Here is a 67,215-nt window from a genome sequence, read left to right as displayed (position 1 = left end):
AGTGACTTTCCTAAGACATTATGCAAGAAGATTGTGATACATCTGTGAACAAGGCCCAGGAGTCCAGGTGTACCCCTCTCTGCCTAAACTATACTATTGGATTTAAACAGTGGAAGAAAATGCAGTGAACAAATACATTGGTTTCAGATCCTAGAGTCTTAGTAATGCAGGAGCTGTTTACAGCTTCTCTTTAACTGTATCAGTGAAAATTAATTAAAATGAACCATCACTGTATAATACTTTAATCCCTCAGGAGATGTTTTCAGTCTTAATCTTGTCCTTTTTGTTATGGGATGTGGGTAAAAGTCATCTGAAAGAACTTGCTCTGTCCACTGACACAGGGGACTTTTAACAGCAGACAGTTTAATAGGCACATAAAGTTTTAGCTGTACTTTTAAGGAGTCAAACATGGAAGGTGAAGGGCAAAAGCATATTCCATAGCTCAAATGAGTATTACTAAGAATGATCACTGGGGACTGCTGTACTATTTGAGGTTTGTGAAAGACAGGATGGTAACATTATGTAATCATTCCTTGTCCATGTTTAAAAAGAAAATTGCCACCAGAGAAAATACTGCTTCAGTAAAAATTTTAAAGAGTCGTTCCGAAATGTCAATAATTTTACAGACAGTATGGCATATCTTTAGAGGAATATCTAAGCAAGAAGCCCTTCAGGACTACACTTTCAGGATTTAGGCCAACTGGAAAAGTGTAATTAATTATACTGTTATCTGTGTATAAATATTGATCTTAGCCAAAGTGTTTGCAAATGAACAAGCTCCTGTAAACTTTTAAGATTTTTAAGAAATGTGGCTTTAGACCAATGGAGCTCTAATTTAGAATGGAGTTTTTGAGGAGGTAATTGAGGAAAAAAGTATGAATCTATTTTTTTATAACCTGCTAACCATATGCTCATAATTTTCCTCTTCTGTATGAAAAAAGCACAAGTATACAGAAGAAGGAAATATATGTAACCAGGGCTAATGAAATGTGGCTCTTTACCCCTTTCCCAAGCTCACTAGATACTACAAATTCTGTTTGGTTCTAAAGCACTTGTGGGTACTTTGTCTTTAGAGAAGGATAGAGTTGTTCAATTATGTAGTGTCTGTTAGTTAAGACAAGTGAGTGGTCAAGCAGATTCTACTTTCTAAATACCCACTTTGGGAATGCAGAGATCTAATTTGCTATTTATATGCATCTAATATATAAAAACTATCCATAAATAATCCATTTCAAACTGATCCTTCTTTGCACAGAACAGATCAAAATGCTTCAGTGCCAAGCCCAGTTCCTGATGGCACAGATCTCTGAGCAAGAAAATCTGCCATCTGACTGATCACCTCTTACTGTAACAGCCTTCAGCTATGAATTAATCTAAGGGAAATCTCTTAAGGTTACAAGTATTTACTGAGTATCACTACTCCCACCTCTGAAGGAAACACATTCTGATTCCTTCTGTTTTTTTTTTTTTTTTTTAATTACACATATAGTATAAGCAGATGCAGTGAGTTTGAAATAACTTATTATGCCTGCTCTTGCAAGTGGGGAGTTTGACTGCTATTTCCAGTTCTTCAACTATACCTTGGTTTCTGTAAGACCAACAATGGTACGTGCAGGTAGAGGTCATAATTTTGTCACCGTTGTCCTTGTTTCTATATAATTGACTTTCTGAACAGATTTTTGCTGAGTGAACATACTTACACCAGTCTTGTACCATTCAAGTGTTCTGGCTGAGGTAGCTGGCATTCTGGGATGTCAATTACTGGTCTTCATATCTGCATTTCTGCAAATGGTCTGATTCTATTGCTGGGAGACTTCCAAACACAGAAAAATAAGCAAAATCCTTTCCAACTGATGGAGGTGTAACGTTGCCAAGTAACTTGCAGTACCTAGAGGCTTTTTGAAAGGTGTAAGAAAACGCTTTTGGTGCCAGCTGGAGAAGGAGATCTGAGGAGCACGCACCGATACTGAACACTTTCTCAGCTTTCCTACAGAAATTCCAAGTAGGCAGCTTCTGTTTCTAAAATTTCAAACACCTTCAAAACCCCTCAGTCCAACAAAAAGGTAGAGGACAAGGTAGTGGGGGGCAAGAACAAAGAAAATGTATTTTCAGAATAATACCTAGAAAAGCCACTATATAATGGCTTCTTTGTGTGTTTAGTATTCCTTTCTCTGTGTACTGTATTGGAAGTAGGCAGCATCCCACACTTCTAGGTGTGTGTTGCTTTATAATTCTTGATATCTGTTGGTTCAGTGACTTTTGGCCTAAAGATAGATGTAGGTTTTTGTGAATTTAATAGTAAATGCCATGAACATTTCACTCTTGGATACAGGTCATTTATTGAAAGGGTAGAAGTTTTGATTAAAGAGCTAGTCAGGAACAAAATTAATTTCTCTTGGACATCTAGTCACTACCCAAATTTAAAGGGCCTAATTCCTGGACTACTAGAAAAAGGATAGCTTTATGTTGCAAGGGTAATAAGAACCCAGACTAGAATGGATGTGGTTCCTGAAGAGTTTTGTGGCCAGTAGTTCATATGGCTGTTTTCAGTGATTATTCCACACCTCAGCTGCTTAATCTTGAAGGGTTGGTAGAGCATTCTCACAAACAAAGCTACCAACAGCACTGTCAGATGCTCTTAAACTTTACTAAGTGCCTTATACAGAGCATCACTGAGGCAATGATTCGACTGGAAGGAAGTTTGGTAAAAGATTTACTCCTCTGGATGGAGTCACAGGTTATCGCTTGTAACCAAGGTGATGTTCCTGATTACAACACACTAGAATCTTGTATTTTATTGCTAATACAAGTACCTAATAAGAAACAGTTCAGAAATTTCTGAGGCTTTCAGTTTGTAACACATATGTTCTTTGGAGGAGATTTTTTACTTCTAGTCAGCTGTGATAGCCTACTGGAATATCACAGAAGTGAATAAAACTTCTGAGTATTTCTGGATGCTTTCACGCTTCTCCATTTCTCAATCAAGGACAGTTTACCTTTCTTGGGAAGGGGTACATAAGTTGGTTTTATTCATACGGTTTGTGTTTATCCAACAGTAGTTTTAAAGGGTTTTATTGTCAGAAAAAGGGCTTGTTATTTTGAAAATAAAAATCTTACCTGCCAGGTGTCTTCCCCAAAATGAGTAAGTGCCTTTTCTGTTCAGACTCTTAGAAGTATTTACTTTGTCAGATTGAATCTGAATGTCCTGGATAAACCAACTATGAAGTACTGAGTGTTGCCAATGGCTTGAAATCTTTTCACTGAAAGAGCAAGAGACAGAATGTAAGCCACTTGAATTATTTTGAGACCTGATGTTATCAGAAGTTTTGTAACTGCTATGAGTAGTATACTTCTAAGAACTATGTAACTTTTCAGGAACTTGATATTGATAGGAAATAAATATTTATTAAAAGAAGTATATTAAATAAATATTTATTTACCGATTTAAGTAAGAGAAAATGTTACACCATGGGGGCAACAGTCTTGCTGTTAGCAGTCCTGACTACTTAATGGAAAGTAAAACTGAGGCCCTGAACTCTGACTGTAAAAGAATGCGTGGTATTTGGTGAGAGATTGGGACTATGAATCTTGGGTCCATTCTAATAAAGTAATTCTTCCTACCTAAGTTTTTACCAATTCTCAAGCAGTAAAGAAAGCATAAGCAGGTATCAGTAAGAGGTCCTCTGGTTTTATTGGTGCTGCTTCCTATCTCTAGAGGAATTTTCTTTTTCTTTTTTTTTTTTTTAAACTTTGCTCAGGACTGGTACAGCTGAAAGTATATTTTCCCTTCATTCTTAAGCCTAGATTTTGAATGGAGTTTCTCTGAGACACTTTTGTAGTGAAATCGTGTTCCCTACAAACATTGAAGACAAAAATAAACATCTCTGTGAACAAAAGATGGTGTGTGGCTGTAATTTTTTAATAGATATAATTTTATTATTAAAATTCTAAAGGTACTCTAAGAAAAATGTAACCAGTATATTGGTCTACACTCAAAAGGTCTCAGTGTAGCAGGCAGAAGATACAGTTTGCATCTTGAGATGCTACAAATTTTCTGTCTGATAAACTATGCTCAATTCCAGTTAAGCACTCCTTTAAATAAAGATGACAACACATTGCATTTAAGTAAGTGTGTAGTAACCCATTAGGACACCGCCTTAAACTGACCTCTTCCTGACCTCAATTCAAAGACATTATTAAACAATTTAAAATTCTGAAACCTTGGCAGAAACATTGAGGGGAAGTGTCTGGAAAGAAAGAAACAGTAGAAATCGCGGTGCAAAGGTAGTTTTTCCAGAATAAATGCTCCACAATTAATGCTAATGGAATTATTTAAAAATGAACAACTCTATAGTTATTTCGCAGTTTGATAACATACAGTTGATTTCAGATGAGCATAAATAGATGTGTTTGAAGGCCAGAACAGTAACATGTATTGAAATGCATTCCCCAGGAATAAATACTTCTTGCCTGTGAACAATCTGACAAGGAAGTATTTTCGGTGAAAACTACTGTGGGTGCACTATTCAATCTTGACTAGGGTGGTGATGCTTAGGGTATGTTATGATAAATAAAGTGGTAAATAAAATTGAATTGTTCAGACCCCTTCTCTGAATGTGTTATTTGTACTGTCTAGGAAAAAGTGCAAGAAGTAAAAGCAAGCAATTTGGGGATAAACAGCAGGCTTCGGGAATTTGATCTCAAAATGCCAAGAGGCCTCTGCTAATTTATTGGCACAGGTGATTCATTACCCCTTTTGGCTATGATGAAAGCTGAGATACTCCTTGGGGTACTGCTTCCAAGGCAAGAAGTTGTGAAAGCATCCATGCTTGCAAATTAAAGTAACAACTGACATAAGAAGCTTGAGAAGAAGGTTTTGTCTAAGGCTTCATCTCACTGTATATATAGCTATTCTTTGTAACTAAAGTAGGTTCTAAAAAAATGGTCAGTGTGGGTTGTCTCAAGTTATCTTCAAGCTACACGCAGGTCCAGTGTTCAGTTCTTTGAATTCTTTGTCGCTTGTGTTGCTTTGCAGTGTGAGGCTAAGTTCCTACAAGGCATTCTTGAAAGAAGCTGGTTTCCTTGTAAAGACCATCAGAGTTTCCCATTTGGGTAACAGGTGACTGCAGTGTTGGCCACGAGTACGTAAATTTGTCCTCACTCCAAGGAGGCTATGTGTGAGGCTGATACATCCTCAGGTGCAGAATGCTTTTAATGCCACCCTGTAAGTGGTGGGCATAGATCCCAAAGTGCAGGCAGTGAGTGGTGGCAAACTGTTGACATTGCCGTGTTTGGTACTAGCAGAAATACTGACTTGCATGGACTAAATTGGCGTCAAATACTAGAACAAGGCTATCGTCACTAATTAAGGGAGTCTAATTTAGTCTACTTTCTTATCTATTTTAGAAGAACAGAAGGAATTCAAAGAGGAGAGCAAGTTGTAGAGCCCTTCTATCACCCCTCTAGTCATTTCTTTCCTCTTGACTGGTAAGTCTGCTACACAATTATTGTCTGAAGATCAAAACAATTTTTACACACAAATTTTTAAATTCCACACAAATGTTTTGGCAGCCATGGGAGATCACAGCATTCCACTATGGGCCTGGTGTCTGGACATAGCTTAGGACAGTATCCAATTTTATTTTACCCTTTCTTACCCTGAAAAAAGTCAAAAACAATATTTCTAAAGTTACAGATAAAAGATGGATGAAAGAAGGCTAAGTAATGTGGAAGTGCAATCATGTTTTCTTCGATGTTTCAGACTCAAAATTCAGTGCAACACAATATCCCAACTGCTCACGGACTCTCCTGCCCCTCATGCAGTGGAATAGTTTGAGAAGATGATTCTAATGACACCTTAGATTAACCAGTATAGAGCAGCACAGGGCTCTGCGAGGTAGGCTGACCGCTTACCATAATTATTTCTGTGAACTTCAAATATGACTACGACTGTTGACCAAGTATAAGGATGTTACGTAGCTTAGGCATTCATCTGTTATGAGGCTATTCTATTCAGTTTTAAAAGGAGCATTCAGGACAAAAGAAACTATTCATGTTTTATCACTTCTTCCTGATAATTCAAGCACTAAATGCTTTAAGCAGCTAGCACATTTGACTGCTCTAATCTAATTAATAAATCTAATGGTTTTTGAATTTGTAATTATGGAAATAAAGCAACCCTTAGAGAAAAGGATGTGGAGAGACAAACATTAGGACTTTATTTCTCTATCCTTGACATGTCTCTACATTGATTTACAGTGTTAAACCCTACCTTAAGAGGACCAGGAAGCAAAAGCAGGGTACAGATAAACAAAAAGGTAAATAGCAAGTGGGCTTGATAGAAATTGACAAAGTAAATCAACTCTTCACCTGGTTTGACTGACTGCTTTCCAAAACCTCTCCATACTGAATGACTGTCTGTCATCTTTTCCATTCCAGGCTATGCTGGTGTTTTGAAATAGGGGCAACCTATTTCAACGTGGCTCACTGCCTCTACCATGTCATCTGGCTTGCATTGCTGAATGGTGCTTAGAGTCCCTGAGAACTCTCCTAAACCTGTTTCCTTTTATAAGGGCAGCTGGCAGTTGTCATCTAACTTTTTGGGTTTTTTTTTTTCATTTTAGCTGTTTGCTAGATGCAGTTTCACCCTTCTAGCCATGCAGGCTTTTGCATTTGGAAATAATAAATGCATAAAATGCATAAAGCTTTTACGTCGAATATGAGAAAATAAACTAAAAAAAGCAGTGGTTTTCGGTCTGTGGTCTGAAGATCTCATGAGCTAGTGCATTCCTTCTAAGGGTCTTCAAAAGGTGAGTAGGGTGAGCATACCTACTACAAGTAGCATTACATTCACTGTGTAGAGTCTGCACTGTTACTGTGAAGTGGAAAAGGTAGGAAAAGATAGAAAATACCTTACAGGATTATTTTCAGATTATTTGGAATTTCATCTTAAAAGCACTTGATGCTGTAGCAAACAGCAGCAGGAGGAGATAAGGACTGTTAAGCTTGAGTATAGTTATATACAAACAAACAAATGCCAGGCCTGCTTGCCTTATTTTTAAGTTTTTGTACATGTTACACATTTGCATAAATAGATAAGGTCACTTTGACTCCTTCCAGGAGCACTTTAAACATAAATACTCATGCCAGGTATGGTCCTTGGAGAATTTTAGATGAGGCAAGGAAACAAAAGCCCAACGTTGAGAATGCCCTTTGGCCTGATGTTTTGGAGCTCCATATTTAGAAATCTTTACCAAAAAAAAAACCAAAAAGGAAATTTTTTTACACCCAATTACAGGAAAAGAGATAAGAAGAAAACTTTCTTTATGTTCCTAGAAAGTATTCTTTCTGCTTTTTTAATGTAGTAAAGCACTAAAAATTGTGCAAGTCTACATCTATAGATGCATATTTATTTATTTAGAACACAGAAGTTGAACTTTCTTAAGAGGAATGATACAGATATTTTGACTGTTTACTGTTTAATAACTTAAAATTGTTCCCAAAGGATCCACTATATAAATTTCAAAGTAAACGGTACTATTGATGGAGAAATGATTGATTCAAATTAGAAAAAACTAAGAATTTTGCAAAGTGTCACACCATTTCCCAAACTGTTTACAATGCAGCTTACTTAATATTGTGTACTGCTGTCCTTATGGTGTATGTTGCTGATGCCATGAGTAACCGCAAATATTCAAAGCTCCTGCTTATAGTCTCAATAGTTAAACACACACTACAATGCAAAACAATGAACGCTAAAAAGGGAAGGAAGGGGGGAAGGCAATAATAATTTGGTCATCAATAAAAATTGATTTTGAGAACTTTTGTTAACCCTTTTATACATTGGGGGCAAATGTAGGGAATTTTGAAGAACAGATACAATAAAAGTGGAAGGCAGTTTTACCAAACTAAGTCCTTGTCTTAAAAATTAATGAGAAGGAAAGAAAAATGATGTCTGGCAGCAAGAGAAAAGGGACATTGCAACAAGAAGTCTGATGATAGCATATGCACAACACATGGTAGAAAAGCAGTTTTCCTTTGCTTATCCAACCCTGCAATCTATCATAGCAGTGTTGACACTGCAGGTTGTACCAAAGGGCACCTGAACATCAAAGAAAGTGTCTTTGCCTTTGAATAACCCTTAACTGGTGTGCACAGGAGGCAGTATTGGCACAAATCTGTCAGCAGAAAATCTTATTGCTTTGCCAACTTAACTAATGGCTTTAACTTCTTAAAAGAACAAAAGAGAAGGAATGATACAAATGCATCTGATTAGGACTGGGGTTTTTAATTAGCAGAAAGTTAAGAGCAGAAATTGATTTCTCTCTCTATTCTTCGTTGCATCAGATAATCCCCTTCCATAATTGTGATTAATTCCTTTTTTTTTTTTTTTTAAAGTTCATCTGATTTATCTCTTGATCTAATGGGTTGTTAGAATTTTCATCTTCTGGCACACAGTAACTGCTCTTATGACCCTTGAACACACTTGCAGAAGTATAAGATGCCGATCCTTTTAAAAAATCAATTGTCTAACTACTTATTTAACATCTTAGTTCATGAAGATTACTGTTTTTTTGATTTCAGCTATTTTTTGGACATAGTAAATAGAACTGAATCCGAAAGATACAAAAGTTACCATGGCTAAGTAACTAAATTCCAGACAAGAAAAGGATTTCAAGGTTTAAAATTGATGATAAATGGAGAGAACCTTGCATCTGATTAAAACCTCTTCGTGGTTTTAAGTTTATTAAAGACTAGGAAATGTTATAGCATATTATTTATTGTTCATTAACTGTTTATGGAGAGTAATGAAATACATAATTATTTATCTTTAAAGAATTTTAGAAGCTGAATTAGCTGATTGGATACCATCTGATTGTGTTTTTTCTCAGTGATACAACCTAGGTATGATATTTCAGTCACTTTTGATTATCTTTGTTATTCACAAGGCCGAGTTTGTAGTGAGAAGCATTTTATCTTTTATTAGACCAACTGATAGTTAGATTAAATGGAGAGATTTTACAGTGTGAAAAAAGGCTTGTGTGTCTAAGCTTATGATTTTTCCTCCCCAATAGCATCAGATACCTTAACAAAAGATACTTTCTCTCTGATCTTGCCTCAGTTACATTTTTAGAGCACTGCAGATACATTTTCACTCATTAATTAGTGAGGCATTATTGGACAGCACTGGATGAAAAGAATCCTGTAAATATGGGAAATGGTATGACTGAAAATAAAAAAACAAAACACTTTTTTCTCCCTATGTCATCTCTCCTTAGCACTCCTTATTTCTTCTTTTCCCATCTAAGAATATACTTTCTTCTTCTGAAGTATTAAAGCGTTATTACTGGCCAGCTGCCACGTTCATTCTTGGTCCCTCTATAACACCCTTCAGACCTCATTTTCCCTGGCTGGAACACTTCAATACAAAAGACAAGTGTCACAGCTCAGTAGGGACTAACTGGTCTTCACTTTTATGCTCACTGTCAGTAAATACTCCATTATATCTCTCCATTCTGACTCTCATATTGCTGCGTGACTCATTCCTTGCCATGTAGACTTGATAGTATACATAAGGGGCTGTGAAATGGGGCAGTGCATGAATTCATGACACAGGTTGGCAGGCAGATACGCAATGAGAGCAATGAGCCAGGTTTTGAGTGCAAGCACAAATTCAGGGAAGCTGAACACCAGGTTCATCCATCGCAGCAGAAAGCACAGAACAGAAAACAGAGGCAGAGAGCCCAGCTAAGACTTTGAGTGGCATTTTCAGAGCTGATTTTTTGTGATCCATGCCAGCACATGGATGTCACTAACATAAACTTCCTTTAATTCATTAAGCAAATTCTTTCTAGAGAGTCCTTTTTACAAATCCACCCCCATTTCATCTACGACTCCCTTCATCACTCTATCATCCTTGGCCCTGAATTATCATCATTGCTCCTCATCCTCCCTAGTTCCTTACTTCTCTTAGATTCTAGTTCTTTTCTCAGGCCCATTTTCCCTGCTTGTATCTGTTAGTAATCATCCTGGTATCTGCACTGCAAACATAGCCGAGTATCCAGCGTTTTCTGAGGGACTTCTACCTTTGTTTTGAGAAAGAGATGATGAACAATTTCGGCAAGACAATTTTGGCATTACTTCTGTTCCTGCTACTAGTTGCCAGCTGACATTCTGCTTTCCCCCTTCTTTTACACACAGTCAAGAGCAGCAGTAAGCTGCAGCTCAGGTTTTATGGGCACTCACATATGACACACAGCTTCAGGGCCCAGAATCAGCGATAGAACTATTTTTTTTTAAGCTTTTTTGTAAATCATCTTGGCAATTTTCTTAAAATGCAGGGTCCTGAGTTCATGCAATTAAGTGGCGATATCGTTGCTTATTTTTTTTCAAAAAGAGTGTTTCCAGTACATAGAGAAAACGTGAGCCAATTGCGATATAAGGACAAAATAGAAAGCAAAATTATTTCAAATTTGTATTTCTTTTTAAAGCCAATATCAGGAGCTCAGGGAGAAACACTGACTGATCACTTTAAAACACTTGCCTTGGCAATGGTGGGTTAGGCTGTTAGGCCTTTGGTCGGGAGACTGAGCCAGAGAGAAGGGATGCAATACTGTATTGGATTCAGCTGAAACCCATGTCTAGCAGGACACACACCTATCATTTCTTCTCCCCAGCGCACAGATTCCCACACCTACTTATTGTTGTCCAAGAAGCATGACTCGGTGAGCTGAGATAACCCTCTTTGCTGGTTACCACAACCGAACCCTTCAGGCCCAGTTCACCCAGCTTCTCCAGCCCAGCACCCACGCAGCCCAAAGCCCAGCTGGGACACAGCTCCCGGGCCAGGGTGCCATGCCGTGTGCCAAGGCCAGAGGGAAGGCGGCTGGAGTCCCAAGTGACTTGCACACTCAGATTGTCCCTCTATAAGGAGAAAGGATGCCTGTGTAACCCAGCAAGTGTGAGGGAATATCCTTGTGAGGTGACAGTTGTGAAGCTTTTACACGGAAAAGTCAAGGACACCACAGCAGAAACCCTGAGTGTGGGAGAAAGTGTCACGTCCACGGAACTTTAGCCCCCGCTTGGCCCTCAAGGAAGACAAGGTGGAGACAGGAGCCGGTGCGCGGGGCCTGCGGACTTGCAGTCGGTCAGGTCTGGTTCCTGCCTCTGCCTGGGACGTTCCTTCCCTCGGCTTCATTCCAGGGATGCATTTCCCGGAGGGCTCTCGGAGGGCGGCGAGGCCAGGCTAACGGCAGGGACCCCGGGCTATTTGCAGCCACAGAAGGGAACGTTCTGCGTATTTCCACGTGTGGGGGCAGTTAAACGGCGCCCTGTACCCGCCGCACGGTGCCGCCCCGCCGGCAGCACCCGTCTCCCTCCGGGCGCCTCAGGGCTCGCCCGCCCCCGCCCGCTCGGCCCCGCCCCCGCCCGCTCGGCCCCGCCCCTCACATGCCGGGGCTGGCGCCGCCGCCGCCGCGTCCGTTAGGCTCGCGCTGCAGGTTGGGCCCCGGCCGCCGCCTGGCGCTGCTGCCGGGGCCGGCGCGGGAGGATGCGGCGGTTCGCGCGGGTGGCGCTGCTGTGCCTGGGCTGCGGCGTCTGCTCGCTGCTCTACGGCTTCAGCCAGCTGGCCCTCTCCCTGGAGCAGGAGCCTGGCGGCGGCCGGGAGCAGCAGGCCCGAGACCCCGGCGCTCGGCGGCAGGCGGGCGCCGGTCGGGCGGCGGCGGGGAGCGCGGGCCGAGGCGAGTCGGGGGCCGGCAGGTACGGGGCGCCGGGGCCGGACGGAGGAGGCGGGGGCACGGGCGGCGGTTCCCCCCGCATTCCTGCGGGGAGGGCCGGGGAGGCGCGGGAGCGCGCTGGCCACCCTCCCGCGGGCGGAGCGGGGCCCGGCGCCCGCCCTCGCCCCCCAGCGGGGCCCGCGGGCGCCCCCGGCCGCTCGGCGAGGCGGGGGCGGCTGCCGGGGCCGCGGCCTGGGTGGGAGCGGGACGGCGGTGTCGCTGTGTGCTCCCTCCCGGGCAGCTCGGGCATCCCGAGGGCCGCGTACCGGGGACTGGAGAAGCTGTCAGCAAAGGGAGAGGGCTGAGGGAAGTGGCGCTGCAGGCCCGCGGCGAGGCACGGCGACACCAGGGCGACGCGGGGGGGGCTGGCGTGCTGCGGCGGGAGCCGGCCTGCGCCTTCGCCCGGTGCTGGAGCCGGGCCGCCTCCCTGCTGGGACAGGGCGGCGGGAGCGAGCGGCGGGCCTTCCCTTTTGCCGAGCTGAGGAAGTTGCAGGCCGTGACTGGGTTCTGAAACTTTGTGATTGTCGAACTGAACTCTGCAGCAGCAGAAATGCTTGTGCCCGGAGGCTTTAGCAAGGCCGGTCTTCTCCCGGGGGGTGGCCGTCCGCGCAGCCGGGGCGCTGCCTGGCGGCCTGTTTCTGCCGCCTGCCTCCTGTCAGCAGGAATTTGTATGCGGCCAAGTGGTGAGCGAGATTGTGGAATGAAAAAGTACTGGTTGTCCCTTATAGTTTTGTGATCCTGTTCACATGTGGCCACCAGAATGCTAATGCTGGGAGGAGTGATGAGAAATCTGATACTGAAGATGGAGGAGAAATTAGGACCAGGCCTTGCGGGGCCAGTTTACCTCTAACTCTGCTTAGATTCCACAGCAGTTTAAAGCAATGTGGGTTTGATGGTTTGGTGACTTTCCCTCCTTCCCGATGCTCAGACACCCCCCACTCCTTATGCTGCTGGTGCTCCTCTGTCGCACAAGTGAGTTGATCTGGCCTGCGGACCTGCCCAAAAACTACCGATTTTTTGGCCAGCTCAGCGGTCTGCACTGGCTCATCATATAATTATGAAAGTGTTGGTGCCGGTGCAAAGGAGTCACAGTGGATGGTGGGATGACAGCAGCTCTGATTTAACCATCGTAAAATACCATGAAACAGCATTCTGACTTGCTGGGGGTGGAGTCAGCTGAAACGTGAAACCCAGGTTTTGACTGCTGCAACTACTGCAAGAGAATGTTTTTTCCCCCCTGTGCTTTTGCTTTATTTCAGATTAATACAGACTATGACTTGAAAAAATGTGAGAGTGCTTGTTCTTCACTTTCTAGTTCATGATTAAAAACTCATTGTGAGAAGTTGAAATCTACTAGGTCTAAAGAACATGGTAACTGGAATAAACCAGTTAACTTCAGCAGCTTTATGCAAGATTTCATTGGTTTAATAAAAAAAGTTTTAAATAGAAATGTGAGGAATAAAATAAATGTGATATTTGTTTTACTAAAGAAAACATGCAATTTATATGAAGAAAACTTGTGTTGGGTAAAAGATAATTAAATATTTTGTGTTAGTGAACATTGAAATTGCTGTCAGGTGCATCATGGTCCTGGTTAGCAAAGGAAGAAGCAAGTTTATTTTAAGAGCTGCACTACTTTAGTATTTGTAATAAAGTGTAGTGAGAACCCCAACAAGGTGCAAGAAGCTTCTTGCATGCTGCAGTGAGGTGAAATGAGATATAAATCTGCCCAGTGTTGCAATCTGGAAAAGCTTTACAAATTGAGAAAGTTATTTCCCAAAGGTCTTAAGTCCCACAAGTAGTTCCTGTACATACAGTTTCATGGGGGCATATCTCTTTGCAAAATCAGTGTCTGTTGAGATCTGTGTGGGAATTCTTTACCTACAAACTGCTGTCATACTGAAGGCTCAGAATGAACATCATCCTGCTGTAAATTATTTAAGTTTTATATGCTGTTTGTGCAAAGAACAGTCCCTAAAAGGCTTTTGTTTTAAGGAAAAATTCTGTCCTATGGCAGTTAAGAAAAGCCCCACTGAATCTCCCTTTAGATGCGGGTTTCAATTACTCTCAAGTTTTAAATCGTGTTATGTTCACTTACGTAATTGATAGACACATCTTGGTGAATATGATGGCGTCCTTCAGTTTTTATACTTAAGCTGTTTCTTTAGCGGTGACTGAGCGTGATAGCCACATGGGTGTTTTATGCCCACTTCTGACTATCCTGTGATTGTGTAATATCCTAAAGAGTTCATAACCTTATAAAGTAAATTGTGTACAGATAACCTTATAATCCTTCTTGAAGTTTTAAGATTTTGGATGCGTTAATAGTAAGTCTCAGTAATGGGTTGCTTCAGCTGTCTTCACTGGTAGCTTTAAAATACAGTTTACAAAGCAAATGTAGCTGCCATCTGAAGACATTTATGCACTCAACAGTGGTTTCCTCTTTATCCAAAAAGGGGTTTATTTGCCTTGAATAATCTATTTTATTATATGCTATGAGGGCAGAAAGAGCTCTGGGATGGGGGAGGGAGGGGTAAGATGATGTATTTGGGAGTTTTCATAAGCATGCAAACATGAAAACTACAAGCTTTGAATAAAGCTTCAGAATACCACACCTGGAAGAATTTTGCAACAGTGGTGATGCTTTTAAGTAGAAAATCTGTAATTAAAAAGGAAGTACCATATTGAAACTAGAATTACAGGTTGAGGCAAGATCCTCTAATAAACATAGTAATTCAAGGGAGCTTGTTGGGTAATCGCTTCAGTAAGGAGTTGTTTGTTTCAAAGGCTACAGTAGCCCGAGGACTAAGATGACTGGAAACTATAGGCTTGTATCTTGAAACTTGACATAAATAGCTGAAAAACATTTTAAGAATTTATTAGCTAGATCCTAAGGTCATGTTTGAACTGTGAAGAAAGATTAATGTTGAAGGTAAATTGTCCTCCTGCTTATTCATTCGAGTGAGAAAAGTAGTGATGAATAGTCTGTACTGTCATATGTAATAGCTAAATGAACAATAGATCTGAACTTGAAAAAAAGAAAATATTGAAGTGTCTACTTCCAGAAGGTACAAAGTCAATCAAAAGCAGCCAGTATGTGTAGTCAGCCTTTTTTGCTTTGCTAGTATGATTTATGGATGAAGGCGGCAACTGTGAAAAAAATGAAAAAAATCATAGTTAATAAATTCATATTTGCTACATGTGTGTCATTTAATAGTGCTATAATCTGCTGGCAGTGGAGTATCTGTTCAAGTCAGGCTTTCTCCACATGCTTTCAGATCAGTTAATTAGCAGACTGTGCTTTTAAGAAGTGAATCTTCAGTTAATTTTATCAATATTGCTACTTCAATTAGGCAGATAATGTTCATCTTTCTATTCAGGTCCAAAAATAAGTGCTATCCTAATGGCATGTTTGAGAAGTAGAGCAAGAATCAGTCTGTCACCAGTTCCATGAATTCGGTGGGGTCAATGAATTTAACCATATTAAAATGAAACATTTTTCCATTATGCTATAGTTTAGCATTTTTGTACATTTCAGTACAGCAGCCAGGAACTTCCAGGAACTGGCTCCTGATCCTCTGGTCTCCCTTGTTGCTGGCCTGGGCCTGCGCACCCACAAGGCTTGCAGCCCCAGTTCAGTTGCTGCTACTCAGACCCTCTTGGATGTGCATACACGTGCACAGATGAATACACTATGCCTTAGTCTTGTGGCAGCTGGCCGTGAGATTGCGTCATGTAAATGGGTCCTTCGGATAGCTGGTCCAGACCTACGGGCTTAACGTTACCCAGTGCTCAGACAGTGTCTCTTGTGGCTAGGCTGAGAGAGGTTCTTTCAGTAGCTCAAACCCTCTGATCTCTGCAGTCTGGCATAGCCTTATGGCCTGTCTGATACCTGGGTCCCAAGCTCTTGCTGCACTTGCGGGCTAGTCTGGCTTGATACTTGCTGGTGATTATGTGTGCCGACATGCACACCCACATGCTATGTGCACACACGTTTTTCCAGTTCCTGGCACTGTGGGCTCTATGATCTGTGGCCATCTTTTCATTTGCTGGCACTTTGACCTTCACACATGCCATATGCACATGGAATGCCCCTCTGCCCCGCCATGGAAAACAGAAATTGAGTTTAGTAAAGAGGCTGGTGATCAGGCACACAACATGGCTAATCATACGGACTGGCAACCTATTTACCTGTGTCTGGACCTTCTTATCTTCTGTTTTTGCATTGTCATTCCTCCCCAGTCCACCTTGATCCCACAGTGAGCCCCACACCCCTGTAGGCAGTCTGTAAGGTGGTCTGGAGAGCTTTGCCAGTTGTCTTACGTGGTGGATCTTCTGCCTGGCCGGTGGGCTGCCTGCACTCCTGCATTGGGGATGGGCCAGGGTGCTCTGTGTGCCTGGGGTTTCCTTCACCTGACACTATATTCTGCTTTCTGTTTGTGGGGACTGGCCTTTAATCGCAAAGCCTGTAATAGGTGTGCAATAGTAAGCAAAATATCCCTCCTTAATGCTGAAGGTGACTATTCCTGTCTGACTAGTAATGTTGCTCAGGTAATGACTGTGCCTGTTTGATGAACAGATACAATGAATCTCCCTAGCTTTGTAAAGCACTTGTGGCACTTACTTACTGTCTAAGCTTTCCTCAAGTTTTTTTTCAAGTAAAAAAAAAAAAAAAATCATCATAAGTGGCATTTTGAATGATCTTTTTGTGAATAACAAGAACAAAATGCTGTTCAATGAATCTAGTCTCAATCCTTTGTATGTGAAAGCATTGTGGAATATGGTAGTGTATGGTCAGTTGAGAGAGACTTCTGTTGGCAGGAAAGAAGTCAGCCTAACATTAGGTAAATTACATACATATGGGTTCTAGTAACATTTTTGTTTCAAATGTGAAATTTATGAATCTAATCCAAGGCTGGCAGTTTTGTCATCGTGCTGAATGGGATATTGGAAAGGCCTAATGTGTCAGAGAAATGATTTAGGCATTAACTCAAGCTTGCCTCTTGCCTTGGCAGGCTAGATAGGATAGTAGCTCAAGGCAGCTAAGAAAACACAGCTCTTGACAGCTGGAAGAGGAGTCCCGTGTAATAATAAGATAATAATCTTCCAAACCAGAAAACTGTTCTTGAGAGAGTCTATATAATTTATCCTAAAAGTATTGAGAAATAGTTACTTGAAAAAGGGATACAGTGGAGATTCTAAAGATTGTTCTTTGGATAAGTGCAAGATCTTAATGTGCCTTCAAGTTTTTAAGAAACTTCAAAAGCCACAAGAGGTTAATGTAAGAAAGAATCTGGCAGAGAGAACTTGTGGTTTTATGCCATTTACTTTCCCCAGAGGAGTGCAGATAACCCAGTCACAGTCTACATTATCCTTTTTTTGTATTTGGATTTGTGGAGACTATTCATGAGTCATGACATAGAAATACTTGACTTATTTCTTGCAAACACATATCTACAGGATATGAGGATTTTCTGTGATCTCTACCAAAGAACTGCTCTATCCCCCAACACTTAATGAAGCCTTGTGAAACACTGTGTTTATCAGGTCGTTTTTCTCAAGTGTTGGAAAAAGAAGAAATTATACAGCTTGCCATTTTTGATGCTACGTTAATCTATTAAATCTGGTATTTGTAAAACATTGGCCTTTACAGATAACCCTACTAAGATCATGCTGATTCTTTTCAAACTTGCAAAGCCAAGAACTAGAGTTCTGAGTTTTAGTCCTTAAATACCTTTCCATCATCAAGCTTGTGTGTTTTCTTCTTGCACGTCTTTCACAGATATCAACTTTCAAAGGAGGATAAACACTATAGTCATTGTGTCACCAGAGCAGGAAGAAGGAAGGAGCAGAGGAGGTCACTCAAGAGTGAAATATTGCAAAGCAAGTAGTATACTTGCTCATTTAAGATTTTAAATCTTGATGTCGATTTCCTCACCACGATCTTTTAAAATATACTTCTGTTGCTCTTTTAAAATACTTCCTATATTACTGTTGCATAAAATGTAGTGGTGGACTAGAAAAACCTGGTTTTTTAGTTGTTAGTGTAGCACAAGTCAATAAATCATTAGTCCTGTCATTATGGAGTCATAATGTCAGTACGGGGAAGGAAAACTTGCCAGATGTGGTGATTATTTCTCTATTGCATTAACCTTTTGTTATGAAAAAATGGAATTAGTTGGTGCTGCAGAGTCCTGTTTTTTGTTAAAAATCAGCTTTGCGCCAAATAGTCATAGATTAATAGGGGTTGTGTTTAAATAGACAATGTAACTTTGAAAAAGAAATGTTCTACTTGCTCTGCCTGCTTGAAGTAGACAAAGTTATTGCAAGGTGAAGGAGTTCTTTTCAGCAGTAAGTGTTGCCATTCAATCTATTACCTATGGATTTATACTAAGCCAAGAACACAGAATGACCCTCAGAAATCCCAGGCCCTCTCTTTCTCACTCTGAAAATACATGGAGAGGAAAGGCTAAAGGATGGGGACTGTTCATCCTTAAAAGAATCCTTCTGGTTGGCACTGATACTTTGTCTTCTGTATTATGCAAGTTCCCTTACTAGCCAGTCTTCTGCCAGGTAATTAACTAGTCAAGGTATATTTGAGCTAGAAAATAATCCATTTAAATTTGCCATAAAATCAGTAACATTTATATAGGTTATTTTTGTCTTGTCCTGTTAGGTGTAAGAATTTGTCTGTATCTTTCTGGAATTCCTATTGGATGCTGCCCTCTGATGTTTGTGGAATGAACTGCTTTTGGGAAGCTGCTTTTAGGTAGGATCTGTTATTAAATGGATCTGTTATTAAATAGTACTTTATTATTTGATTGCAGACAGGCGTAGCTGCTAAGTATTTTTGGCTATTTAGCAAGGTGACAAGGCAAAAATATTTTGATTGCTTCACATGCATTTCACCTGCTTATATTATGGTCTCCTTTGCCTAGACTTTCTCCTGTTCTGTTATGTCTTTGAAAATGTAGACTGAAGTGTTACTACAAAGAGTAGATTTTTTTTTTTTTTCAGTTATGTTGCTTTATTAAATAAGAGACTTGCTAACATTGGTAAAAAGTCTATCTGAATGTAGTCTGAAAAGTTACTGATTAATTATTTTTGATAAATAAAACTTGCTCAACAGTAATACCCATGGTGTAATTTACAACAGAAACTGGCAAATATGCTTAGTAGTTAAGTTTGAAGTTAGTTTTTTATTCAAGTGACATGTTTTATAGAATTTGAGGAGGGTACTTCATCCAAAAGCACTGAAATGAGCATTTTAGAATATGCTTTAAGATACAGTATGTTAAAGCATAGACTGTCCTTAAATTTGCATCTTTAACAATAAGTTTAAATGTTTTGATGTGGTTGTACAGATGCTTTAGGCTGTCACATTATGGAATAGCTTGAAAAGAAAAGGAAGAAGAAGTCTTAAGCTACTTGAGATATGTTCTCTAACCTGCGTAGTTCTGTTCAGTATATAACTAAAGTTGTATGTCAATTTTTTTATGTTTAGAATTTTACTGATAATCCTTTGATATGGTTATGTCTGTCTCAGACTGAAAGTTGAATATTTCTAAGGAAGCAAAGTAAAAAGTTTCGCTTCACAAGACTTAATGTATTTTTGAAAATTATGATTGTGGGAAAGACTTTAGATCTGTCCCCTGTTCCTCACTGCTTGTGTGCTGTTAGTGCTTTTTAAGCTCATTAGTTGCCAATAAGTTACTTAAAGGGATGGCTTAGATTGATATTTTTTTTTTTGTCTGTTAGTGAACTGCACCTGTAGTTTGTGACTGCTGTCTTTCTTGCTGCCCTTGGTAGCCAGTGTGTCAATCCACAGGGATTCATCTGACTTTCCTTTTGGTAGGTTTAGCTGTCTGAATGGACTCAATTCACTTTTTTTCCTTAAAAGTTAACTTTTGGGAGTTTAGCTTTATGAAGTTTAGCACAGGGGAGTAAGTGAACTGTCAGTGCTGTTGTGGTGGAGGGTGTAGGGGCTTAGCCCGTGCTTAGTGGAGGGACAGGATGTGATTGTAAGCTTCAGTCATCCGTGGGCATCTGAGCCAGTCTAACAGTTGTGTAGTGCTGAGAGAGGAGGGGGTCTCACTGTCTTCTGACCCCATTGACCATTGTGCTGTCTGTGAGCTTTCCACAATACAATGTGGTGCACTAAAATAACAGAAAACTTCCCTTCTAGATTTTCTGCCAGGCTTAAGGTGAGCAGGACCCTGGAACTGGCAGTAGAGAAACCCCATGAAGTTCCTTTGTGGGTACCTTAATCTGCAGCTTGTGTTGTTCTGTTAAGAATGTGGCTGTGAAGACAAGTCTGTTGAAGTATGTATTGATTATGACAGTACTGGGCAAGTGCAGTTTCTTTCATGGTGGAGCAGTTGTCATGGTGAACCCTTAATATCTGCAAAATTTCATGTTTAGAAAATCTGAAGCTGAAAGAAAAATGCTGTTCAAATGTGTAAGGGGGATGTGGTGTTCAGATTAATAACTTCAGATTGAATTTGATTATTTTGTCAATATATTACTAATAAATTAATGCCTGTATGTTGTGCTGACTCTGGTGCGTGTTGAATTCCTCAGTGAGATGCTCTGCTTCAGAGGAGACCCCCTTGCCTCCTTCAAACTTTATTTATTTTCTTGCTCTGTTCAGTTCAGTTGGTTTCAGAGATGTGCAGTGAGTGTGTAAGTGAGGGGGCAGAGAGGAGGACAAAGTGCTCCTTCTTTGGTTAGTAGCAAGCGATTACAATGGCTCAGCATCAATCTGCTGCCTGAGCCTCATTTCTTTGTATGTGTTGGAATAACACAGAAGATAGTTGCAGTTCGGTTTCAGCTTTAGATAAGAGTTATAATTTTGTTTAATTCTCAAAAAAGTGCATTGTACTAGGTGCACTGAGAAGCCGAAGGGTTTAGACCTTCAAACATGATAGTAGTTGTTCTCAAGTCTGCAGTCAGGTATTTGGAGGAAAAGGAATGAACTTAATTCCATGCAAGTTTATTAACCACAGCAAATGAAGTCTAGTATCCTTATTTTTTAAGATTGTATGTGTAGGGCCACTTCAAGAGTCTTCATAAAGATAAAGTCTCTCAAAAGCTTTTTCTGTAAAGAGGGCAACATTGTGGTTCTAAGTTGGGTATCTTGAAATAAAAAGGAGTGAGTTCTACCGTAGTGTCCTATTCCAAATAACTTGATCCTGGGTTGACTGAGCCTTTGTGTTCTTGTTTAGTGCAGTTGTTGTAGTGAGGTACAGAATAAAACTGGACTCCAAAGAGACTTGGATAGGGAGAAGGTTATGAGAAAAGCCTAAGAGTTACAGATCCGATTGAAATCTTAGGTTAGCTACATCCACTGCCTATAGACAGTGTCAACAAAATAATGGGAATTCCAGTGAGTTTACTTTTAATAGAAATGGCAGAGTCTGGTCATTGAGCTACACCAACATTTATCTTGAATCTTATATTTGGCCTGGTTTAATCCATAAAAAGAGAACGCTATTTATCCAGATCATAAATCAGTTTATGAATGGAGTTTCTGATGTTCTATTATGTTTTAGTAAGCTACCAGATGAGTTTGTTCAGAAGAGCAGATCATATAACTAGAATTACTTTGCCAATAGTAGTTTCATAAAATCTATCTCAATGTTAGAAGGTCTCCTTTCCCTCTACCAGTGAAGTTTTTCAAACCTTGGAAGGTAGTCCTTCAGCTTTTGGATATTTAAGTCTTTTCTTTGAAAAAACTTACCTTGTTTTCTCGCTGTTTCTAACTTGAAATTCCACTTGTTTTTTTTTCTTTTTTTCCCTTCTCCTGGATATCAGAACCACAGGGATTTGTTTATCCATGAGAGAAAGAACTTTAAAATCTGGATTTTTGGGAGAGAGGTATATATAGACTTCAGTATGACTCATGCTATAGATAATTCAACATAGTTTGAAATTGATGAGCTCTGAGCAGTTGCTGATTCTAATAACGGGTAATAAGGATCTTGTCTGTAAGTTAATCAGTGTAAAATCTGTTGCCTATGCTGTATGTGGGAAGGATTTTGGAGCTATTCTGCCCTCACATTTTTAATCACCATTCTGATTATCAACATTATTGAGACAGAATGTCTTGTGTTGTGGTCTTGGTACAGTACACCTTTTAGCTTTCACAGTAGTAGAGGAAGCCTGAGATCACTCTTATATACAGTGGTATACATTTTATAAAAAAATTTAAAACTGCTGATAAAGATAACATGAGACTCAGGTTTGGCGTGATCGTGATGACATGTATCTTTTCTAGTACACCTTTCAAGGTGCTCAGTGTCATCTAGCTGGTATGGTCACTTATTTCCTACTGATTAAGAAGAAATTCTTAGGGGTCATTACTCTTGACTATCTGACCTGCTGGATTTCAGTTGTTGGATGTTGCTTCTAAGTGCGTTTTTAGCTTGCGTTGCCTATTAAAAAAATAAGTTTCACTATTTTTGAGTATATTGAGGTCCAGGTGGTGTGGATATATTGAGGTGAATTGTGACAATCCTGAAAGACAGAACTTCTCTAAACAAGCTAGCTCATTGAACGTTGGTGCTTTGGACTTTATAGTCCATTTTTAAATGACTAATATATTGTAACTGCAAACCTAATCTGCTGATTGAATTTGTAATTGTATAGATGACATTTGGACATCATATGCACTGGTATCATTACCATACTTTTACAAAATATGCTCTGATTGTGACTTATTTTTAATTCATTGCAGTGGTAGAAAGTTAAGCTGAGGAAAAACTAGAATTTCATCACTTTAAAATCCAGATAATTTCTATAGTTATCTTGATCCTATTTTTAGTAAGAGTGGGAATGATTTAACAGTTGCATTTTAATCAGTGTGGGCTTTGTTGCCTTCTCACTGCATATTTGCTTTTGCTTTTCTGGTGACTAAAGGCTGCTGGATGAGGCTTCTTAATGATGATTGATTTAGATCAAGCACAAAACATTAAAAGAAAGAAGGATGTAGTAAGCAAGCCATCTGTATTGTATTTACAGATCTACCATTTGTTTTTTTGAGGTACATCATGGTGCCAGGTTTGAAATAATGCACGTTAATTACATAAAAATATTTTCCCTGCATATTCTAACAAATATAATTTACGTTTTCCATGCTAATTGTCGAAAAACTTGTATGGGTGTTGTGTTTAACCTGATCTGGTAACTAAATACCATGCAGCTGTCCCCCTCTCACCCAGAGGGTTGGGGAGGAGAATTGGAAAGGAATGTGAAGCTTGAGAGTTGAGATAAGAACAATTTAATAACTGAAAGACGATAAAACCAAAACAATATTATTAACAGTTGTAATGGAAAGGAGAGAGAAGGGGAGAGGAATGAAATCCAAAGGGAAGGGAGAAAAGAAAAGAAGTGATGCCCCACACAGCTGTTCACCACCAGCTGACCGATGCCCAGCCAGTCCCTGAGCAGCGATCGGCAGCCCTGGCCAGCTCCCCTGGTTTATATACCGAGCATGCTGTCCCATGGCATGGAATATCCCTTTGGATAGTTCAGGTCAGCTGCCCTGGCTGTGTCCCCTCCCAATTTCTTGTGCTCCCCCCCCCTCTGGCTGGCAGGGCCTGAGAAACTGAAAAGTCCTTGACTTGGTATAAACATCACCCAGCAACATCCAAAAAGTCAGTGTGTTACCAACATTGTTCTCACACCAAATCCGAAACAGCACTGTGCCAGCTACGAAGAAAATCAACTCTACCCCAGCTGAAACCAGGACAATGGGTAAAATATTTGCACTGATAAGGTAGGCAATTAGCTTTTTATAGTTAAGAAAACATATTTGCAGTAGCTTCTGTTTGTTCTTTTTATGCGTAAGTAAGTTTAACACAGCTGAGCCTGGCAGCCTAGTCCATTTGGTTGTAATATCAAAGAAAATTAGTTTAATGATGGTGTGGAAGGACTCGGAGACTTTATTAAGTAACCTTATTTAGGAAGCTGAATGTGGCATGTCTCATTTGCCTTACAGTAAGACCATAAGGAGAAAAGATCAAAGAAAAGCGATGATGTAGCTCTATCAGAACAAGTGTAGAAAAGCTTGTTTTGATGTAGAATAATTTTAAAAATGTTTTTTGTAACCTACAAAATAATTCTTAAATCCTTGGTATTAGCATTATGTAATATGATGGTGGTTGTACATAAAAACTAGTGGTGCAAGTTAGGATGATGGCAGTTTTCTCAGAAAATGGCAAGTATTTTTACATTGTTCATAACTCATGCTATTGTATTAAAAATGGTAACTCCTCAATCACCCAGAGTAAAATTTGAAAGGACAGCTGAGGTCAATTTATTGCTTCAGTTATTCCTACTGCTCTGGGCTCTCGGTACCTGGATGCTAATCTGCCCTTCCTTGGCTTCCCCAGCCATATTAAGGGGATAGGAGGGGACAGCTTGATAGCTGGTGAACTTGGGCAGGGAGCTTCCTGTTGATCTCTAGGCATGTTCTTAGCAGAGCATCAACAGGTGGGGAAAAAGGAGCTCTAGTGCACAAAGTTTGTAACACAGAATTAAGACTCACACTGGTTCCGTCATGGCTTTCTGTAATATCAATGCCACTATACTTGAATGTGGCTTAAAAAAAGGAGAAAAAATAAAGTTGCCCTTGGTCATACTGACAATTCTTTGAATGATACCCGGGTCACACTAGATGCTGTAACACTGCTGCTCTGAAAGGTTTGGAGCTTGGAAGGTGGCAGTGTGTGCATGCAGCAGAGGAAGCTGTTGTCCTGTGACCTCAGTAAAGCAGGCTAGGATTGAGGCAGGCTTAATGATCACAAATTAAATGGAGTTGTGTACAGGATTCATTATGCCTGTCTGCGTGTTCCTGGGGATTTGATACCCTCTCACCTGTGCTCTATATGTGCTTACGTAAGGATAGAAGAAGCCTACCTTAAACATATGCAGGAGACCCCCACCTGCAGTACCTTGTGCCAAGTTTGCAGGGCAGAGCTAAGATTTTCGTGGAGCTGATGAGTATTTTAGTGACAATACCCTTTGGGGTTTAGCTTTTTTCCAAGAAGTTCAGCTGGGATGCAGTGAAGGTTCTAGAAGAGTGCGACCTGTCAAAGCATACCTCTGTAGCTTACTCACCAGATTATTACTTCATAATTTTAATTGACATAGAAATGGTAATTTAATATGCAGTGTGTCATGGTATACATCTTTAAACATAAGGCAATGTCTTGAAAGACAGGCTCTGGAATATCTTGTTGTAGCAGATTCATTGAGCATATCCAGCCATGTTCCTCTGTCAGAGGTTATTAACCCCACAGCAGAATCGGTCAGTACAGAATGAAGGTCTGGGCTTCAACACAGAAATACTTCAGGGCGAGGATTGTACCTGGCTGTGTGCTGCTGATGAGCAGCATGTGTTAAAGTGTATGTTTTTGCTCTCAAAGTGGATTGTTTTAAATGTGTTTTCTAAACTCATGGGTGTATGTGTGGTGCTCTCATTTATTTTTACTGTCCCTACCGCTCATGTATAATTAGTATCCTCAGACAACTTAAATTCTCATATTTATTCCTAAACTCTCAAATCCTGTCATGGCTTCCTGCTGAGTATCTTCTATTGTATTACAGGTGCATTCTTTGTTCTTTAGTTTTAATTACCAGAAGTTTTTTGGGATTTTTTTCCCCTGCAGGATCTAGGACTCCCACATTATTGAAGATTGTTTTTTTTTCTTTAGAAATGAGGGCTGCCAAGTTTTCCTTGCTAGTCTATCCTAAAACCTTACCAAATACAGTCCGTATTTCACTCTGTCGTTGCTTTTTTCTGGCTTCTCTAGTAAGTTCTCCCATACCAGAACATCAGGCTACTAGTAATTGGAAATGTGCATATAAAAATCTGCATTTGTGTTTTCCACATTGTCTTGGAACATTTTTTTGAAAGTATCTCCTCACTTTTGAAAGTGTCTAACACTTTCAGAACTTGGGGTTTAGGTTCAATAAGAGTATTTTGCTCTGATACCAGAGCTGGGACACTGATACCAAACTTGCTCAGGTTCAGACAAGTTACAGTTCTTGTAAAATACATTTTATTTTGCTCATGGTCAACTCAGCTATGGAACAAGTTAAAAAAAAGTCTGTATTGCTGAAAAATCTTGCGTTGTCAGGTCATACCACACCCAGGGCTGTCTAAATGAGCAAGGTTTTCCTTTCCCTGTCTTCTGGTGAGATAGTTGCATGACTAACTGCAGTGGAGGGAAGGTGGGGAAAAGAGTTACAGAGGCTGGAAAAATTCAGGAAGGAGAAGTAGAGAAAGGAGCAGTTGAGGGCAGATAATTTTAAAAACAGTTAGGAGAGAGATAAAAGTCATGTAGATGAATGTTGAAGAAGGGAGTGAGACAAGCCATGGCATAGATAACTGTGTAGGTGAAGCATGTTAATACTGAACGTGAGACTGCAGAGCTCAAGTTGATAAGCTCTGCTGAACAATTTACAATTTATGCTGCTTCTGGTGGCAGGAGAAGGAAAAAGTGATGAAAGATGCTCACAGTGGAGAATTAGCACAAGAGGTAAGTAGTTAGCATCCCTGGGTGAAGATGGGGCAGTGGTTTCCCTCTGAGAGTGGAGAGAGATGTATATGCAGGGAGAAGGAGCGGCACTGAGGCCTGATTATTAAAAAAAGGCTGCGATTGCCATAGTCTGTATGCAGGGAAGTCAAATGCAACTTATAATCACTAAAGAATGTCTCTTCATGCAGTCTGGAGTAAGAACCACAGTTCTGGAGTCTTACAACTTCTCCTGCCTTAATATGTCTCTAAGACCTAATATGCCTCATCCCTTCCTTTTAGTGGAGGGTTCCCCAGAGGGAATGGGGGGGGGGGGGTTGCTGTTTTTTCCAATAGCTTCTAGCTCCATCTGCTTCAGAGGTAAAGCTTTGTGTTGTGGACTTGGGAGATCTGAGGCCAGCTGTTCCCCATATTGTGCAAGCTGAAATTCACTTGTTGGCTTCTTCTAAATATTTTTTCACCTTTTCAAAAAATTGTTTTTAAGCAGATTTTAAAAATTGAACTCGTATAGTCAGAAACTGAAAGAACAGAGATTGTGTGAACAAAGTGACTGTAAAAGCATTGTGATATGATCAGTCTTTTTTGTTGTGTGGCTTGAAATGTTCTTTTATTCACAGATGTCAGTAGATCTAGAAATAATAAAATACAGTCTTTGAATCCCAATGTGTTTTAGAGTTGCTTTGGCATAATTTTCACCATACCTTATTCATGGAAAGCCATGTGTTACATGTGGTTCCGGAACTTGGCTTTCAGCTATGCAGTTTGTGTAGTTTGTGCCCTTATTTATCACATGACCTTGCAGTATCACTGCAGGCTCTCATGACTTCAGGGCTTAATTATTGTAATTCCCTTTTCAGTGGATTGGTGATGAGGCTAATCTGCTGCTTGCAGCTTGTTCAGACTGCAGCAGTGTAGTTACTTGTGAGTTTCAGCTACCCTCATCACATTCAGTGTGCTTTGTGTTTTTTATATTAGCTACTTACTACATGGTGTAATGTTTAAATTAGCTTTATATATAAAGGTCTGAATGGACGTGTTTCGGTTACATTTGAAGATTTTATTTTATACTACCTTTTTCCTGTTAACCTGAACTAATTTTTCAGGTTTTGCTGCAAGACCTACAAAAGGTTTTAGTCTGGATTAAATCATCTGAATATAGATGCCTGCATATAGGTGTCTACGTCAAGTAGGTCTTAAGCGGTCATTACAGTTGAAAGAGCATAGAGAATGATCCAGGTGACTAGCCATTACATTGCTGAGAAGTAATGGCTGGTGTTTTTTAGTAAGCACTTGGGTATCCTAGGCATGTTCTTAAGACTAGTAGATAAAACATGATCTTTGAGACACCCAGTCCTTTTGGATTGGCACCTGGAGGTCAGGTGGGATATTCTAGAGCTTAATAAATGGTACAATACCTGTGTTAAAAAATAGAAACAAGCCTTAGGTATTTCCTTTGAAATAAGATGAATTGCTGTCTGCGCTCCATATCCTGCTCACATTGGCTTTAATGAGACTTTGGACACAATCTTGTATGTCAGCATCTTCATTTAGGTGTCCTATTTTGGAATCCTACCTATGAGGTCTTTAATCCATGTGATTTTTAATACCCCAAACCTTGACTTAAGACTGCATGTTCTAATTAAAATGTTATTTATCTTAAATGCCTGGATGCTGGAGGGTGTTTCTAGTTCCAGGGCATTGAAGTCTTCCAAAACTCAGAATGTTTTTGAATGTAGCCATTATTTATGCTGTCAAACTTCAGCAGTTTTACAGTGATATCTTTGCTTATGTTTTCCTCATGGAACTGGATGTATGTTGCTCTTCTGTGCCTTAAAGAAAAAGAGGGATATTTACATAGTATCTTTTGTCAATTTAAAGGAAAACTTGTATGCATCTAAATGTTTTAGTTCATGAATTGGGTGGAGATTATGTGCTAAGAATCACATCTGTTAATTTCTGTTTTGAAGTGTTTTTCTCATTGGCAAGTTTCTAAGAATGGGTGGTATGTTTGCCAAGCGTTTATCTGTTGTTACTAGTTTGGGAAAGTCTTTTCTAACTTCAGAGGGTTTTTTTGTCTGCTTAACTTGGAATTAATGTAATTTAAAACTTCAGATACTTGCTAGTTCTGTCTAGCTCCTGCTCCTATAATCCGTGTGGATAGCTCAAGTGCAGAATATTGTTTTGAAGATTGTCTTTGAGTTGATTGATTTAGGTTTAAAACTTTTGAAAGCTTTTCTGACTAATTAAATACAGGATATCCAGGTGTTAGGTTTAGTATGCCCACTGTGTTTGCTACTAAGCTAATGGTATTTACCCAACGATAACTTCAGACTGTTGTATTAAAATAATGAACTAACTTTTAAATGTACCTGGTATAATACATGCCAGGCATTTCTCACAATATCTGTTGGACAGCTGTCTTCAGAAAGAAGGGACTTCCCAGTCACCACACCTTACAGTGGTTTAGCCCCTGGTAAGGACATGAGCAGTGCATGTGGTCAGTGTACTTGAGGGATTTTCCAGAACTGCTGGGAGCACCGGGACATCCCACAAGGCTATCTGAGCGGTTAGTTTACCCCCCTTTCAACCCAAGCTGTACTCCTGCAGGATGGTAGGAGAGGAGAAAACTGTTTGCATTTTTCCAGAGCTTAGAAGAAGCACTGAAGCATGGGTTTGACAAAAGGACTTACTGGAGCAGAAAATAGATAAAATGCCTAGATCACTCAAAAATGTTCTTAACAGGCCTTAAAAGTATGGGTTATCTCACTTTTGTTGTTGAGTTTACTGTATTTATCATACGTACCTCTCTCTGTACTGAGTCCAGGGAAAGAGGAAAAAATGAACTCGGGCATAGACTTAATGTGGTCAGCCTTTCACATTTCAATCTAACTTCATGCGATCTTTCAAAATAGCTATTTTTGATGTAATTCCTCATTTGTAATGGGTAGTAAGATTACTAAGAAAATAGGTGTTTGTTTAGTTTCTGTATAGCTCTTCCATACCTTTTTTTTCCCTCATAGGCTGGGATGGTGAGAGTGGATATGAGCATAGTTAAGGTTAAACGTAAGCCTACTTATGAGATGTAATGCTGTAGATTGTATGTTCTATTTGAGTTATCCTTTGCTGGTTTAAATATGATAAAGGATATTTTGTTAAACTACATGCTGCAGTAAATAGTAGACCTTTTCTTTAAGCCTGTGGTAGAAATAATGTCAAATGAAAAAATATTTTTGTGTCAGATATGATTACATGAAAACACATCCTTCTGAGAAAATGCATCTAGCAGTGGTTGCCTGTGGTGAAAGACTGGAGGAGACTGTTACTATGTTGAGATCAGCCATTATTTTCAGCATCAAACCTCTCCAGTTTCATATTTTCGCTGAGGACCAATTGCATGAGAGTTTCAAAGACATAGTAAGTACCCAAATAATTTACTTACTCAATTCAGATATATTACTCAAATTGTACTACAAATTTCTCTGCTTGGTTAGTAGTTTTTGGATATAGTGGCAGATATGCAGGGGTCTTAAAAAAAGGTAATATGCAAGCCTGTTGTAATGTTGGATGGGGATTTCTGTTGTTTTGTTTTTTTTTTTTTTTCTTGTGAAAGAATGCTAGTTGCCAATATCAAAGCTTTTGTTGAGACAGACCAAAACATCCTGATTTGTCACCTTGCATCTGGTGAGTACAAACCTGATGTTCTGAACACAAACCAGTTGTCTTGTGTGAGCTTAAAGTTGGTTTTACAAGAGAAAACAGAGATCTGTCCTTTTTTGCCCCTGTGCTTACAATATGACTCAGCCTTATGTTGTCTAAACAATGGTAGATATGGTTATGTCTAACTTTAGTAAATTCCAGTTAATGAATATACCATTATGACTGGAATAGCAGTATTACAAGCTGACTAATGTGTAGCTGTGGAGGGTTTTATTATTTTTGTGCTCAAAACGTTGTACTAAATATGACATTAGTATGTTTTACATTCTCGTATACACTAATATAATGTGAACGGTAACTTTGGCAAAAACTGGGTAAGGTTATTTTAAATTCAGGAAGACTTCACTGGTATTTCTCCTGTGGGAACAAGTTAAGTAGGGAGAAAGTTTTATGTATTTACTTTTTGTAAATACTAGTTTATTTTACTTGCTCTTAATTTTCTGTATGACCTGATAAGATGTGTTTTCTTCATAGTGGCCTGCAGGTGCCACTTTTTGTTCAAGTATTTTGAGTAGTTGACAGATTCTTGTAGTTCAGGAAGCATTTCGGTTGTGGAAGAGAAGTGTTGCAATTAAGTTCTATTATCAATATGAATGGAGGATCGATTTCTTTTTTATAATGCAATGTAGTAATTTTTGTGATCTCTTCTTTTCACATAGCTTGATGACTTCCCCTATGAAGGAAAAGTTAATTACACATTATATCCAATAACATTTCCAACTGAGAGTGCAGCAGAATGGAAGAAATTGTTTAAACCGTGTGCTTCACAAAGGCTGTTCTTGCCAGTAAGTTATTCTGTAATAGGACAATACAGAAGTCTGTTTATGAAGCATCAAGTCCTGATTAATCTAATTTCTGCTTAGTTTCAAATTAAGAACTACTATTACTCCTAAAAGTTACTTTTATGGCATCCTAAAAACCCTTCGGAATTTAGCCTTCTTATAGTGGCACTAATACACTATGGAAAATGAGAAAAAGTCCTTTTCTCACTTTGTGTTTAGGGCACAGTATCCTCAGTGAGTGGTGTAGGTCATATCATCCTCTCGGAGGCAAGAAGGATTTATCACACCGCATCTCCTCATTCAGTTGGAAAGTTTCGTGCATGCATGGGTCTGAGAAGTGTTAGAGAAATTGAAACAAGAAATGGGCTATTGTTGCCAGAGCGTTTTGTGCAGCATTTTTTTTACTCATCTGAGACACTTCAGAAATCATATTTCAGGCTAGGTGAATTGTAGCAGTGGCAGCTGTCTCCCAGATACTTTCTCTTCTGGGGCTCCCTTATACCTCTCCGTTGTTTGATAAGACGCGTAGGAAAGGAAGGGACGAGGAGGAAGATAGTAACTCCTCTGTTATGGTGATGTTCGCCTGGCCTGCAACTTTATTCTTGAGGGAAGCCCCAGGATATAGAGTGTAGATCAAGTCTCTTTGCATTACTATTCTATATAAAACCTCTGTTTCACTCTACAAAAGCTCTCCAAAATGAGAAAAGAGGGAATGATGACAAATTTATTGACTGCAAACTGTCAGTCTGAAGTGAGTTTACTTGCATGTGGCAAAAATATATTAAACTTTATTGTGTAATGGCAGCAACTTCTGTTTTATGAAGAGAAGCTCAATAAAACTTAATAGTTTGGTTTTAAATTCTTCCCCTGCAGTTAATCCTCAAAAATGTGGATTCATTACTGTATGTTGATACTGACATCCTGTTTTTGAGACCTGTTGATGATATTTGGTCTTTTCTGGGGAAGTTCAACTCCACACAAATTGCTGCAATGGCACCGGAACATGAAGAGCCTCGTATTGGGTGGTATAATCGCTTTGCTAGACATCCCTATTATGGAGTAACTGGAATAAATTCCGGAGTCATGTTAATGAATATGACACGTATCAGAAAAAAGTATTTCAAGGTAAGTGTTGCCTTTGTTGCATTTTTCTGTGCTTTTCCATCTTATAATTCTAATCCTGTTTCGAATTGATGTGGGACAGTATTTTTCAAAATAATTTTCTTGTAAATGGAATAATATTCTGAAAATACTGTGTTTAAAATGGTATCTAACTTGTGTTTTTTAGATGTCATTCATTGTAAGACTTGGAATTCCTGGATTTTAAGTGTGCTTGATTGTTTTAATTTTTCTTAGTTCTGAGAGATCCTGTGCCTTGATACACTCTGCTTGAAATTACAATCTGGTATTTTTTCTTCACTGTAGAGGTCCCAGAAAACAGTTAATGTATACTGTAAAGGAACTTGAAAAATGTGTGTAGTAATATGACCAGGAGGTGGTGCTAAAACATTTAGTAAGTTATTTTAACTGTAAGGTTTCCAAATTTTGATCTTTTACATTGTAACCAGAGGATTATCACCTTAAGTATCTTTTGATTTCCTTTGAAGTCATAGCTTTTGTAGAGAAGTAAGTTTATAATGAAAGTACTTACTAAGCACTGTGTGCAGCAGCAGTGGTCATTGCTTCACAGATGGGAAGTTTTTTCTTATGTACTTGAAACACAAGTACAAAAGCAGTGCTGTGTGATTGTACTGGGGGGGGGGGGAAGTACTTTTAAGAGAATTTTGATTAGGGAAAAATAATAATGCAGTCAAAAAAAGATTGAAAGTTTCTTAACATGGTGTTTCTGTATACAGGTCCCAAACCATAGTGGAGTATTTTTTTTTTGGTTTTGCCAGCTTGGTTAAAAAGATTTGAGGGTACAATCCCGTACTTGTTCAGGAATTTCCTCTCTTTGGAACTTACTGTTATTGCATGCTAACTCTCCCAACTGAAGTAGAAGGTATAGAGTGAGCAGCCTTGTTCCTTTTCTGGCCTAGTTGAACATAAACATTCTGTAAAGATAAGAAATTAGCTTTAGAATATGTAACCTGTTACACGCAGATGGTAACCCCTTTGGTAATGTGGAGGCCAGTTCATTCCAAGTAGCATCTCCTCAGCCAAAACCTTAGAAGAACTCCTCCTTTTCCTTGGAAGTGATTTTGCTAAATCAAGAATTTTGGAATTAAGTAACAGCTCTTGGTTTAGAGTCTGATTATACAAGTATAATCTTGTATAACTAGCCTTTGCTGGTGAGAAGTTGTGCCGCCTTTGCTGTGGAAGTTAAAGTTCAGTAACTAAAAAAAATTAGTTCAACTAAATAAATGAAAATTATTTTGAAAACCTTTGAAGGATTTCCATATTTTTGTACACTGCTTTGTAGCTAGTATTTTTAGCTGTATGTGTTTGGGACTATTTAATAATTAATTTTATATTGATGTGTTTTGAGTTCTTGAAGTTAACTTTAAAACCACTTCATATTACCACTCCATGATAGACAATAATTGCATGAAGTGTGGATATTTACATAATTCCCATCTACTTGCATGCATCACTTCAATGCAGTTTTTTTTAGATCCTACTGCTGTATAAAGAAAAACTTGCTATTTCTTAGAAGTCTCGGTTTAAGATGTTTGAGGGAAATCTTGAAGAATTTAATGTGGCAGTTAAATAGGCGATGCATATAATTTTCCTTATAAGATAATAATTGAGAAATAAAGCATATTTTAAATATCCATAACTGTTTTCCTTAGATGTGCTCATGTGTTTAAAAGGAAGAAGTCTTCTATACATTTGAATTTGTAACTTTGAAAAGCAAATTACTGCGATTCTGTAGGGCATTTTCTTCTTTATAGGTATAATTGTCCTGAATGGATGTTGTTTTGCTTTGTTTTGTTTTAATAGAATGATATGACACCAGTCCGGTTACAGTGGGGAGAAATCCTTATGCCACTGCTGAAGAAGTACAAGTTGAACATAACGTGGGGCGATCAGGATCTATTGAACATTATGTTTTTTCACAATCCAGGTAAATCTACATCGATTCCAAGTGTAACATTACCAATTTGATCCTTTCTGTGATGGTCAAAAATCCGGGAAACTACTCTTTTTAACAGACTTTTTGGTGAATGTATTCAAGGCACTTTTCTTATGTTTCCTGAAACTGTTTGCTTTGAGAGACAGAGCTGGAGCTTGCTAGAATATAATTAGCTTTTAGGTTTCAAAACTACTGTACAGAACTTTATGAAGCAGCCTTAAGAAAAAAAGAGATTAGTCTTTTTACTGAAATGATTTTTGTACTTTACCACAGAAAGTCTTTATGTGTTTCCTTGCCAATGGAATTACCGACCTGACCACTGCATCTATGGAAGCAACTGTAAGGAAGCTGAAGAAGAAGGTATATTTATTCTTCATGGAAACAGAGGTGTTTACCATGATGATAAACAACCAACTTTTAGGGCCATTTATGAAGCAATAAAAAATGTAAGTGTTTTCAGCACTATACTTGTGCAAAGATTTTTGTAAATGTATTTTTTTATTGGCAATGTTGCAGGTATTTTGTAGTTTTTGTTGGTACTTGATTGCAACAAAGTAATTGTCTTTTAAGTTGTGTTTCACCAATTTTTCATTTACTGCTTAGGTAGAATTCCAACTGTATTCCTTTTGTGATCAGCATCTCTTGAAACATAATGTAGACTGTCTAGGTTAGGATTCTAAAATTGACTGTAGTTGTCAGCGTTTATTTAAAAGACTTAATTCCCATTCCTTTAATAAATATATCTAGTAAACTGTTTGTATAAGCATTAGGATATTACCAAAAGCTTCATTTTCCTGTTGATTTTAAAATGTAGGAAAAAAATTCCCTTTTTCTTCTCAAAGTTTGTGTATTTACTTTAAAATGTTGAACATTTAATTCTAGCTCAATTTGGATTGTAAAAGTATTTTTTTTTTTTTTTACACTGTGTTTTGGTCTTTTCTAGAGATTCAGTGTATTAATATGTTGCTGTTCCTTTAAATACTGAGCACAGTGACTTTTCATTCTGCAAATAAGTCATCTAATAAACTATTTATCACGACATCAGTATACTCACTGAAGAGCTGTAAAATTTAGCACTGATGCACATTTTAATATAGCAGGCTATTGTGTGTGTATAACCTTAAAAAATCAATAGTATATTTTAATGGTGCTTTATTACATGTTGTCATATGGATATAAAGATGAAGAAAAGTACTTTGGGGGATCTGAGAATACATTGCAGGGAAAGTGAATGTGTTTCCATAAAAATACGATTTCTTTGTTTCCTTTGAGCATTGTCAAAACCAGAAGAAAAAATTAATTCTTTTTATTTATTATCCCATTAGGTTTATGAATATGTTACAGAAAGTATGTAAAACATTGCTGATTCATTGGTAATAAGATGAACAAAATTGTTACTTTGAAATGCTGGTTTTGCTTGTCATTTGTTTATAAAAAATATTGCACTGTTGAATTAATGACTTCTTTATTTCATGTCCGTGTTAAACATAGTATGTTTGACCATCATTCAGTTTAATGAAACTTCAGTAGTACCAGTTTTTATACTGTTGCTTCATTATACTTTGGTAAGAATTGTATTCCTTAGAAGTTACGTGTCATTCAACAAATAACCAGAAATCATTTTAGATCTGTAAATTTTTAATTTAATAATGTAATTTTAAATTTCCTCCTTGCCTGTCTGGATATATTTATTTGCTTGCTTTTTTTTTTTTTTTTTAAATTAAATCTTGCTTGTTAGGCTTATTGGAAGCATTGGAAACTATTTCTGTAATTGAGGTGTTTTTCAAATATTGCATTCAGAAGCTGCCTGCATTCTTAAAAACATTTAATAAACCTATAAAAAGTAAATACGATGTTCAAAGGCATTTTTATAGATGTTTTAATAACTCTTAATGACACTCTTCTGTATTGACATTGTCTTTCTTTTTCTTAACCTCTTTACAGTATTCATTTGGAGATGATCTGATTCATTCCCTGCTGCAACCCCTAGAACTGGAATTACGGAAAACCATGCATACATACTGTGGAAAAGTATACAAAGTGTTCATAAAGCAGCTAACAAAAAGCATAAGAGACTTTTACACCAGAAGATCAAAGGGAAGGTGATTTTTACTCCAAACTGTTAAATCAAGAGACTGAATTAACATACTGGTCATAAGGTGCAAAAATTCTAATATGGCTTGAATTGGCTCTTAACGTGCCCAGATAAAAGTTTACTAGCGTACATAAAAATGAAGAAAATATTCATGTAATGAAGAACAGGAACTTTTTCTGCAAAGGTGACTTTTTGCTCTTTTGAAGTTTAATCATTGCTAATGTTTGTCTTGGATCTGATGATTTGAGTGTTACTGGCTTCTATGGTCAGTAGTTTTAGTCTGCATAATTCAGTTATCTAATGAAAAAATGACCAAGAAAGAAATGAAGTTGACTGTATGTGGGAGTGTACCTCATATATTGTCTAAAATAGTGTTAAACTGTGAATGTAGCAATAACTGAGTCAGCAGCACTAACCTCACTTTAAAGGTGTGAGCCTTTATGTAAACAAAGTTGTTTACAAGTGCAGAAAATACTCCGTTTTCAAAGAAATGTGATGTAATCATTGACAATCTGTATGTGCCTTTATATGTTCATCTCTTACATGTTGAAGTACTGTTTTGACAATCTCGTTTTGCTTATCTTAGATGTAAACTGCACACTATAAATATGACTTTCTGAGAAATGAATAACTAGTATGTGATACTAGTTTTCTCTGTCAGTAGATAGAGACTTTAATATACAGCATTTGTTTCAACATTGTTGAGCCATCATGGCCAAAAGAGAGCAGAGTTGAGGGTTTTTTTTAGCAAAACTTCAGTTTGAAGTTATTAGTCTTTCAATACTTTAAATATTACATGATTTGGCAACTTTATAGGGTGTTTTGGAAGAAGAAAAAAATGCCACCAAAACAGTGGAAAGCTGTTGCTGTTGTATTTCCTTACTAAGAATTATTACCTGATGATTATTATAGAGTATTTAGTACCTAAAAGAGAAGAGCTGTAATCAGAGTTCTGATGCTTCATCAGACTGTATATTGGATGGGTTTCTTAGAGAATATATCCCGTTACCTTATTTTTTTTAATAACATGGCTTTAAAATAGTTTTGGGGCAGATCCTCAACTACATGAATACGTTACTGTCAATAGAGTGATAGTGATTTACAACAGGTAAGGATTAGGTTTTCTTTAGTTATCTTAGCAGAAAAAAAAAGTTCTCTTTATGTAATACAAACTTTTTTTTTTTTCAGAGGAAAACCAGAGTTTTAGTGTTACAGTGAAATATTATTTAAACTTGCATGGTATGAAATGTGTTTGTAAACTATATTTGAACTTGGGTAACCTGTCTGAGATGAAGTCTTCATAAAAGTGAATTTTTGGATACCATAAGAGTTCCTGTGTGAACATGGAGGATCCACTCGCTGACTTGCACCTTCATTCCAATTCCATTTCAGAAGCTTAATTTTTGTGGCTGTTACTCTGTCAAAGGTGGGCTGGCTCTGACTCCCTGATCCATGTGAGCTGGACGAATGCTTTAGCAGTACAAAATCACACTCCACTGTAAGCAGAGTTTACATTCTGCTCCTAATTTCCCTGCTGGCTCAGGGTGTAAATTTCAGAGATGGAAGCTAGGAAGCAGTCTGCCTTGCAGGTAGTTACAGTCCCTTTTCCTTGCGATGTAAACTTTTGAAGTCTGAAGATCTAGAATCTGTGTGAAGGTGAATGCTGTTATTGACCGATTTTACAATATGCAGTGCATTATTTTTTTACATAAATACTGATTTTTATATCAATTTGTCTTCAGCTTTCTTTTTTACTTGAACTGTGTGTTTGTATTTAAAAAATACTTTGGCTTGGTTTTCATGTTTGTCTTTGTGTAAACTTTCTGTTTTGAATTTATTTTTAGCTTTTTGTATGAAGATACAGCTTAAAACCCAATGAGTCATTTTAGAAAACAAGTGGACTCTGAACATTAGCAGCAACTTTTCCACTTGCATTTCAGGTTTTGTGGGGGATTAGAACAAAAAAGGTTAATATTGAAGCTTATCATAGGATAAAAATTCTTACTTTGTGCTTATTTCAAGAGGTGTTTATTTAGCATATTGCAAATAGCAGAATGTCCTGCCTTATGCCATAGTTTTTGTTCAGATTTTATTAATATAAACTTAAACTGCTCACCTCAACTATCCATTCCCAGGTAACACTCACGAACACTTCAGAAAACTTAAATAAGTATCAAGGGCTTAATAGCTTCCATTAAGGAACTCTCCAGAGTATTTATCTGTTTTGATCAAATTTTTAGTTCTGTTAATCCCTATGTCTTAAACTTAGAAAGATGACCTACCTTTAAAATCATATCTGACTAACAAAGTAAACATTTGGAGACAGTAAGAAGACTGCAAAACCAAGTAATGTTATAGAAACCAGTTATACTCCCAAGTATTTCAGTGCCTTATTTGTAATGTTGTATGCATGTAAGTGTAGAAACTTATATTTAGCTTGTGAATCTGTATTGCTGTCTAGTTTTAGAACCATTGCTTTTTCTACAGACATAGTTAAGTAACAAAGAAAACAGGACCTGACAAATTACAGAACTTCAGAAATCCCATTTTTACCGATTTATCTGTAAAGGCTAATTAAGGCTAATAGAAGTGTAAAGTTTCATAGAAAAATGTGATCATCAGGAAGTGTACATTCAGATTAAGATAAATCTGTCATCGTTATGCTTGATTTGTCTCTATATCATGGTACTATTACTCTGTCTCTGTTTAAAGGCACGACAGTCTCATGGTAAGCAGATCTATTTGAAGATGTGTTATCTCATTTGTATGAAATTCTGTCTCTGTAGGTAGTATGAAAGGCCAACCATCCCTTAATGAGACCAAAACATCCTGGTAATAAGGCTGTATAAGCCTTTTGAAAATATCTTTCCAGTTGTTGGTAGTTTTGCCAAAATTTAGACCAAAGGTGACCTTTAATGCCAGTTGAGTTGGTTTTGGTAAGCTTTTGATTGAAATTTAGAAAGGTTAAGAGAAGTTGTTTAGAAGAAAAAGTTACTTTGTTTTTCCTTATCCTCATTTTAAACAGATTTTAAAGCAATATGGAATTGCCTCTTGCTGGTTTTGACCTAAATTTGGGCAAGCTATAAACTTCTGGAAAAATGTTGTTTGGAAAACTAAACTGTCAGCACTTTCCTTAACTTGTACCAAGTTTCTGTCCATCCTAGATGTACTACAACCACACAGGCTTTCCACACTTCTGTCTGTGCACTTTGAATAACAGGATGACTGAGAAGCCAGTCGTCTTCCTTTTCCTCCTTCTAAATTATACTTCCTGCCTAGACAACATGGAAAAGGAAATAACTGCAATTTAGTGGTGGAAGGAAGGGTCTGGGTCTGCTTGGAAGGTTTAGAAGCAGAATAGTTAAGAGGCGAAGCTGAAGGTGTAATGAATTGTCTACATATGCATTATTGGGCTCTTTTATTTTGAGTGAAAACAGGACTACATATGCATTATTGGGCTCTTTTATTTTGAGTGAAAACAGGAATGAAGCACTGCTGCTTATTTACTCACATATATGGATGTGGCGGTATTTGTGGTGGATTAAATGTTGTGAAGCTGAGGGGTAAAATCAGTCTTCCACTTTTTTAGCTTATCTGTAGGAAAACACTAGACTTATGGTTTCTCCTACCTGGTTTATAAAGGTGTCTCCAAACACATGGACATATCTAGAATTTACATTTCTTAGAAGTCTTAAGGTTTTTTTATTGTCTAGTTTCTGTGTCAAATGAAAAGATTTTCAACTGTCAAAAAGGCTTAACAATATCAATTTTATGACTTTTTTTTTTTGTTTGACCTGGTTAAGTGGAATACTCCTGTATAACATAAATGAACGTATAAGCTGTTTGTGTCTCTTTAAAAAAAATAATTATCCTTTTTGGATAGTTATTTTTACATTCTCTCCTGTGGTATCTAATCTCATTACCATAATTATCTTAGCTTCCCTGCCCACTTCACTACTTTGTGAATGGATGGCATTTGGAATAGCTACAGTAATCTTGTGTATTAAAATAAGTTGCAGAGAACTATAACGTGAGGGTACAGCTTTTTCTTTAGTAGCAGGAAGTGGATTCTTTTGTAGCGTAGATGATAGAAGTATGAAGTAATGGGAAGGTACTTCTCATCACCATGGATATTGGAACAGATCTTAGATGTGTCTTGTGTCGCTGTCAGTCTGAGCGCTTCCTCTGTGCACAGAAACACTGGGAAGTGATGTCATAACTTGTATTTTCTGTCATGTTTCTAATCTCTTTGGATATCTCCTGTTCCGTCTCTTTTTTGGCACTTGAGTTCTGCCTGGCTGAATTTATTTCTATATTTGAGAAGAATAACTTAAATTCCTACACAGTTTTGCACAATTAACAGCCAAGTTACTTGCTTAGGTTGCCCAAGCGGGCAACTAAATGCCAAAGCAAGTCAGATTTTAAAAAATAATAATTAAACAGTAGTGCGTGTACTTCAGGGTCCCTTAGAAAAAAGAAAAATGTTGTTTGATCCTAGCTTAGCTCTACAGAGAAACACAACTAGCTTTATGTATTTAAGTGCCAAATATTAAATGACGCAGGATAATTTTCTATAGAAATGCAGGTTGCCTTGCAGTTGGTTTGTGGACCTAGTAGACTACTAGAAACTGTTGCTTAGGTTTAAAAACAGAAGGTGCTCGCAGAGGTAATAGCAAATGTTCCACTTCAGTAAGTGAGAAGAAAATCTCATTTTAAAGTAGTTCTCAAAATCTCTCTCTTGTAACCACTTAGTGGATCTATATAAGAATAGCTTGTCCTCTGAGGTTGTCATCAAATTTAAGACTTGTGGTTCTCCAATGCATTTTTAAGCCTTTGTGAGCCTATTAAAATTAAGTTTCATGAAGGAATATTAAGTAATTGGAAATTCTTTCTTTGAAGAAGTTCAGTTGTCTCTTCAGTTTTGTGGTTGCTTTATGCACAGCTGTGTTCAATTCTTTAGAGAGTCCTCATTTAAACTTATGGATGTGCATCTTCCTGTATATTTGCTAGCAAATTTCTACAAGGCTTCTTTCTTCTCCCCCATTTCCCTGCACTGCTTTTAGAAGATAATGACTAAGCTCTTCTTTCATTTGAATGCTTATAAAAATGACAGAAAGTACTGTTACTGGTCTCTTTGCAAGACACCTGTAATTAAAGGAGAATCTGTAGTCCGACTGCAGTTGGATTTTTTTTGTAGATTTCCCCCCCACCTCAGATTGCTATTTGGGTATAGTTGGGTAGGAGGATTAGAGGAATTTTTTAGCATTTAGTATTCAGTGTTCCTTAAGTGATGACCTGGTGGCTTCTTCCCTGAATCAATTAATATCATCCATGTCCTCTGTTATGATAGATACTTGGCTGCTGTCTGCCTACTTGATCTATGATTGTAAGTTCCTTTAATCAAAGCAGTGACTGTCCCTTCTTCTAGATCTCATATCTGGGTACCACCTTGGTTGCATAAACCAGGGATCTAGTCTGTTTCCATTTTTAGATGTCCATGTTTGATTTAATTTCCCTGATTTAGTTTGTAACTGGACCTGTAACAAGGAATGCAGAAGTTTTCACAACAGAAACTAGAGAACTACAGATTTCTGAAATACAGTCAACAGTTTTGAAATAGAATCCTATCTTTGAGTCTAATGTCTGATTTGGTAGATGTAAGGGTCAGCCTCCGTGGTTCAGTCAAATCATTTGACTTTTCCTGTGTCAGCATGTGAAGGATCTCTTAAAAGACTGGCTCCTTGTTTACTGTGAACTGCAAGGAAAGGAACTGGAAGTCATCACTGTAGATCCTTAGTGCCACCCTATCTAATCTCTTTGAAACCAGTAATAACTGCCCACTTGCTGCTTTTTAGCAATACTGGTGTTAGTGGTTTTGTAATAGTGATACTGAAAGGGGAGGGGAAAAGATGCAGTTATGCAGACCACCTTGTTAGTTCCTGCCCTGCTGTCTTTAGAATTCCATATGACACTTAAAAAAACAACCAAACAAAAACCAAACAATGAGCAAATCCAGATTTTCTGGGTCAAAGCCAGAGGAGAATAAACTTGATAGCTTTCCTGACACCTTCATTTAGGAGCACACTGGTCATGGGCCTTACTTGTAGATTAAAACTCAGGACTGTTTCCTTGAACGGTTCATCAAAACAGGTCTACAAAAGCAGGACTTGCATGGTTTGGTGCAGTCTGTTGCTGTTCTAAAACTGCCAAACTTTTAAGATACAGACAGGCATGTTATGTTCCCAAAGAAAGTTCGTTAGAAGCCTGTAAGAATATAAGTCTACAGTCCTTAGGTAGGATTAATGACTGCTTTTCAAGGTACTTGTTGAACTAATATTCTCACTGAAATAACCCTTTCTTCCCTCTGTGCTGTTTTCCACAGATAATTTATTGATTCGTCTTTTTGGAGCAAAGCAAAAATTTGCTTTAACAAATGTCCCCTTGAAACCAAATACAATTTTTGTAGAGGAGGAAAGGGACTGTGAAGTTTGTTTGCTAGTGAATATTTCTGCACTTCAGAGTTCTGTAAAGTCATGGAGTACAAATGTGGAACTTAACCTGTGGCTTCCTCACCATTTAGAGAAGTGCTGCTAGATTGTGCCATATTTAATTGCCTCACTTCTAGCTTGAAACACTGCTTTTTTAAAAATGCTCCTTGCGTATTCCTAAATGGCCTTTCTATTATATTGAGTTTGCATTAAATTATTAAACCAACTGAGATGAACAATTTATTAGAATAGCCTAATGTATTTTGTACTGCCTTCATATTCTGGAAGATCACTTTCTAGCCTGTTCTTCCTTTGGGTCATTTAGTAGCATATCCTCATTCTCAGAATTAAAATCTGGGTACAGCAATTCATTTTTTTCTTTTATGTCGGTCTCATGAATCTTAATGTTCTGCCGGTCATTTGTGTACACATTTTACTAGAGCAATTCACATTAAATCAGTCTGTAATATCCATATGAATTGCTTTGAAATACAAAAGTAGATCTAGAAGTTACCCTAAACTGCAAATCTTTGTGGTTGAATTAATGAGTATTTAGGGCATGGGGATTTTTAGGCTTCCAAGAAAATGAAAGCAATATAATCAGTTTTAACTCCTGATTTAAGACTTACAAAGCTAAATTTAATTAAAAATGTTTTAGCCTTATAATGCTAGCCTCCTGTTTCTTACAGAGTAGCTGTAAGAAAGGTGCCTGGGAGACACTCCACTTGCTGGTTGGATATTGTGAAACTTCAGAAGTATGATGTCATGCATTTTCTGACTAGTCACTGGTACTACTATCTTTTCATTTTAAAATATTCTGCTATGGTTCATTTTATTGGTTTGTTTTACATTCTCATGCCATGTGTACTGTTATCTAGGGTGAATTAGGATTGCAGATCTAAGCCCAAGAAGTAAAACCCTGCTTTTGCTACACAGGGTGTGTTACATACAATACTTGTCTGTTGGTTTGATACTTTTCACTAGTCTACTGAGTAAACCTGATGTATTGGGTGTTTACTGGCTGTCATGCATGCTCATTTTTCCTGCTTGGTGTTCCTGGCCTGCCTCCTTTCTCCACTGCCTCTCCGGTCTCCTTTCTGCCTGTCTTTTCCAGAAGCTGTTGTCACTCCATCTGTTCATCTCATGATGAACTTTCTGGATCCTGGTGGTTGTTAGACCCATTAACCAATGCTGCTTCTGCCACCAGGTGTGTGCTTTCAGAACTGGGCTGTTTGCTGTAATAACCTAACTGTACCATTTCAAGCCAAAAGGATACCCTGGAGCGGGCATGCTGCTTTCTCCACAGGAGAATGGTGAGCACGTGTCTGGGCATGTTGGCATATCCTTGATCCAGGTGGTTCCTAAGCACTGCTGTGTTTCTTGGCTTTAGCTTGGGGAATAAACTTAGTTTTCTTTTCAGTTTTATGTAGAGTATACAAAATTTTAATCTTTACTTTTCTGTAGAGTTTTTTGTGGTTTTTTTTTTTTTTTTTTTTGAATAGAGGCATATTTGAAAATTTTGTTTCTAGAGGTGTGAGAAAGCTTGGCCCATGATGCAGTTACAGTTAAACAGACGTGATCTGAGCCATTCTGCTTACCTAGGGCAGAGATGCTCAGCAGGTCTTCAGACAACAGTGCAAACAAAAAAGTGCCAGGGCACTTGGTGTGTGGTGAGGGGCTTGGTCTCTGCTTTGTTCCTGTAAGTGTTGGCCAATCTAGAAGATTATCGGTTGACTTTTCGTTCTATGCACGTACAAAGAGTAAGAATTGACTTACACTTGAAAAGACCAATCAAAGTTTTAGAGGGATTAGAGGATGCAATAGGGAGTGCACAGTGTGTAAAATTGTTCTAGCTGAAAAATTAACAGCTGCAAATAGCCCATTGAAACACACAGGCTTTTGAGAAGTAGCTTCTTCACTAGTCCATAAAAACAATGAACAAAACTGAGCAAAAATAAGTAATGGTAGGATACTGCTTAAAAAGTAGACCAATATCGTATTTTTGCAGTAATCCTGATTGCCTACCTTGATCTTTCTTGGGCCAGAAGGATAGGGTGTAATTAATGAAAATTCATTTATCTTGAAGAATAAAGTGTTAATAGTTTGTTATTGTAAGAAAAATATTTGCTCCATTTTTGGTGTGTTAGACCTCAAGCAGCCTCTAAATTAATTAAAGTTACTTTGTTAATGGACATTTGTCAAATAGTACATTGGGAAGAACTTTTTGTACAAAAGTGGATAGATGTAAATGTAGATAAATGTAAAAATACTTACGTATTTTTACAATTTTTAGAATGTAATGTTGAATTAATACCATTTTTTTGCAAAATACATGTATTCTGAGGGCACTGTATCCTGTAGCATAAGTCTATAATAACTGTTAGATATAAAAATCCAGTTGCTTTGGAATGGGAATTGTAGAACAGACATGTTATCCTCTTAGAGTGGTATCTTGTCTCTGAAAATATTTTAACTTTTAAGGAATAGATTATATAGTACGTTGGGCCTACTGCCACTTCTCAAGTTCATCTAAATTATGACACACTGAGGATGCATTTTTTCTTGGTATCAGCAAAGCAAGTGCCCGTTACCCTAAATAACACTGGGAAGTGGAGCTCTGAGACAGTTCTGTTCTGATACCCACTGGCACGTTTGCGATCGTTAGATAACAGTGTTGCTGAAACAGAACCATTTAGCAGTGCTGTGCCTGATAGAAATCAGTAGCTCACTGCTTCAAAGCACTATATAAACACAAAGGAAATAGAGTAATGCACAGTCTGTAACAAGAAGGATAAATACAGACCTTCTGACCACCTCTAGAAAACCTCAAAAATCCTTCCTTATTAGTTTTACTCCTAAAAGCAAAAGTTCCAGAAGCTCCTTGAAGCCCACAAGGGATTTCACTATTGCTATTGATTTAATATGAAAGTGTTCAGATACTGTAGCAATGGATGGCAGCATAAAGCACTGACAAATCAATTAATAGAGTTTAGCCTTGGGGTGTGCGTTAGTTCATCTAGTCTCATCTGTCGTATATCACAAGCCATTAAATTTTTCCCTGTTACTTCTGTACTGAACCCAATAATTTGTTTGACTAAACCATAACTTGTGTCCAGCTAAATCATTACCTTTCAGAGAAATGTCCCGTGCTGGTTTGAAGACATGAAGAAAGAAAACACTTCTTCTGCCAGTTTGTTGCAATGGTTCATCATTCTCGGGGTGATGAGTGTGTGCCTTGTGTCTGATTTGAATTTGTCTGGCATTAGCTACCAGCCATTGATTCTTTTTATGCCTGTCTCCAGCAGCGTAAAGACCTCCATAATATTCTGCAGTTTCTCCTCATGGAGGTTGTAATATGATGTAATCAAATCACTTTGTGGTTTCCTTTTGGATAAGCCAAAAAAATTGAGCTCATGAACTGTCTCTCACTAAAACACGTCATTTAAGTTTTGTGGCTTTTTTTTCCTACCTTCATCAATTTTCTAGAGCCCTCCTTAAAATATAGGCACCAGGACAGTAAACAAGATTTCAGTACAGTTAAGGACTTGGTAATTTTAATACACAGGTAGAATTTTCCTAGTAACTTCTGAATTTATACATGAATGCTCATGTTAGCTTACTTTCAATTCCTGGAAGAAGATCTGTGTTCCTCAGTGTAGGGGCATTTGTCTTTGTTAAAATGAACTTAGCCTGATGCCATTTCATCACAGTAATGCAGATTCAGCTGCGAAAGTGATGTCGTTATCACTGTTTATCACCTTGCCAGGTATTGTTGTCTACAGACTTCATCAGCCATGATTTTATATTTGCTTCCAGATTACCAATGAAAGCTTTTAATAATGTTACTTCCTTTATAACTTAACTGGAAACAGCTCTTTGATTCTATCAACACTTGTTTGTTGAGAGTGGCCAGTTAATCTTGCAAGATTTCAATGTTTCTGTTTTTTCTCTGCATGGTATAATTTCAACTTCATGGAACAAAACTGCATTCAGGAATAAATATCCCATTTGTTCGACAAGCTTTATTTTCCTGGAAACCACACTGATTACTTCTGATTGTAGTATTTTCTTTTAATTGTCTTCCATTTCATTGTGTTGCAACTTCTTTAATAATTTTTATGTGGAATAGTCTCATAGTTGTATGACTACAAGTAACTCAGTATTTTGAATAATACTAAAACTATTTAGGTTATCTTCTGGAATTTTTTGGGAATGCTAAGATTTATTGGAACTATCAACAGCATTCTTCAGGAAATTCTTTCATGGTTTCCTACAGTAAATTGTGTAGATCTGATTTTGAAATACACCCGATCAATGTCTGTTTAACTTTCTTCTGGTTTGCTAATGGGCAAAAATTATTTAACGTCCTCATGTGATGCGAATGTGTTCTATTTCTGAATGCAGAAGGCTTAATTGAATGATTTTGCATTATTAACTACATTATCGTTAGTAGTAAAGCCAGTTCTTATTTTTTTTGTTCTTAATTTATTCCAAAAATTACAGCATTGTATTCTTAAGCCTTTGTTCTTTCAGCTGCAGGGATTTTTATTTTTTTTCCCTCAGATGTAATACTTCTCAGTTTCGCAATATTAACTTTATAGTAATTCCTACATAATTTAGTAACTTCTGATTTTTACTTTTTGTTATTTTTATCTAGCTGAAACTTCACTTGACATTATCTTCCTTGCGTCAGTCTAAGGTGCTTGTCTGCCGGATGGAGAACTGGACAAGCTGGCCTATCCGCAGTTACTTTGTGTTTTTTCATCTCCAGGTTTGGTGAAACATTCATGCACTGTTCCAGAAGATAAGGCCTTTGGTTCCAGTCTTTGACCTTGTGTGTTCACACACAGAGTATGAAGCAGGCTAACCAAGCTGGTATAGGACGTTTCATCCAGGAGAATCAACAGATTTCAAGTCTACTGTAGTCAGTGCACAGGAGGAGGGGAGATGTAAAGGGGGAAGGGTGGGGAAGAAATGTTCCTTTCCAAGTCATCTCGTATTGGTAAACACAGATGCCTTACCATTTTAGAGCTAGAGTCTTGGGAGGTGTGTTGGAGTCTGATACCTTGTCAAAAAGAGGGGATACCCCTGTCCTTTATCCCCTTTGGGGTCATGCTACAAGGTCCAGAGAGGCTGTAATGTGGTATTACATCAAACAAAAAAATGAATGACCCCTACCCCATCATCTTCGCTTTGTGCAAAGTTGCCTGTGCATGTGTCGGATGATCAATACAAGACACCAGGAAGAACGGCACTCCCTCCCACAGTTTTTAATGTTTTAATATCCTGATTGAACATGGACATGACAGAGAAAAAAGTAACTTCTGAGACTTGAATGACTGATGTTGGCAAATGCTGCGCCTACTTTTCGTGCGTGTAAAATGGATGGTAAACTGAATAAGTAGTAGTATGTCTTGGAGTCTAAGCAGCAGAGACCAAATGCAGGTTGGGAACAGTAACAAGCAAAGTAGCTCCTAGAACTTCTGAAAAATCATAGAAGGGTTGAGATTGGAAAGGGACTGTTGGAGGTTGTCCGGTCCAACCTCGCTGCTCAGGCAGTGCTACCTAGATCTGATTGCCCTGCACCGTTTCCAGTCAACTTTCAAATATCTCCAAGGATGGGAACTCCACAACCTCCCTGGGGAACCTGTGGCAGTGCTCAGTCACCTCACAGTGAAAAAAGTGTTTCCTGATGTTCAGACAGAATCTCCAGTGTTTCAGTTTGTGCCCGCTGTCTCTTGTTAAAACTGCTGAAAAACAGAGAATGTACATGACACTCATTCTCTTCAGACTGCAACAAGGAGAAAACTCGCTGGCCAGGCTACTACCTGCTTCAGTGTCTTGCAGTTTTTCTCCTTGAAGTTAACAATCTAATTATGATATCTGAGAAAATTGCTAGGACATAAACAGATGATGGACTTTGGAGGAATGCAGATGTTCTTTCTGTGCAAACATTTCTGCTGCAGTGAAGAAAAAAGTCCTAGTAAGTCAGTGTTCCTTCCATCAGAGTGCCCTAGCTCTTGTCTGCGGTGTCCTTGAACTGGCCTGTAGAGGATCACTTTTACATGGTAATCTTTTAAGTTGCAACCTTGTATTGATACAGAAATATGCAATTATTCCTAGTGGTCTTATGTGTAGCTATATTGGATAACCTGTTCTGAAGTAGCTTATAGTTCTGTTCTTTCCATGTAAAATTTAGCTGCCACACTTTCTTTTTTCTCACATCAATAATATTGATGCTTGTAACTTGTAATGGAGGACAAGGGGGTTTGGCTGTTAGTTCTGCAATATGCTGGATACTGCTTTTCAAGTATTCTTTGGTGCTACATAAGAAAGGAGTCTATGGATGAGGAAATACATAGTTGGTTTACTGAAGACATATGTTGGATTCATAGCATCAAACTTCTCTGAACTAATGACGGTAGACCACTCTTTAAATGAAAGGAGGAATATAGGGATTTCCAGAATTAACATGATTCATCTCTTCCTAAGGTAGCGTGCAATGTAAATCAAATTGTACTATAAAAGTAGTTGTGTTTTCCCTACTTGATAGAGACTAGGAAGTTAGTTCAGAAGCAAATGCCACAATGTAGACTTCGAATGTGAGCTAAGGTGAATCCCAGCCAAAGCTGGATCCGTTTAAGATTTATTCCTTGCCATTCCAATTACTTGTGAATATGCCCAGGAAAGAATGTTCGTTTTTTCTGAAACATATCTTTGAAATTATTGCTTGAATAGTTTAATTACTAAGTGTTTGTCTGTGGTTAGTCTAAGAGAAAGTGTATCTTAGTGATACGTGTTCTGTTGCCTGACTAGGCAGGAAAACATCCTGTAATAGGGTTTCTGATGGAAATACAAATGTCATTCTAATTCTTTTTTTTCCCTATCTAATATATCTTAAAAATCCACTGTGTGTTATTTACTCTTGTTAGTAACATCTAAAGTGATCTAACAATGGTCAAAGAAGTTGAGATTGTACATTAGGAAAAGGTTCTTTGCTGAGAGGGTGCTTCGTCACTGGAACAGGCTCCCCAGGAAAGTGGTCACAGCACCAAGCCTGTCAGTTCAAGGAGCATCTGGATGATGCTCTTTGTCATATGGTTTAGTTTTAGGTTGTTCTGTGAGGATCAGGGAGCTGGACTGAATAATCCTTATGGTTCCCTTCCAGCTTGAGATATTCTGTGATTCTAAAGCAAATTAACTTCAGTCACCTGACTATTACAGCATCTGCACGTTGCATGTGTAGGGTGTTGCTGATGTGAACGTTTTGGCTGATAATGTGAATTATGCTTACCTCTACTTCTGTTCCTCAGCATTTCTAATTCTGGCTGCCAGTTTCAGTTTGCCAGTATCATTTTGATCAGAAAAGAAGGCCTTTATGTAGGCATTACATGATTAAAATAAAAAAGTTTGAACATCAGAGACTGGTATAAGGCCCTTCTGTCTTTCATTTCTGGGAACAAATCCATCTAGGCCAACAAAATCAATTAGGTAGTTTCTAAAAGTTGCTGTCTTTTCACTTGTGCTCTGTGTGTGCTTGTTAAGTACTGGCAGACAGCAGCTTGAACAACTCTCTGCCAAATTGTCATATTCAAGACTGCATTAATTTTCAGCATTGTGGAAGTGGTATTCACTACTTCCCACCTACTGTCTTGTGATCCAGGGCTGAATAGAAGTTTGTCTTAGACCAGCTGTGGAAGGATATGTTGTGTCTCTTTTTCAGCTTGTTGAAAAAGAGTAAATGTCAAGGCCATATAAAGAATTTATTCAGTAGTTGAAAGAACTGTAAGTGAAAAACAAGATGACAACAGTGAAATTAATGACTTGAATTCATCCTTATCCTGAAAAATTCTTGATGATGCAAAAATCAGTAAAAATAGTGCCATTTGACTCGTGCTTTTTGGGTCTACCAAGCTGTTTAAAATTGGCCCCCATTAGTCACCTAAAAGCTCAGCATGTTTGATTGCTCATACGTTAACGTTTGCATGTAAATATCTTCAAAATACAGGCAGAGTGGAAGGCTCTCCCTTACCTTTATGGTGACTCCAACTCACCAATGACTCTGGAGTATTTTCTTTGAGACGATGAACCTCTGGATGCCATGTGGCTGGATCCAAGCCCTCCTGTCAGTCATTACCTTCTGGACAGCCATACGTTCTACACTGTCAGGTCATCAATGGGTAATGACATAGTAGTCTAAAGGTGATTTTCCACATTGGGTATCCTCCTATCAGTTCCTCTGTAAGCTGAGAGGTTAAGGTCTTCTCTCAGGCACTTTCCTGGTTCCAGTGTGAGGCTATCTGACACAAGCCTCTACCCAGTCCCTCAGCCTGAGGGCATTACAGAAGGTGAGGAATTAAGTATCCTAATTACCTTGTGTGCCCACGGCATTCTCTTTCCTCTACCTCCTGCTTTCTTGTATGCAATCACCACAATTTCTATCTTTTCATAGCAATCTCTTAAGGTCTTGCCGCTGGAATTCAAGCACCTCCATATTATGGAAAGGTAACAGAATGGTCCAAGTAATTAGAGTAAGTATCTGTCTCAGTAGCACAACAGACAGTGTTTGGCCCATGTGGATAAAATGTGATGTAAGTTTTGGGCTTAGTGTGTGGGCAGGGATCTGTTGTTCCCAGGGAAACCTTCACCATGTCAGTTTAGGATAAACGGAAAATCTGAAAAATTGGAACCTTTCCATTAACTTAGTAAAAATTATTTTTTGGCAGACATTTTTGTCTTTATGCTTGCTTTGTAGAAAGAGTTTTGGCTTTATTCTGTGCTTCTGTAGTACATTTGCTTAAAGGCATCTGCTCTTACATCTAGAAATCCTTCACCACCATGAAATCTGAACTCAGGCTTTGCATTAAAAAGCTTTAAGGGACTCGTGGCTAATCTCTGGTATGCTGGATTTTTCTAGGATAAGGTTTCAAGGTAAAGTCTCCACCCATGGTTGTATGAATACTGTTTCTCCTGAAGGATGATCCTTCTGTGTTTCTTCCCAAACCTTATTCAGCTCCAGCAGAGAACACTACATGCGCTGGGTATTAAAATTTCCTTGGTTAAGACTCCTTCCTGTAAAGTGAGTTGTCATTGCTTCTGCCTCAGAAAGAGCTTTGATGTTACCAGGTTGTGCCTGAGGCCATCCTCCTGAATCACACATGGCATGAAGACCTGCCATGACACAGCAAAGGTGGAACCTGCTTGTATAGTTCATGTTTATAACCTGGCACAGGCTCTGTACACAAAACTACTTCCAGATTTGTAAAGCTGCGAGACAGAGTGCTGTCTGGGCACAGTCCTTCATCTGAGATTTTTTTTAGACAGGAGGTTGGTCCATTCTTGCTTTCCCTGGTTTTCTGGGTGAGGGCTCTGATGACCACAGGACCACTGTTCTAACATGAACCTGCATGTGGGCAGTCGGAGAATGAGAAGATGATTTCTTACAAGTAACTGATCTTCACAGGGCAGTTCACGTAATTACCTACAACATCTGCCTGCTGCTCTGTCTGACCTTGCTTTCAGCATTGCTTATTTTTGGGCCGATGTTGGCAGACTCTCTCACCAGTTCACACCACGTGGCACAGAAATATGCCATGTGCTGGGAGAATAAAGTGTCTGTAGGTCTCGGAGTTTAAGCGTGGCTTTATTCTTTGTGCAGTGTGGATGTGAATATAAACAGCAAATAGACTGAAGAATGTCCATTTAGGGATAAGCTGTCTTCCTTTTCCATCATTTAACGAACTACTGAAAGAGAAGGAAATGCTTGTGAGATTGGTGTACTTTAAGGAAAGGCACTTTTTGACAGGATATTACTGTTCTACCACAGGCGTCTTTTCTTCTGGTGACTTTTCTTCTTGTCAGGTTCCTTTTGCAGCTGAAATCTGGAACTTCTTCCTGACATCAGTGTGTGCCTAGAAAAGGAAAATATTGGCAAAAGCAAGACTTGTTAAAACTGAACAAGCAGATGCCTATGTGTTTTGAGTTTGCATGGCAAGGTTTTGGTAGCAGGGGGGCTACAGGGGTGGCTTCTGTGAGAAGATGCCAGAAACTTCCCCCATGTCCAATGGAGCAACTGCCAGCCAGCTCCAAGATGGACCCACCGGTGGCCAAGGCCAAGCTCATCAGCGACAGTGGTAGCGCTGCTGGGATAATGTATTTGAGAAGGGGGGAAAAACCTGTGCAACAGCAACTGCAGCAGGCGAGAGGCGTGAGGCTGTGTGAGCGGAGCGTCCCTGCAGCCCCCCAGGCCGGTGCAGACGGAGGGGCAGGGGGGGCTCCAGGCCCAGAGCAGAGGTTCCCCGGCAGCCCCTGGGGAAGCCCCTGGTGAGGCAGGCTGTGCCCCTCAGCCCATGGAGGGTAACGGTGGGGCAGATCCCCACCTGCAGCCCCTGGGGACCCCACGCCGCAGCAGGGGGTGCCCGAAGGGGGCTGTGACCCCGTGGGCAGCCCGTGCTGGGGCAGGGTCCTGGCAGGGCCTGTGTCCCCGTGGGGAGAGGAGCCCGGGCTGGGGCAGGTTTGCTGGCCGGGCTGGTGACCCCGCGGGGGACCCAGGCTGGAGCCGTCTGTGCCTGAAGGGCTGCGCCCCGTGGGGGGGACCCCGGGCTGGAGCCGGGCAGAGTGTGAGGAGCCTCCCCCTGAGGGGGAAGGGGCGGCAGGGACAGGTGTGAGGGACCGGGCGCAGCCCCCAGGCCCTGTCCCTGCTGCTGGCGGGGGGAGGTGGGGAAGCTGGGAGTGAAGTTGAGCCTGGGAAGGGAGGGGTGAGGAGAAGGTGGTTTTAAGATTTAGGTTTTATTTTCTCATTACCTCACTCTGATGTGATTGGTAATAAATTGGATTGCTTTTGCCCAAATTGAGTCTGTTTTGCCCATGATAGTAACAGGTGATCACCTGTCCTTATCTCGTCCCATCATTATGTTTCTTCTCCCCTGCCCAGCTGAGGAGGGGAGGGATGGAGCAGCTTTGGTGGGTACCTGGTCTCTAGCCAGGGTCAACACACCACACTGTGTTAAAGGATAACACAGGGTCTGGTTATGCTAGCCTCCCCCTCACTGTTTCATTCCTGAATTTTACAGGCAGACTAGAAGTAGTTTATAGGTGGAATAAACATTATTTTTCTTTTGGTTTTGTTTTACCCAGGGCCAGCTCCAGTGAGCGCAGAGCTGTGTGCCAGCACCCAGCACCTGACCCAGCAGAGTCACTGCCTGCTGGCAGTCCCCTGGCACCTGGCCACATGTCCCTGTGCAGCTCTGTGCACCCAACACACCTCATGGCCTCGCTCCTCTCCCGTTACATGCAGGATGACCCAGTGGCATCACCAGCCAGTCCATCTATGTCAGCAGGACCTGGTGTGGGCCCCGTGTCCATGCTGGTGCCCAGCAGGGTACCAGCACCAGCCCTGGATTTAGAGGGTTGGTTTGGAACCCCAGCAAACTGTGGGTACTGAAGAGTCCTCGGCTCTTAGCAGCTTTGGGAGGAGGAGGCAGTGATGCCACCAGGATGCAGCCTCATGGTCCTATTTATCTGCTCCATCATATATGCTTGAAGACATCCTTGTGGGATCTTATATCACAACAAGGTTTTATTCTGTGCTGTCCCTTTTCATCTGGAGATTACTGTAAAACATTGAGCGTGGTTTTTTTCTTCTATTTTCTAGAAGATGTAGCATTTATATTTTATCACTAAACCAGTTGCCGGTGATGCCTATTTGGGTCTTTTTCTATTGGTCTGTTGTGTGTCAAACTGGCTTTGTTAACAGCTTCTGCATTGTTATTTTGTTGCTTTAAATAGCAGCGCTTTTTTGCTTTGCGTTTTCCAATAACAGAGTAGCCGAAAGTCACCTTTAGTGCTTTCCTTAAAAGTAACTAATCTTTTGATACCCTAAGGCTTTGAATCAATGGTTTTAAATCAATATTTTCTATATAAAGTTATTGTTTATCTTCACCCTGCACTTGGTGGACTGAAAATCAATGAGGTATGTTTGTGAATTGTATAGAACGTGGGATAGGCAAAGAATTAGATGTTATGCTCTTTTGGGAAATGCACAAAATTAAGGAAATTAAGTGGCATACTTCTCAATAAAACCTCTAGCAATTATCATTGTTTTCATGCAGTTTTATTCTTAAATATCCCATGGGCACTAATTGAAAAGGAAACAATTTTGTTTTTTAGGATATAGTGAAATCTTGAGCAGCAATTAAAATACAGAATGTTTTGGCAGTGTTTAATAATGTAATTGGTTCCGCAGACAGGAAGAATTCGCAAACTGCTTTGCATTTCTTTCACATTTGGTCTTAATTTTAAGAGGCCATTACTGCTTACAGTTGTCCAGGAGCCCTAGATTCAGCAGAATCTCAGGGGAAAGAGAGCGCAACAGTGCAACTTTAATAGGTTCAGATGTGTGTTTATCTCAGGCTTTTTGTTTTGCTTTCTAAATGTGTTTTATTAAGAGTACTACTACAAGCTGTTTCTTTGAACTCCTTTTTCATCTATATTTTTAAGAGAGGTTACTTGGTCCAAACCTGAGTTTTCTAAGAAAATGCATATTAATTTTACATAACATTAGTTTCTATTATTTCAAGAAATTAAAACATTATTGTGGTCTGGAGTAAAACAGGAGGAGCACGGGCAAGTTTTTGTTGTCCAAACCCTTCATTTTGTTAGAATTTCCCTGGGGAAGGAGACTGGCTTTTCTTGTGTCCCCTTTTGGACTTAATGAATGCTGTGAAGGTGCCCTATGAAGGGGGAGAGACAGAAGGGTGCTGAAATGTGCTGCTTCTTTCACATGTTGGGGTCTCAGTTTTAGGATGGAATCTGCCTGCTTTTGATGATTTTCTTTTTTTCTAGTTATATTTGCTACAACCACTGACAGGTTAACTGTTAAAGAAAAATCTACCTGTTAGTCTCCCCTTGACTGTGTATCTTAGGCTGCCGTTCTTTTTAATGTCCTCTCGGGATTTAACTGCTTATACCCTTGTCCCCTCTGACTGACTTGGGATAGTGCTTACCGAGCCACTTCCATGGTGGGCTCCTCTTGGGACTCTGGGAGGTGGTCCCTTCCCTGCCAGCATCCTCAGTGCTTTCTGCCTGCCTGACCCCTTCATCCTACACCTGTGGCTTCCACAGTGTGGTCTTTGTGTGGCTGCAGCCCCTGCATGATCCCCAGACCCGCTGTCCTGTCCCTCGGTTTGCCCCAACAGGGAAATTTCTACTGCGACCCAACCTGATCGCTCAGAGGATGGGAGGCTGCTGATGGAGATGCAAACCTACCTGGCTGCTACCATCCCCTCTGCTCCTCATTTGTTTCATTCTCTCCTCATGCATTGCCATCAACCTAGCTTGCCAGTTCTTCACAGCAAAAGACAGCTCTTTCCTGCGTCATACAATTTCAGCTGCTGGGCATCAATTTTGAGTAAAACCAACCATCATGCAGATAGTATCTTGACAGAGCAGCAGCCCATGAAGGCCAAATGAAATGGTATTGACACAAAACAGCTCCATCCAGATTAGGATGGTGATCACATCTCCATCCTGTGAAGGTCCAGGCTACCTTTTCATTCTGGGGTCTTATCCAGATGCTTTTGTAAACTGGACCCAACTGTGGGTTATAGATTTCTCCAGGCTATTATTAGAGCTGCCTGACTTGGTAATGATTGATATAAGTTATGTGAGGAACTCTTAATTTCTTATTTACAGATGCCTGTAGAAGGATGCAGGCAGTGACAAAGTACGGGTTTTTCCACTGAGAGTAAGAGTCAGAAATGCTGTGTATTTCTTCGGCTCCTCAACACAATAAACAACCCTTACCTGTCAAGGACTTGATTTGGTGCTCAGTGAAAACAATCAAAACATTTCTACCACTCTTAAGATCAGGGAAAGGTTGAATCAGCCTTTCTCATGGGATCACTGAAACCGTGCTAAGTGAGCTGCAGGGCTGAAGTGAGCAGAATATTGCCTGCCTTTTTTGCCAGGTTGCAGAGATGTGAAAGAAGCGGAGCAGTGTTGCTCTGAAACTCATTTATGAACTTGTATATGAAAGCTCCCATGTTTACTGGTACTGCAACACGCGTGACTTGTGTGGTGAAAACAGGCAGCGTGTCTGGCTGCCCGTTGCCGCAGCGTGGCTGCATGTTTGTTGCAGCTCTAAGAAGCAGAGGGCTGGAAATTCCCCCTGCCCCAAAATTTAGTACAAGGCAGAAAGTTTGCAGTGGCTTTCTTAAGCTTTTCACAGGCAATTTCTGTTTCTTAATCACAACAGCAAAATAGTAATAGTTAAGCAAAACGGCTGGGTGTAGGCTGTCTTTTCAGGCAGGTTCTGCGTCTGCCCTTGGGGTCACACTTTCTGCTTTGCGAGATGATGAAGTCAGGCAAGTGTAGAGCTGGATGATGCCAGGGGTGCTGGACATCAGCCCAGATGTGCATGGGCTTCTTGTGCAGGGTGGGTAGACAAATGGCATTCCATCATCAGGTCTGCAGTTCTAGTTCTGGAGCATTCCTCACTTAGACTGATGGATTACTGATTGCTCGGAGCTAATATTCTAGATGCATGTCCGAGTAGCCTATGCATTTATGATTTATCTTTGGAATCATCTGCTAATAAAGGACCTATAACTTCTAGTCTGTTTCTTAATCTCTCTAAAAGTGAAATGCTCTTCTGGCTCATTTTTTGAAAGCGCGATCTGCCTGGGCCAGCCACAAGCTGTGAGTACCACTACTGCAATATTGGTCTTCTACCCTGAAGGTCCTGAGCTGCTGTCAGCATGTCAGAGCCACCTGAAGTCCCCTGGAGAGGCTAAGGAGTTTCTTACCCTACTTCAGGCAGAAAAACCGAACCACTGCTGACTAATCTCCTCTTCATAAGCTCCCTCCCATGATCCCCAAGGGAATTTCAACTTAACATTTTAGGAGCTCTGAGAACATGCTCTGGTAATTTTGCATGAATTGTGTGCCAATGTCAGCCTTAACCAGAATCACTGGTACTGCCATGAATGTATTTTTTGGTTGATGAGTGCTAAATTAGAAAGCAATTAGGCAAGTGCACAGGAGAGGCTGAGAATCACTGCATTAATTCTGCAGGAAATTGGAATTTGAAATCTGATCTCAAGCTGTAAAAGTCTTAGGTGAAGTCCATGCCCATCTGGCTGCAGCTGTACTGACTACATGCCCACACAAATTAAAGAGGATTTGATCAGCAAGTCTGTGAACACCCGCACAGCATCTCCCTGCTTGGTTTAAGCCTTTCCCCACTGCGCTTCCCTGGGTGATATGCAGTGGAGTTGGATTCACCTATATCATTCCAGTTACTCAAAGGAGCAGAGGAAGGGTCTGGTCCTTTTTTATTTTTTAGAATAGCTGTAACTTCTGGTGGAGTTACTATTGACTTGCTGGCACTAAGATTTCCCTTAAGGCTAGGATCCCAAATCTCAGTCAAATAAAAGGCAAAATGGTAAAATGATGAGCGATTGGGAAAAGACAGAATGTTTTGTACCCTGATCTTAGTATTGGTTGTTTAGTTTACGGTTTTATATTCTGTTTACAAGTAGAGTTGTTCTTGGCTTATGCTGGGATAAAACAGAAGAGTCTAGTCTTTTATTTGTTAGAGCAGCAGCAGAGTCAGTTCACTAACCCAGACTGAGGGACACCCATTATCACACCCCGTGCATATTCCCCATAACCCAAAAACAGGCTGAGAAAGAAACGTGTTTTCTTTCTTCTGTTTAAAACCAGAAAGGTCATGTTCAGCTGTTTTGGTAGTTTTGAGCCTTAATTGTGTGTGGATAAGTTGGCTCTGAGTTTGGCAGCTCAATCTGACCTGCAAGCTCTTTGGCACTAGTGTTAGTTGTGTCACCTGGGTGACCTTCTAAGTGAAGACTGAAATGAAAGGAAACGTTAGATATTTAATCTGTCTCAGCACCGCTAATTAGCCTTTCTTCTTCACTTCTGGCTGAGGTATTTCCGTAGACAGCTTTCTTGTTATTTATGATCCTTCTTTTGTGACTTTATCCTTTTCTGATTTAATAGTTACTTTTTTTTTTTCTTTTATAGTCTGTTATCCCTAATAATTTGGACCTGGTTTCTGCTTTTTGTACGTTTACTTGTGTTTGAGATCATTGCAAAAGGCATGATGGACCAAAATGACTCTTATTATCCCTCATGTCTTTACTTTACACATTAGAATATTTTGTACTGTGTGTAATATCCTGACCTTCTTCTGCAATTTAATTCTCAAGGGACCTTCCTGATTGGTTAGTGATTTTTTTTTTCTGTGCTTTCTCAAAATTCACTCATTTTATTGTGGGCTGCCTGACACAGAACTGTGGAGAAAAAAGCCCATTTTCCCTTTTGCTGGCTGAAAAGAGTGTCCAGGGCAGAAGGGAGAGTGTGTGTGGAGAATCAAGGATGTGTAGTTGCTTTGTTTCCAGCTTCTGCTTAGGCTACTTATTTAATTGGTTGGTATCCATCCACCTGAGAGACTCCTCGGATTGTCCTCTTCTCTGTTCTTGCTCCTCTTGTGTCTTGATATACTGAGTAATTAGATCCTCTTTATATGTACCACACTGCCAAGTTGGAGTTTTTTTGTGCAGGTCTTTGCAACAGCCCCTGATAATCCCAGTCCTGTTCCCTAAGCATGTTCATAGAATCATGAAGTCATTTAGATTGGAAAAGACCTTTAAGACTGTCAAGTCCAAATGTTAACCTAACACTGCCAAGTCCACCACTAAACCATGTCCCCAAGCACCACACCTACATGTCTTTTAAATACCTCCAGGGATGGTGACTCCACCGCTTCCCTGGGCAGCCTGTGCCAATGCTTGACAACCCTTTTGGTGCAGACATTGGATGTTAGGAAAAATCTGAACCTCCCCTGGTGCAACTTGAGGCCATTGCCTCTTTGTCCTATCACTTGTTAATTGGGAGAAGAGTCCAACCCCCACCTCACTGCAACCTCCTTTCAGGCAGTTGTAGAGAGCGATAAGGTCCCCCCGAGCCTCCCTTTCTGCAGGCTAAACAACCCCAGTTCCCTCAAACCGTCCCTCATCAGACTTGTGCTCCAGACCCTTCAGCAGCCTCATTGCTCGTCTCTGGACACGCTCCAGCACCTCAGTGTCTGTCTTGTAGTGAGGGGCCCAAAACTGAACCCAGTATTGGAGGTGTGGCCTCACCAGTGTCCTGCTGGCCACACTGTTTTGGATACAAGCCAGGATGCTGTTGGCTACCTTGGCCACCTGGGCACACTGCTGCATCAGATTCAGCTGGCTGTCGGCCAGCACCCCCAGGTTGCTTTCCACCAGGCAGCTTTCCAGCCACTCTGCCCCAAGCCTGTAGCGCTGCGTGGGGTTGTTGTGACCCAAGTGCAGTACCTGACACTTAGCCTCATTGAACCTCATACAACTGGCCTCAGCCCATCAATGCAGCCTGTCCAGATCCTCTGCAGAGCCTTCCTACCCTCAGGCAGATCAATACTCCTGCTCAACATGTTGTTGTCTGCAAACTTACTGAGGATGCACCTGATCAGCTCATTCAGATCATTGATAAAGGTATTAAAGAGAGCTGTCCCCAGCAGTGAGACCTGGGGAACACCACTTGTCACTAGCCACCAACTGGATGTAACTCTGTTCCCCACCACTCCTTGGCCTCCTATCCAGCCAGTTTTTTACCCAGTGAACAGTACACCCATTCAAGCTATGAGCAGCCAGTTTCTCCAGGAGGGTGCTATGGGAAAGGGTGTCAAAGGCTTTACTAAGGTTCAGGTAGACAACATGCAGGGCCTTTCCCTCATCTACTAAGCAGGTCACCTTGCTGTAGATGGAGATTGGGTTTATCAAGCAGGACCTGCCTTTCATAAGCCCATGCTGACTGGACCTGATCACCTGTTTGTCCTGCACTGTATGTTGGCACTTGTTGCATTGTTGCTGCATGATGGCACTCAAGATGATCTGCTCCATAACCTTCTATGTCACTAAGGTCACACTGACAGTTCCCTGGATCTTCCTTCCAGTCCTTCTTGTAAATGGGTGTCACATTTACTAACCTCCAACCAACCGGGACCTCCCCGTTAGCCAGGACTGCTGATAAATGATGGAAAGTGGCTCAGTGAGCACTTCTGCCAGCTCCCTTGATGCCCTGTGTGGATCCCATGTGGCCCCATAGACCTGTGTGGGTCTAAGTGGTGTAGCAGGCCACTGACCACTTCCCTTTGGATTATGGGGGCTTCACTCTGCTCCTTGTCCCTGTCTTCCAGCTCAGGGAAGATGCCTCATCTTTGTAATAGTCTTCTCCTTTCACAATAAACAACCAAAGCCTCTTTGGTGATACTCTGTGCAAACCATGTGTAATCCACAGGATGCTCCTGTTCCCATTAGGGCCTTTTCTTGCAAACGCAAGGGCTGTAGCACCTGCTAAGCTTATGACTCAGTTCCACTGCCAGTTCTTGGTGTTAGAGCTATTGTGGATAGTATCGTTAACACTCACTTGGATTGCCCAATATTTAGTGGATGAGCCTCAGTGGCTCTTCTGAGTGACAGGTAAAGGCAGATGGTGGGCGTCTTGGGATGTCAGGCTTACAGACAATCCATCATCCTCTTCAGGACTGACAAGGGGCCACTCCACTCCTTATTTGCTCTGTATGTTGGTGGATTTGAACCCTATAGTCCTTAGAAGTACCTTTTCCTCATCTACTAGGGGTGATGGTCTTCATTTTAATTTGGGCAGCTGATACTCTGAAAAATGAATTTTCTCTTCTATTCATAGAACAGAAATCAATCACTTTTCATTACTCTTGTACTCATCAATGGCTTATGTTGGATAGCAGGTTACCCTCGGGCTTGCTGGGTGATTCTGGAGTCACTGGCATCTCTTTTCTTAACTCTTCCATTTGCTGCAGAGTGTGATGGGCATGCTCAAGCCTGATCTGCTTTTTGAGATCCCCACAAAGAACTTGACGTTTTCCAAATAAAAGCCCACCAAAAGGCTCATCTTCAAATGTCTACCAGCCTGTTATGATAAGGAGGAATTGCACAAAGATGCTGACAGTGGCCTGTGAGCACAATGATTCTCTTTTTTCCTGAAGCGTAGTCATAATAACACCACTTCTGGGTATTTTTTTCACGACAGTGCTTTGGCCCAAGCTGGCGAGTCTCCCAAATGGCATGTCAGTATAATAGCCCATACATATATAGGCAGTCAAATTCTGTACTTCAAAATCACAGCCATGCCTATCCCTCCAAGTAAACTGCACTTCTTGATGGCTAAGTCTGCACCCTGGCTCTTCATGTCTCTCTCTAGTTTTAGTCTGTGTCCATCTCAAGCTCATGGTCATGCAATGTTGGATGACGATGGCCTTTCACATGTCCTAACTATGTGGAAAGCTTAAGGTAGGATTGGTGGGGGGTTTTGTTCTGAAACATTTGCACAGCTGTACAGCAGATGGTGCTCTACTTCCCTTTCTTCTCAGACTGTTGTCATTAGCTAAACTTCTCAAACCAAGACTGGGGATTATTAATAATCTTTTCTGCACTGGCTGAGCAATTGGAGCTACATATTTTCAGAGACGGTTTACTTAGCCATGCACTGATTTTGTTTTAAGGAGCAAGAAAGCATAAAGTCTGTTTGTGGGTTAATTTACAACGCTAATCTATCTTCCCTGTGCAGTTAGAGCAGAACACTGACTTACATTTATTAAGGGATTCTTTTCGTGTGTGCAAAACCAGTATTCATTTCGAATGGGTAATTCTTTACTAAAATGAATGAATTGCAAAAGAAAATACAAGCTGAGTTTAAGCAATGAATTCAGTGAAAATATCAGAACCTCTAAATCAAGGAAACCATTTCACAGCTTAATTAACTGAAATGTTTATCCAGCTACCTAAAGTTGGTTGAAATAAGAAAGTATTCTCTGTTTTTATGCTGAACAGTTGAATTCCTGCTTTAGTTCTTTTGGCAGACTAAATGCTGTTTTCTGACACTTAGCACAGTTAGCCCAGGCTTTCAGGGGCTTTTTTCACAAGTGATAGCTCTTAGACAACTAGAGGTGGCGTTGAAAAAGTCAGATCTGTTTCAAGGATTTGGTGAGAAACAGTGCTGTAAGCTTTGAAATATTGCAGACTGCAGTAATGCCATAGTCTTCAACCGTATTAACAGCTTAAACAGACAAGCCTATATAAATTGGCTTAAAACCAATCGGGTAGGAGAAGTTCACTAATTCAAACTAATAACTCTGTGGGCTGTATTGTGGATTATCAGATTTTGCAAATTAGAAGTAAAATCATGACGCAAAGGTCATGGAAATCAAAGTAAAGACTTCCATTGACGTTACCGCGTTTGCATTATCCCCTTACATGGATTTCCATAACAAAGATACCAAGGATACTGAAGCACAATAGGTAGCTTACATATTTTGACAATTTTGCTCTATTTGCTGTCATTTATGATACTATCTATTTCACTCTGTGCATTGTACTTGATAAAAATGTATTGCTATTTGTGTGATAGGAGATCTAAGAACATCAGCCATTGATCTGAGCCCATGGTAGATGCTGTACAAACACAAACTGAAAGGACAGTCCCTGACCTTAGTGCTCTGCATTTTGCCGGTCTGAGGCTGTCTTATTTGACAGCAGATTTTTCTCTGAAGTTCTGTGAGCCTATGTATAGTGTTTCAGATAGGTATCTCCACATTTGCAAGTCGAACTGAAAAAAAACCCTACTAAATTAATTAATGGTTTTCTTAATTCAGAACCATGGAGTCAATCTGTCTATGAAAAGATAAAGCAAAATTCTGTTTCTATGAGTTGATATCTACTCTTTAGCAGAGTATATGTATCTTAAATCGATCTAAAGTGACTATTTCCCATAGAAGATTTTCTTTTCTAAAAATAAATGGATGCTTTTTGTTCTTTTAAGGTAGGGGGAAGGCTCTATGAAGATCATCAATGAGAAAGGGATCAAAATCTATTTTTGTATTTTTAAGAGTATGAAAAAATTTAATATATTTGTTTTTCTGCCTTGGAAAGCATTTTTTCCCAAGTCATTACCTAGGAAATATATCTTCGGATTGATGGAAAGTGAACTATTCAATATATATGTGTTCCACCATGTGTTTTATCCCTGAATCAGAGCTACAAGGAACAAACCATATGGAATGAAAAAAAAGGAGGAGTTAAATTTCTTCCGTATTTTCACATGGTTTCGTGTGTAGACTTATAATGGTGAGGTGGCATGTTACGCCAGTGTATCATTTCCACGCTCTGGGGAGCCTGGACAACTGACTTAGGCAGCTCAGGTTAAGGTGAGATCAATCTGGATTGGCAACAGAGGGAACAGGGGGAAAGAAACGTGGCATTTTGGAGTGAGGGAGGTGACAGAAATGAATCAGGCATCAGGTTCACTGCATAGGGCTTGAAACTGGGACTGAAAGGGCCTGAGTTCTCCCCACTGCTTGGCCTTCAATGTAACCAGCTGAAATATAGTAAATGTTAGAGATTGCACGTACAAGCTGTACCATTGCCCTCAAAGAAAATGCTAAATGGGTAGTTTGTCTCTGCCACCCACAAAAGAAATGTTGTGGACACAGAGAAAAGAAATTGGACTCCCTTTGAGGCCTCATTGAATTCAGTGCCAGTACATTTTAATCCAGTGCAAAGTGCTGGTAACTCTGTGCTTCCTTCCTCACTTGATCTGATGAAAATTAACATTTCAGCATTCACATGTGATCAAATCACAAGCTAGAATTATGTGCAAGAATGAAAAAGATGAAACCTTATTCTATAAATACACACTTGGTAGTAACTTCCAAATTATGTTCACAGAGTTCACACAGCATTAGTCAAATCCCTGTCATTAAGAAATGGTATTTCATAAGAAAGCTGATAATAGGATACAAAGATCCTAATATGATTAGATGATGACTTGTTAATGGGAATTCTTTTTTGTCGTAACCAGTGATTTTCAGTTTATTCTAACAAAGTTGATCTCTCTGATGGGAGATGGTAATACAATAAAAACCTGGGAATGGTGTAAAAAAATGAAACTGAAGATTCAACAGCAGTCAATAATTTTGTAGATCCAGGATGATTAAATTTTAAAGACATTGTTAAGGAAAATAAGGCAATTCTAAGGCAGAGCCATTACCACTGCGCACTGCCTATCTGTCAAAGCTCCACTCCTACACTTTCCTCCTATGGGCATACGATGTCTCTCTTTCAAAGCACAGCTAAAATCAAAGCAAGGCTTTATACGGGAAATTTTCTGCCCCTCGGAGTGAGAGCTGTGGTTGGTGGTCTGACCACACTTCAGGCAACAGAAAAGTTCTCAGGGACTTAAGTGGAAGGAGTTTGGCAATCACTGAGAAAAATATTGAACTCTTAAGATTTTTTTCGAAGGGTTGGAAGACCATTTTTCACCAAGCCCAATTATTTGACCTGACTAATATATCAACATACCCCTCTCATCAACATTTTTACCTTAGCTTTGGAAGAATAGCTCAAGATTTCTGGGTCTTACCTATCTTTGTTTTGGGTGTACTAAGTCAAGTAAATATCAAAAGACCACGTTTTGTTATCCATTTTTGTGTATATTTGTGCACTGGTAGCATAACATAATGTTTGTGAGAGCAAAAAAAAAGTACCTTCAAATTGCCATAGGAACGCTTGCCAATATCTCTCATGTCCCATTGCAGCATCAACTAGGGCTCAAGCTATGGGTTAAGGAGGGGCTTTTTCTTTACAGACTGCACACACAAATAATGTTGGTACATCAGCCTTCATTAATGGAAGTTAGCTGCACTAAGGATACTCCTTTCATTAATTGGCTTTAATGTAGGAGAAGGAATGACCTGTAAATTATTTGGGCTCCTAAGTATGATTTTTAAAAGAAGAGCACTGTAGTCACTGAATGTCAAAGCTGTGATTAAAAAGCAAAAAGCTGACATGGATACCACTGTAATAGGGTATGTCTCAGTGGGAACCCGCTGCCACCATCAGCTTTTTACAATTTTTGTATTGCTAATATGATACGAAATGCACCACTAGGAATACTGTCGCATATCAGACTCTCTTATTTCATAAATTATTACTATATTACCCTCTAAATGTCCCAATGAGTATAACAGCATCAAAATACAATGTAAAAACAATAAACCCATGCAAACAGCAATTATTGAACTGTTAGTTGCATACAACATTTTTTTCTTCCCTTTTCCTTATTTTTATCCTGAATAAATAAACAGGTTGCGGCTGATGGGGTCATTCAAGCACCTCTGAGATACCGTTGACTCTGAATTGGAACAGGGTAGCTAATTACTGCTGGGAACGTGATGTGACAGGTTTTAAGAGCGGGTAAACTGAAGAACGACTTTTGATATTCAAATTTGCTCTCATCTTGTTTCCATATTCTGCTGCTGGCACTAACGAAGGAAGATGTGAAATGTGTCTCATCACACACTTGGAAGGGTTGAGAACTCACACATCTCCTTCCTTCTCAGCACTCAATCTACAAGCCAGTTGGAGCAAACAGAACTTTGCCCAAGGAAGATGAAAAAAGTATACAGGGAAGGTCACACTCTCTTTTATTTTCAGGAAATGGTGGACGACAGTGCTGCAGATGCCTCTGAGGGTGGGAGAAGGTTCATCAGTCAGTGCTTGTGTCCCTAGCCTGACTGAGCCTGTGGCCTCATAAAAACTGCCCATTCTACTTCATGGGAAACTATGCACTTTAAACCAAATTCCTATTCTGAGCAAATATATAAAAAAGTGGGTTTAGATTTCATTAATGTGGAATGAAATAAAAAAAATATATTCTGGATAATGTATCTTAGAATTGTTTCTCCCATAATTTCCCTTCGTGTTGTGTTAATAACTTGCTTTCACTATTTTGAAAGAAGTTCTTTTTAAAATGAAAAATTACATTTTCCCCTTCAAAAAATCTACAATGTTCTGTTGTTCCTTATCAGAAAATATTTTTCAAGGGAAATTAAGAGTGGGGTATTGTTGAAATAAGCGATTTCACCACTGGCCGACCAACATTTTCCAGTGGAGAAATACCTTATCATAAAATTTACAATAGTATCATTCATTCTGAATAATTTCACTAAAACCAGAAAGGTTAAGATTTATATGATTTGTCTGAAGGTGAGAAGTTCTATTTAAAACTCTGTCAAAGTTCATGTGGGAGATACTGACTCATCTTTACAGATAGCCCAGAACATAAATAATGTCCTAGCAAACAGTATTAATAATGCGTTTCACAGAGATATCATTAGTAACTATAGTTTATATGGCTACAACTCCAAAAAAAGGTTCTCATCAGAACCAAACAACCAATAAACCAAAGAAGTAAGTTCAACTAGTTTATGACTTCATTAAAATGGTGAGTTATAATTGTAAGCTTGCAATCAGCAAATGCAAATGCTCTATTCGTAGTACTGACAGTTTTATTTTATGTGTAACTTTCTCTTCAGAGAAGGGGAGCTTATCCTATTTTCATTGGCTTTTGGTGCACGGAAAGTTTACTCTCTGGAAATACACTAATAGCACAGAAATGGAATTGGGATTATGAAGTATCTGATGCCCTTTTTGCACATTTATGATGTGCCTTAAGCAACAGCACTAGTTGTAAAATACGAAAGGGCTAAAAAGACTGTAGTTGTCATGACAGTATGTGTCCAGATTGCAAGCCAGGAAACTGTCACTGATAGTTGGGATATAATTGACCACAGTGTATGATAAGTACATTATTGATTGATTAATGTG

General features: G+C 39.5%; 1 protein-coding gene across 2 annotated transcripts; it reads left to right on the top strand.

The window, feature by feature from the left end:
- Positions 1 to 11,411: 11,411 nt before the first annotated feature.
- On the top strand, positions 11,412 to 37,715 carry GXYLT1 (glucoside xylosyltransferase 1). Of its 2 annotated transcripts, XM_080392128.1 has the most exons (8): positions 11,412 to 11,757; positions 18,451 to 18,543; positions 29,554 to 29,728; positions 30,691 to 30,816; positions 31,687 to 31,938; positions 33,757 to 33,880; positions 34,163 to 34,335; positions 35,834 to 37,715. In XM_080392128.1, exons 1-8 carry the CDS (start codon positions 11,549 to 11,551, stop codon positions 35,993 to 35,995), a joined length of 1,314 nt encoding a protein of 437 aa, XP_080248254.1. In that variant the 5' UTR covers positions 11,412 to 11,548; the 3' UTR covers positions 35,996 to 37,715. The 2 variants fall into 2 exon arrangements, with proteins under 2 accessions (XP_080248254.1, XP_080248255.1); XM_080392129.1 differs by lacking the exon at positions 18,451 to 18,543 and having other exon boundaries at positions 11,418 to 11,757.
- Positions 37,716 to 67,215: the final 29,500 nt, after the last annotated feature.

This window comes from Falco punctatus (assembly GCF_963210335.1).
Source record: "Falco punctatus genome assembly, chromosome: 6".
NCBI lineage: Eukaryota > Metazoa > Chordata > Aves > Falconiformes > Falconidae > Falco > Falco punctatus.
Note: the sequence above shows the minus strand (reverse complement) of the source record. Positions and strands in the feature narration are given on the sequence as shown.

What these genes read in the sequence shown, in the direction of transcription:
- GXYLT1 (XM_080392128.1), top strand. Translation starts at nt 11,549, where the DNA reads ATGCGGCGGTTCGCGCGGGTGGCGCTGCTGTGCCTGGGCTGCGGCGTC. An exon ending in TTTTGGGAAGCTGCTTTTAG is followed by an intron (nt 18,544 to 29,553) that starts GTAGGATCTGTT and finishes TTTTTGTGTCAG; the next exon opens with ATATGATTACATGAAAACAC. An exon ending in TCAGAAAAAAGTATTTCAAG is followed by an intron (nt 31,939 to 33,756) that starts GTAAGTGTTGCC and finishes TTGTTTTAATAG; the next exon opens with AATGATATGACACCAGTCCG.